The 71623-nt window shown below is 41.1% G+C and overlaps 3 protein-coding genes and 1 long non-coding RNA gene across 5 annotated transcripts in view; 2 read left to right on the top strand and 2 right to left on the bottom strand.

The window, feature by feature from the left end:
* Nucleotides 1-425, top strand: part of LOC140521554 (eppin-like) — a 4393-nt gene extending 3968 nt beyond the window's left edge. Inside the window, exon 4 of the mRNA XM_072636727.1 lies at nucleotides 1-425. This exon is cut by the window's left edge and continues 944 nt beyond it. The gene's annotated coding sequence lies outside the window, so the exon portion shown is untranslated.
* Nucleotides 426-19208: 18783 nt separating this feature from the next.
* Nucleotides 19209-22378, bottom strand: LOC140520018 (eppin-like). The gene is made up of 4 exons (XM_072633627.1): nucleotides 22123-22378; nucleotides 20357-20488; nucleotides 19704-19871; nucleotides 19209-19297 (listed from the first exon to the last, which is right to left on the bottom strand). Exons 1-4 carry the CDS (start codon nucleotides 22376-22378, stop codon nucleotides 19290-19292), a joined length of 564 nt encoding a protein of 187 aa, XP_072489728.1. The 3' UTR covers nucleotides 19209-19289.
* An 8588-nt stretch (nucleotides 22379-30966) lies between these two features.
* On the bottom strand, nucleotides 30967-43266 carry LOC140520015 (WAP four-disulfide core domain protein 8-like). Its single transcript, XM_072633615.1, has 6 exons — nucleotides 43202-43266; nucleotides 41126-41226; nucleotides 35040-35189; nucleotides 32959-33126; nucleotides 31893-32033; nucleotides 30967-31100 (listed from the first exon to the last, which is right to left on the bottom strand). The coding sequence occupies exons 1-6, from the start codon at nucleotides 43264-43266 to the stop codon at nucleotides 30967-30969; spliced, it is 759 nt and encodes a 252-aa protein (XP_072489716.1).
* Nucleotides 43267-53825: 10559 nt separating this feature from the next.
* On the top strand, nucleotides 53826-57411 carry LOC140521553 (uncharacterized). 2 transcript variants are annotated; one of them, XR_011972969.1, is made up of 3 exons: nucleotides 53826-54050; nucleotides 56072-56279; nucleotides 57153-57411. It is a non-coding gene; the product is annotated as an uncharacterized lncRNA (long non-coding RNA). The 2 variants fall into 2 exon arrangements; XR_011972970.1 differs by having other exon boundaries at nucleotides 53833-54050; nucleotides 56133-56279.
* The last annotated feature ends 14212 nt before the right edge of the window (nucleotides 57412-71623 follow it).

The raw sequence follows: 71623 nt of genomic DNA, 5'->3' as shown, positions 1-71623 counted from the left end.
GTATGGGAAGGAACAGAGGATTAGAGAGCCTTCTTATTCCCAAGCTGCAGGGGCTGGACTGAGCCTGGAGGATGAGGATCAGAGACCTAAGGGCCCAAAGAATGAAAAGGGAGCAGGTAGGAGCTTCCAATATGACCAGACAGAGCATCCAAAAATTTGAGAAATGGAAGCGAACAATCACCCTCCTTCACCCCCACTTTCCACCTCCAACTTCATTTTACTAATGAGTAAGTGTGGCTCAAAAGTCATCCTGTGATTTGGCCAAAATCCCATAGTAAATGTCAGAGGAAGAAATGAACCCAGTTCTCATCACCAAACCAATGTCCTTTCCTCTTCACTGCATTTCCTTTCTTGAGTCCTTTAACAATTGTGTTTTTCCTAGATTGATGTATTCCTTTTCCAGTGAATAAACCGCATAAGCAAGATGCCCTGAATCTTGATTCTGTGTTGGCAGATGAAGAAAAAGGAAAGAGAGAATGGGAGCTACTGTAAGAGTTGCCCAAGATGACAGAGGGAGAGGGAGCAGGAGCAAGGAGGAGGAAAAACATTTCCCTCCTAATAGTACAGAAAATGATCTGATTTCTAACAGGCTGAGATCCTTTGTGCATCCTAGCTTGGAGTCATCCCTTGTCTAGTCCTGCACAGAGGTTCTCTGCCAGAGCATACTTGGAAAACCTGCCAAAGTCCACATCTCCTGGCCAGTCATGGTGTAACTTTAGCCCTTCAGCTACAGGATTCTCCCACTAGTCTCCTTCTCCTCTTTGAAGCATGCTCCTTCTAGTGAACCAATACTGAATCTGAAAGTCAGCAGCTCTTGACCCAAGTGATAACCTCTAAGTTTGGAAACTTCCATTTCTCAGGCTATCCTGTGACTGACCTGTGCATAGAAAGGTAAGAAAAGGCAGCTGGGAACTTGAAGTTCAAGCAACCCCAGAGTCAAGTTCTCTTGGGAAGCAAAAGCCTCCCACTGCTGAGTGTCTCAACTATAAGTCCCCATTCCTACTGGGGATGGGGCTGGAGGAATTCCTTCTACCAGCCCTTCCCTGAAAGTCTAAGGAAAAGAAAGCTGTGACAAGGGAGGAGTCCAGAAGAAACAGAGTCCTCCCCATAGCTCTTTTAATGATGGTAACCCTACCAGATTTGGGTTCAATATAACAATCACTGATGACTTGTCATGGAGACCGAATGATTGCCATTAAGAAGGTCTGTAGAGGGAAGTTCTGCAGAACCTGGGAGAGGAGACTAGACAGTTCTGCTCCTTGTTAAGGTATAACTGTAGGCAAGTTGCTTTTTAACCTCCTTGGGTCTATTTCCTCCTCTGTAAAATAGATCATTTGCACTAGATGATTTCCAAGGTTTATTACTGCTCTACAGGCTATGTTTATAACTGCGTTCAAATCCTGGCTCAACTAAGTGCTGATTCAGCAAACTTTTGGGACCTGGACTGAGAGGACTGGGTGTGAAGGTGGATCACATGTTTCCTCACCTGATGACCTCAGGCAGATCACATCACCCATCCTCCTCAAACTTCAAATAGCTCCCCATGAATAGGGGTCATTGGATAGGTGACCTCTAAGGTTTCTTCCTATTGGGAGAGTCTAAAGGTCAACGAGTGCTCAGGGATGGAATGGAAGCAGGTAGGAGCATCCATGAGGGTCAGGCATAGTGTCCTAAGATTCAAGATCTGGAAGAAATTCTAGAACTAGGGGTCAGAATCTTTCCTGATGTCTCTTAAATCACATAGCTCAGTCCTTAGCCTACTTCTTCTGACAGCTACAGTTATCTCTGCTCCTTCCTGGGCATGAGGGTGGGGGGTGGTCCCCTGGGTGGAGGGGGAAGTCTGGTGAACTCCCTGGACACATATGTATGAAGGGGAAGGGACAAGGATGAAACAAACTTCACCTCCTTCAAGGTCTTTCTGGGGCAAGTCACAGATTCCTCCCAGAGGTGACTGGTGCCCCTGAATCTGTGTGTGAGAAGGCCAGCTTTTGCTGGAATTCAGAGGCCCCCTTACCTTACATCTTTGATCTGAATAAAACTGGCTCAGATGCCTTATTGACCTGCCACTGATTCATAGGAATCAAGAACAATTTTAGACCTTAGAAATCACCACATCACACCTTTTGGCCTAGAGAAGTTGGAGTCTGCAGCACAGAGATGAGTGCCCATCACTGAATAATATCCAACTCCCACAGCTGAGCAAGGTTGGGTCAGTGGTAAACTGGGAGGCTGGAGAAATCCAAGCCCCTGACACTCAGTACTATGAGGTTGCCCAGTTCTACCCTCTCCCTACTTGACCTGAGTCTAGACTCTATGGGCTGCTGGTCACCCAAAACAATTTCTGGTTTGAATGCAGGAACAAAGAGAGAAAGAGTGGGCCTGGCTCCAAGAAGGGTGGGACTGTGTTCAACAAGGGAATAAGAAACAGTGACACAGGAAGGGGAAACAACTGGTACACTAGAGATCTGGTTCCTAACTTGGGTTCTGTCACTTTCTATCTTGGGATCTAGAACTAGGCTGTCTTCTCCCCCATAGGTCCTAGGTCCTAGACCTGCAAGAAACCTTTATGATAATTCAACCCATCCTTCTTATTTTACATAGGAGGAAACTGAGACTCAGAGAAGCTAAGGGACTTACCCAAGGTCACACAGTGAGTTAGGAACTGAATCTGATTTCTCATCCCAGTTTTCTGACTCTGGGTTCAGGGTCTTTTCCACTCTTCCCTTCTCCCTCTTTCTTGCTGGCCAAGTGTTAAAGACCTTTGCCCTTTCTGAGCTTCTGCCCCTTATCAGTGCCCAGTGCTCAGAAATCTGGCCAAGAAAACATGGAAAAGACCAGCCAAATTGTGTGGCCAGGCTAGGCTTCCAGACTTCTCCCAAGTAAGTGACTCCTCCAAGTGGAGGAGGATCAGGGAAGAGCAGGATAGATGTTTAAAGAATACTCTGGTCTCTTCTGCCAGATCTACTGTAGATGGAACATGCTTACCTCAGTCACATAAGAGATACCGAAAAGTGCTGGGCCTGGCATAGTTTCCATAACTCACCACTAATGAGTCAACAGAGATAAAGGCTGAATTCCCTTCCATAGTGGTGATTGCTTTGGAATCCTCAATACCTTTAGAATTCAGGAAGTCTTTGGGAAAATTCACAAGGTATTAGGTGACGATTGGGAACCTTTTTAACCTAATCTATGCAACAACCTAGCAGGCCATTGATTCTAGTAGATCTTCTCGGATACTAGCAAAGGCTCCCACGGAGATAAGAAGATTTAAAATGGCAGTCTGGAGCCAGGTACCACCAAACTGACCCTTTCTTTCTATCTATATCCATAAGAACTGAAGAGAAAACAAAGAAGCCATCCCGTTTCTGTTCCAGATGGTCTGGGACTATTCTACTGTCTTCTTATGGAGGCCTGGGATTCATCGATCCCCCTTCCCAATTTTTCTTTTGGAAGAATTTGTAATGTACTGTCCCTTTAAGACCTCTTCAGTAGTTTAGCATGGAAAAGGGTAGAAATAGTACTTTTTTGTAAAAGAAAAGGTTCAAACAAACTGTTCAAAGACTGGAAGCTATGTTGTCACAAGTAAACATTTGGATGCCTGAAAGAAGCAAGAAAAGAACTTTGGTTTAGTAAAAAATGTTAAAATATGCGTATGAAGAATCACATCTTTCAGATGGATTTGTTATATTGGACAGAAGAGGAACTATGATATAAATATAGAGAATCAAATGACCTAATGAATAATGGAAGATAATACCTTGTGAGTATGTGAAGATTTTAATGATTTGAAGGGAAAGAGAATGAACTCTTATGGAAGAAAAACCAATCAAAATAAGTACAAACCCCACAATTTCAAGGATACAAAATTGGTTGGAAGGCCATGTTGGAAATTTAGAGCTGCAGAGTAAAATGGTCCTCTAACTCATTTGCATATGATGGTTTTATGACTAAACAATGTAAAACTTTTTAAAAAGAGGGAAGCCACGTAAACATTGGGAGACTCAGATGTGGTTTTGAAAAGGACTATTGATTTCATAAGGAAATTGAGGGAGTGTTTGCTTTTAAATGAAAAGTTAGTTACTGGGAACCAGAAAGCTTTAATTTAAACTATTAAAAGATAAAGGAACATAAGAAGAAGGAAGGAAGGAAGGAAGGAAGGAAGGAAGGAAGGGAAACAAGTATTTATTAAGCTCTTACTATGTCAGGCACTCTGTTAAGCACCAAGGAGACAAATACAAGTTAAAAGAAGCCCCTTTCCTTAGAGAGATTATATTCTAGTAGGATAAGACAATGCACTGAAGGAAGCTAAAAAGTGGGGTGGAAGAAGGGGCCTGGCTCAGGGTTCCCAGAGTCTAGGAATGGCACTGGGAGGGAAATGAAAGCATGTCAACAAAATGGAAACCATAAGAGGAACTCATCAGTAGGAGAAGAGGACATGCCTTCCAGAGGGGGCCTTGGTTGGTGAAATGAGGATGAGACAATAGCATGGCTTTGGTTTCAAAGCCAAGAATGTGACCAAGAGAATGAAGGAGGATGTGTAGGAGATAGGAAGCTGAGGCTGAAGCAAGAAGAAATAGGTAAAGAACAAAGAAACATCTGGGGAGGTGGATCAGAAAAGAAATTTGTTGGAGGGAGATGGAGAAAGAAGCAGCAACAGGCAGTCAACTGACAGAAGGCTTCAGCTCCATGACTCCTGGAGACTGGCTGGATAAAGACTGAAGCTTCAGCTATTGCTCTTCCAGGCCCCTAAGGCTTCAAAGAGGCAGAGCTTGTCAGAAAGGTGTGCAGCCCTATTCTACTTTCTCTGGTTTGAAAAGGAGAAAGACAAGAGCTGTAGCCAGCTGTTTTTCTGCACATATGGAAAGAGCTGACTAGGCTGGTTTGCCTTGCCCAGATAATCAGTCTAAGCTGTGGACTGTGAGCTCTGTTCTAACTGGGCAATACAGCAACAGAGTGAGCCAGTCTAGCCCAGAGATACCCAGCTTGATGAATCTTGTAGTTGCCTGGGTTTTAAAGGGAACCGTTACTCACATTAAGAAGTAACACTTTCAAAATGCCCTTTTAAAGGTAATTGTAAGTTGAAGGAAGTTGTAAATCCTGAATTTAAGAGAAGAGTTTGTGACTAGTTTCAGAGGGGTGATGGTGAGGTGCAGCAGAGAAGCTTGACCTTAGTAACATCCTGAATGACCTTGAGGGCCCTGAAGATACAGTGTCCAGAACTTCCAAGATTCAGGGGGTTTGGGGAGGTGCCTAGTCTCAGGAAGAAGAGTTCAGCATAGCAAACTAGAGGACCCAGGGAAAGACAAAGCAGGGGCAACGATACCACCACATACCCCAGCAATAAGTGGAGCCTGTGCCTGGCACAGAGTCTCAGCACAGAAACTAATTGAATAACCCAAATATAGCCACCATTTTCAAGCATTGTTACATTTTAAATGCAAAGTTATATAGAATACATATATACATATATATGTAGAGACCTATAGATATATTAAAATTCCTCAAAATAAGGATAGAGTTCCTTATCCACCAGAAACAGAGAATTAAAGGAAATTATTAGATTTTCTCAAGTACTATGTGGATACTTAGAGAGAGATAAGCAAGAGATTGGAAGGGGAATAAATGCTTGGAAAAGAAAGTGGTATATCTTACGTAACAGATTCTCTGAAAACTGAAGTAGGCCAATGAGATGTCAAGAACATCACAAGAAGGCAAGAGTGAAACAAAATCCAGACACTGAAAAAATGGAAGAAAATGTAAACTATCTGATACTTAAAAACAAAAGCAAATAGCAACTGATCTGGAGAAACAGTGATAATTTAAGAATCCCTGGGCTCGCTGAAAAATATTCTAAATAAAAAAAAATTCTAAATAAAAGCTGTCCAGACTTATTAGCACCAAAGGGCAAAGTGAAGATTGAATGAACCATCTCTTTGCCTCCTGTATGAAAGTTCAAAATAGAATATCCAAGGAATGTCCAGAGCTTCAATCCAAAGGAGAAAAATAATTAAAACATTCAGAAAGAATTATTTCAACTATCAAGGAACTGAAGTCAGGATCACACAAAACCTGGCAAAAACCAAAAAGTTTTAACACAGTATTCCACAAGACAAAAGATATGGGCTTATAGTCACAAATAATTTACCCTGTAAAGCTAAGTATAATTATAAAAGGGAAAAATCAATCTTTAATGGAATAGAAGGTACAATTCTGATAAAAAGACCAGGGATGAGCAGGAACTTTGGAACTCAAGTCAACTGTCAAGAGAAACCTGGAAAAACAACTGTATTTGAGTAATTGGAAAGGGCTTTATGGTATGGTAGTGCACATTTAGGGTTAGGGTTAGGGTGACGGGGAAGGTGAACTCCTTCTCCACAATGATTTCTCCCCTCAATGATGGAGGCAGAGGCTAACCTAGAAGCAAGTCAGCTGGTATGGAGATTAGGGTTTGACTATAGGGAAAAGAGATATGTCTCTTCAGAACCTTAATGTCTTCAAAGAGAATTGATGGAGCTTAATTTCCTTTTCAAAAATGTTCCTAGCAGGTGGATTGATTCTGTCCTGATGATGATGCATCTATGTAGAAAGGAGGAAGAAAGGGGAGTCGTTTGCTATTTCTCATCATTCTTATGTTTGAAGAGAAGAGTTTAGAAACGTGGGGAAAAAGGTCATCATATAAACTTTACTCTTACATGAAAGAGATAAAGGAAGGTTAAACACAGGTTTATATCTAAGTACACGAAACAACAGAAAGACAAGTGGGGAAGTGTGAGGGAGGAGTTGAAAGAAAGAATCATAACAGGAAAGTAAGTCATAAGCAAGATAAACTTCCCAATCATAGATAGATTAAAAGAAGGAGAAAAAAAGGAAGAGAGAGAAAAGAAAGGGGAGGAGAGGGGAAAGGAGGGGAGAAGAGATAAGGAAAGAGAAGAGAAGAGGAGAGTTGAGGAGGGTAAGAGAGATGAGAGGAAAGTAGAGGAGAGGGGAGTGGAGGAAGGAGAGAAGAACAAAGGAAAGGAGAGAAGAGAAGAGGGGAGACAAAATGAAATAAGGAAAACTTCCTCTCCTTTCCTCTCCTTTCCTTTCCTTTCCTTTCCTTTCCTTTCCTTTCCTTTCCTTTCCTTTCCTTTCCTTTCCCTTCCTTTCCCTTCCTTTCCTTTCCTTTCCTTTCCTTTCCTTTCCTTTCCTTTCCTTTCCTTTCCTTTCCTTTCCTTTCCTTTCCTTTCCTTTCCTTTCCCTTCCTTTCCCTTCCTTTCCCTTCCTTTCCCTTCCTTTCCTTTCCTTTCCTTTCCTTTCCTTTCCTTTCCTTTCCTTTCCTTTCCTTTCCTTTCCTTTCCTTTCCTTTCCTTTCCTTTCCTTTCCTTTCCTTTCCTTTCCTTTCCTTTCCTTTCCTTTCCTTTCCTTCCCTTCCCTTCCCTTCCCTTCCCTTCCCTTCCCTTCCCAGTATTAGAACTGGAAGGGATTTAGAAAATAAAAATGTAAATCTAGAAGGAAACTTAGACTATAGATGGGAGAATATCTGAGCTAGGAGAAAATTTTAGGGATCATGTAATCTCCCTCCCCAGGTCCCCCATTGCTATTTTAGAGATGAAGAAACAAACTAACAGAAAGGAAATGAATTGCCCAAGGTCACAGAACATGTTAGTGGAAAAGCTAGCCTGAGAAGCCAGCTGAGTATATGAGGTGTGCATTCATCCTTCATTGCCGAAGAAGACCATGTCATTGGAGAAATAATGACATGACTTGCACTTGACTTTGTTGGGGCGGCTGTGCAGGTCACCAGCCTCACTTCTCCTCCAGAGCCATCTGAATCCAGTGACGTGATATTCATCAGGATGACTGGAGATGACCTAGGATGAAGCGATTGGGGTTAAGCGACTTGCTTAAGGTCACAGCTAGAGAGTGCCAAGTGTCTGAGGTGAGATTTTAACTCAGGTCCTCCTGACTCCTGCACTGGTGTTCTATCCACTGCACCACCTAGCTGCCCTAGTGTATGAGGTACTGTCACTATCTTATCACCTAGGAATTTTGGTGATCTCCTGGATAGGCACAGATTTACTAATCTTCATTGGGATTGGATGAGGAGGGAAAAAGTGAGTCTGAAGAGATTCTTGGGTCAGATAAAGAGGATGAGAAGCAGAGAGTGAGGGTATAGTTTGGGGGGCAACTGAAGTGGGAGGAAAACAATTCCAGGTAAGTCATGAGGTAAAAGCATTGTGACTTTGGTAATTTGAAAGACGTGTGTGTGTGTGTGTGTGTGTGTGTGTGTGTGTGTGTAAAATAGTTGAAGACAGTGTCTTCCACGAGACAGTCTTATCCACTAAGTTCAATTTAGACCAACGTCTGACTTCCTTGGTCAAGAATGGATATTTTCCCCTGGGAACTTGAGAATAGGATGACTTATTACAGCATTTTAATGGAAAAAAGAGATGACTGGATTAGCCCTAGGCCCAGCTCTGCACTAGGTAATGGGATGTTTTCAGATCCTCTGGGAAAGAAGTAAGGCCTATCTGCTTTATTTTCTCCAAAATGGCATCTGTGAGCCATAAAAGAAGCAGCAGGACATGCTGAGGAAGATTCAAGAGGCAGCATGTACCAGGCAAATCAAGCCTCCCCTACTGCCACCTTTACCACCATCTCCCGTTCAGACCCTGATGGAAAAAACTCAGGACTGAAGCCAAGAATGTTGGGAAAACAATATCCCCCATACTGAGCCTCCAGCTCAGCCCCTCCTTCCATCACTGAGGGGAGAAATTGGTGTGGAGAAAGGGCTCAACTTCCCCATCACCACAAGCAGTTGCCACCAATAGGCAAATTTGACACATGAGCCCTTAGGTGTCAGCAAACCCTCTCAACTCCCACTGGATCTTGCTTGCAGCCAAGCCCTCATGAGCATCATCCCAGGAGGCAGTTCCTGTGAAGAAGGGATAGTCATTGACATTAACTACCTCTCACAAAGTAGGCCAACCAGTTCATCTGAATCAGCAAGGCACCCTGAGGAAGAGACAGGAGGTAACATGTACCAGGTTAGTCAAATAAACATATCCATCTTGACCCTAATCATTTCCCCTCAAACCCTAATAAAGACAGCTCAGGACCATGAATCTAAGAACATTGGGAATAGTAGTATTTCCATGCCAGTGTCCACAGCCACCATCTTGGGAAGCAACCATAGTAGAGATGTGGCTGCAGGTGCTAGTCACATCTCCTTAAGATCTAGAAAAGAGCATTCTTGTCATCAAAGTCCTTGGCATTGTCAAATGGTCCAACATCAAAATGTAGCCTCATTTTCCCAGTGGGAATGACATTAAAGAAGAGTGATGACCGTCTGTTTTGCTGCTGCACTCTAAGGACAATGGGACTTTTCCAATGAACATAGCTGAAATCTCCCATATATGTTGTCTCATCCATTAGAAAGTAAGTTTCCTGAGAGTAGGGACTGTCTTTCCTACTTGAATCCCAAACAATTAGCACAGTGCTTTGCACACAGCGAGTGGTTAATAAATGCTTTATTCATTTATTTGCCCATTGAAAGGTACCTGGCCCTGGGTGGGGAGGGACCCTTCCCCCAGAGATACCCACCAGCAGCCTCAAAGTTCTGGAGGGGATAGACTAGTTACAACAGGGTTTCTCATAGTTTGACCAGGGCCTTACATGTCTTCCTACAGATCTCCCGGGTCTGAAAGTTGTTGTTATTTCCCTCACAGCCCCCATAGAAGAATTTGGCACAGTCTTTGATGTCATCATCATATGCCCAGCGCGTCATAGAAGCCAGACAATGTCCACGATCTGCCGGCAGCTTGCATATGACTGAGGAGAAACCATTCCCACCAGGGGAGTTAGCTAAGGGGGGCCAGAATAACATTGACATTTCCCTTCCCTTCTCACCCTCCCCGCAAAACTTGTCTGTATTACTTGAGGGAAGAGCCCAATGATGGTAAATAGGCCTCCTGGGTCTGGGGCTTCACTATCCCCACCTTCCAGCTAAGTATCCTTGACAATGCCTTAACACCTCAAGGTAAAGATGAATAGAAGAAAGAAATTTCAGCCTGGGTGGTTAGAGAGAAGGTCACCTTCTGAATCACAGCATCTCAATGTCATGCAGAGGCCCAGAGAGGAGAAATTGCCTTCCGTAATATCCCACAGTAATTGGAAAGAGTAAAATGAAAAGAGCTGGGAATGGGACCCATATATCCTTTACATTACATTACACCCATTGCCTTGAATTATGTTGGAATTTGTTGTATCAGGTCCTTAGACCCAAAGACGGGCAGCATCTAACCCTTTGGTGGATTGAAGAGGTGACAGAAGCAGAGATGGCTTCCCCTGTGGGGCTCTAAAAATTATGGTCAGCACCTTTAGAGAAGGTCATGCATTTCCTTCCACAGCTGAACAAGCAGCACTTCTGGGGACTTGGGCAGTTGCTGTCCTCATCACAAACATCCTTCTCCTTATAGATACAATGAACCTTGACCTTGGGGCAGTTCCCTGGAGAACAATTCAATTTTCAGTGCCTTGAAAGGCAATGAGCACATTTCCTTTTCTTCTCTGCCTATCTTTCCCCTCAATGCCTTCCCTCACCTTACACATGTAAGTGTAGGTGCTTATAGTGTAAGGGCTTAATAAAAATTTATTGAGTTATCAAACTGAATCAAATCTAGTCCAAGGACTTCATTTTGTAGAGGTATACACGGGTCTAGAAGTGAGAAGAACTTTACCCAAGGTAATGCTGATAGGAAGATCTACCTCTGACAAGAGGTAGATTCTGAACCCAAGCCTTTTGATTCCCCCACCCAATTTCAGAAGTCAGATCTGAAGACTGCTTTCAGTGTCCCCTTCCTAGGAGCCTCCACCCCACCCCACCCCATTCCCCAAGTTATCTCATCCTTCAGATGCTCCACTATACAGAATGATTAGTGAGATTCATGCCCAGATGGGACTGTGTGTTTTCTGTGATTAAAGCTATGCATTTAAAGGGAAGGGTTCAGAAAGAAAAGGACTCTGGAAAGGAGCAGAGTCACATTAAAACACAGAACTCATATGAATTACTTGGAAGAGGGGATAAAAGAAGCTGATGGAAATGGGACAGAGGCGAAAGGGGAACTAGGGGTAGGCATCATCAGGCGTACCTGGGATGGGAGGGAGAGTGCAGCCCCAGGGAGGTGGGAGGGACTTTGAGCATGGACTTTGAGTTTGGACTAGGATTCAGAGTTCTTAAGTTGGGGGTCCCTAAACTTATTTTGTTGTTTTATGTTTTCATAATTATTTCAATATTATTGGCACATGATTTATTTTGTGCATTTAAAACCCTTATTTGCTAAGCAGGGCTCCGTTGGTTTCAGCAGTCTCTCAGAGGGGTCCATGACACAAAAAAGACCTGGATTAGATAATTTCTAATCTCCTTCTCACTCTAAATCCTATGATCTGTGAAATAGCCCTCAAAGCAGCCTTGTTGATCTCCCATAATTCTCCTCCCCTTTGGCCAAGTCTGTCATTGTAAGCAAAGACAAGATTACCCTACCCAAAATCCCTTTCCTAAGGGGTCACTCTTTCCTCCTCCTGTCCCCCAAGATTCCCTGCTCCACCTCTCTACCTAAGGGTAAGGGGAGGGTCTTCGACAGGGGCTACCTACTGTTATTCAAGCCCGTTGAAGTGATCTGAGTCCACAGGGTCTCCATACACATTGAGAACAGAAATGGGAAAAGGAAGAGGTTCAGGGCACCCATGGTGTGCCTAGGAGTCGAGGTTCCTCCTCAGGGGTGGTCTTTCCAGCCTGACTGCCTTCTCTCTTGTTCTTGATCCTGAATCTTTCTTTATCCAGGTGGGTTTGGGGACTGTGGGAATTGAACTGTGTTCACCTCTTTCTGGCTTTTCACCTCAGGACACCAAGTCCCCACACCCAGGTTGCGGATCTGGAGACTGGATGCCAAATTCACCCACAGCCCTGGTGGGTGGATGGAGCCAGCTGAAGGGACATAGAACTGGCATGAGCTGCCCTGGATTTGAACTCTCCCATGGGTTTTCAAAGGATTTTGAAAGAGCATCTTAAAACTTTTCTGTGGTTATCCTTTTTGGAAGAGTGTCAAAACCTCAGACTAATGTGGGCAGTTTTCTCTTTAATGCATAAATTAAACTACATAGGATTATCAAGGAAACCAATTACAGTGAAATACAGTTATCAAAATGTTTTTAACACCTATTCATAGACCCCAGGTTAAGAATCCCCAAGAGACACTGGACGCAGCAACAATACTCAAATTCAATCTATTTCCAAAATATGTCACGTAGAGGACTCAGGGGAGTGCAAGTCCCATGATCAAGGCCATAACTGAGATAAAGTCTGTTCCTGTGGGACTTGTGCTTACTCAAACCCTGGCAGAAGCTCTCCATGACCCTGGAACCTGATGTTCCTGCAGATATTGATGTTCTTTGCAGAAAAGTTGCAATTGGGTCTGGGAACTCAGGAGCTAGCTTCAGGAACAAGATAAGCTTCGTTACTTGCTTCGGGTGCAAGGACGTGGGTAAGTCCTGAGATGGTGAAGCAATGGGATGAGCTCAGCCTGCATGTGATTGTGATTACAGACTTTATAAATCCTGATTCTCAGTTGAATAAATGGAGTTGCCTTACATCCTGCCTCCTGCCTCATTCATTGCTTCTGAGATGAGGGTCTTGCTGGTCAAGATCCTCTACCCAAGGAGTTCCTAGGTGAAAGGAATCCTATACTGTTATATTAACTGGATTCTGGTTGACTAAGGGATCACTTAATTAGCAAACTTTATTAAGGACCTACTCTGCTAGGGGGCAGCTAGGTGGCATCATAGTGCACAGAGCTCCAGGTATGGAGTTAGGAAGACTCATCTCCTTGAGTTCAAATCTAGCCTCAGACACTTATCAGCTATGTGACCTTGGGCAAGTGACTTTATCCTGGTTGCTTCAGTTTCCTCATTTGTAAGATGAGTTGGAGAAGGAAATGGCAAACCACTTCAGTATCTCTGTCAAGAAAATTCAAAATGGGGTCACGAAGAGTTGGACATGACTGAACAACAATAACAAAAGGTATATGTGAGTCAAAGTATGATATGGAAGTGAAAAAGGATAAGACAATGCTAAGATGTCTTGAGATGCATATTATCAAGGGAGAAGATGGATGGTCCTGTTCTACTCTGCCCTGGCCAGACCACATGATGAGTAATGTATTTCTACTATATTTCATGAATGATTTCAATGTATCAGAGCATAATCAGAAAAGACATATTGGGATGATGAGGATGGTGGGATGATGAGAGACCCTTTCATACAAGTATCAGTTGAAGTAAATAGAAATACTTAGCCTGCAGAAGGCAAGATTTAAGGAGGAATGTGACCATTGTCCTGAAGTATTTAATGGTCTTGTAGAAGAGCAATTAGGCTTGTTCTGTATGTCAGAAGACAGAATTAGGGGAAATGAGAGGAAGATGTAGAGAGGTATCTTCCCCTCAATATAAGGAGAACTTACAATTAGGAAGGGGTTGCTTTGGGAGTAGCCCCCCCTAACCAGAAGGCTGTTGATAACTTGATGATAATTTCTTATAACGGATTCTTGGTCAGGAGGATTGAAAGAGGAGATTCTGAGGTCCCTTCCAATTTTGAGAATCTGGGATTCTAGGAACTTCAAAGGTTACCCCTGGATACCTAGGGATGAGATATAGTGATTCTGCTGAGATGAAACAAGCAAGTAGTACTGTAAGTAACTACTGCAAGTAGTCACTCTTACTCTCCCCATGCTAACTTTTCTTTGGGTTGGACCACTCTTCATCTTGGGCATGACTTTCTTTCCAACCATTTCTTTTGCTCCTGCCTTGTGGAAGTGGCTTCTTCTGAAGCCCAGTGGAGGATGATGGCAGAAGTTCTGACTCAGTGCCAGCCCAGCTAGTTGCAGTAGCCTTAACCATCTCTAACTAATTGTCTAGGGGAACCCCAATGTAAGCTTTCTCTCTGTCTCTGGAAAGGTATAAAGATGAGTCAATAATTCCCTTTCACAACTTCAAGCCTATTGGTCAAATATAGGGAAATGACAAAACATCACAATTTAAAAGCTATCTCTCCCCCACTCCTGGGACACAGCCCCCAATCACTTCCTTCTATTGCATCCTTAATAATATGCAAATTAATAGTGCAAGTGGTTAACTGGCACTAATTTGACTCCACTCTCCCTTGACAACCTTATCAATCAATATGGCCCTTTACTGTCCCTTGTTTTGCATTTAAACTATTCAAGAAATATGTCCAGTGCCCTCCCACTTCCATGCCTTTGTTGGTACTCTTCCTTATATCTGGCATTCTGAATTTCCCTTGTCCTTGGACATAAAAAGGATCCCGGAGATCTTACTGGTCTCCTCTTATGAGCTTGGACCTCCTCCAGGGACCACAGTGAAGACACTAGTCATGAGAAAATAATTGATTAGGGAGTGTGGTGTGATGAAAACAGCCTTTACCTGGTTTATCTCATATCTTCCTCCTAGCCTCATTCTTCTGGACTGGAGTTGCTGGCTGCCCCATCCTTCCTCCTCCCCAAGAGACAGATGCCCAGCTTGCTTCCATCGCCCTTTGTCTCAGGGTCTATCTTTTCAATACTTAAGGCAGAAAGGAAAAGAACCTTTTCTTTAATAGGGTAGTAGAAAGGTTGCTGGGCTTGGAGTCAACAGAACTGGGTTTGAATCCTGACCATGACATATTTATACCTAGTCTGACCCTGGCAATGTGCTTTCAGAGGTTACATTTCCTTAACTATAAGGTAGGGATAATACTTCTACTACCTATCTTACATTCTTGTAAAAAGATACAAATCTTAAAGCATTATAAAAGCAAGGATTCTTGTTATCCCTGTTATTAGACATAAAGTTATACTTACAGACCAACCAAACAAGGAATTCTGGGACATCCCTTAGTCCTGAATGAGCTTGTAAAATCTTAGAATTTTAGATTTTTTTTCAGTCTCTTAGCTAGCAATGACCTCAGATTTATTTAGCCCAACATTTTACCCCTAAAGTCAGGGTCTCTTTCTTTTCTATCTCTAAACTCTCTTTCTTGGAGATCTTATCAACTTCCACAGGTACAGTTATCATTTAATAATAATTGTTGTTATTATAATTTATTTATGCAGTTATAACTTGGGCTTCTTTGGGTATGTTTGGGTGCCATTGAGGGAACTTTTGAGTATGCCCAGTTTGCCCAATGTGGAGCCCACTGTATTCCCAACCCATAGGTAGGGGTAGCCTATTTTGAATGGCTGCCTATATCTGAGTCATTCACTCTGTTTTCCACCATGCTTTTTTCTGCCTCTCTTCTTTCTGCTGGGTCCACAGGGTGAAGATTCCAGTTTATCCACACTTTTTTAACCCCTGGTTCTGAGAAATGGACCCAGGGGTGCTAAGTTTGGTTCTGTGTTGCTTGTCCTTCAGGTACTTGAGGTGATCATCATTGGACCAGGAATTCAATCCATAATTACAAATCTTGGAGCCAAGATTGCTGGTAGTATGGTGCATCCAGTCAACCTGACATGAAAGTCCTAAGAAACTGGGGTGCCTGGGATTGGAGTCTGAGGAAGGTTTTGGACATGCAACTAGAACTGTGTTCTGTGGGAACTGAGCTGTTAACCTAATGCCCTTCCCTTCCCCAGAGACTGAGGTGATGCGAGGGAGAAGGAAGATTGTATCTTCCATATGTTGGGGGAGTAAATTTGTGTGTTTGGGATCATGCCTTCTGAAGTAAATTTATTCAGTGGTGACCCTACTTGGGGTTTTCTTGGCGAAGATACAAGAATCATTTGCCATTTTCTTCTCCAGCTCATTTTACAGAAGAGGAAGCTGAGGCAAATAGAGTAAAGAGATTTGCCCAGGGTCACACAGCTAGTAGGCGTATAAGGCTGGATTTGAACTCAGAGAGAACAATCTCCTCTATGCACTGTGGTGCCACCTAGCTTCCCCTCTGAAGTAAATAGTTCTGTGTAGAAACTAATCTATTAGTGGCTAAATGGAATTGGGGTGCAGGGGGCCACCTCACTGGTAGGGCTAATGGCAAAGAGCTGAGACATTTTCTAAACTCCCTCAATGGTACTAGAGAACCCTGGGGGATGGGTGAAATCTAACACATCTGATGACATTTGTGCAGTGAGAGTGATAGTAATCTGCGTTTACGTAGTACTTTGAAGTTTGCAAAGCCATGTTATCCTTACATGAACCCTGGGAGGGAGGAACTATTTTTTTCTCCTTTTTAAAAGGTGAGGAAACTGAAGCAGACCAAGATAAAGCCTAGAGTCACACAGCTGAAAAGTGTTTGAGTTTGGATTTGAACTTGGGTCTTCCTGACTCCAGGTCCAGTGTTCTAATCACTGAGCAGATAACTTCCCATTCTACACATCCAGTCCTCATCTCTCTCTTTCTTCAGATCCAATGCCGCATCACTTACTGCCCCAATGTCCCGTAATCATCTCAAATTCTACATGCTCCAAAACACAAATATTATTCCTCATCCCTTCCCCACCCTGAATCTACCAACCTTGAAGTTATCCTTAAGTCTTCCCTCTCCTCACTTTCCATTTCAGGTGCTGAGTTTTGTGGAGTGCATCTCCATGCTTTTTGTATCGGTACCTTTCTCTCTGGACTTCACAACCCCCTTAATTCAAAGCTGCCTCATTTTTATGAAGGCAAGAGGTGGCACAGTGGATAGAATATTGGGCTTAGAGCCAGAAAGACCCAAGTTCAAATCTGATGTGTGATACTTTCTAGCAGGGTGACCCTGGGCAAATCACTTCACCTCTGTTTGCCTCAGTTCCTTTAGCTGAAAAATGGGCATAATAATAGCACAGAACATGGCACACAGTAGGTGTTTAATAAATGCTTCTTTCCTTCCCTCCTCCCTGCCTTCTTTTTTGCCCACATTATTTCAGCAACCTTTTGTTTCCCTACTTCTTATCTCTCCTCTGTACTATCCATCCCCTCCTCAAATATTCAATTGATCTCATTGACTTGAAAACTTCTTCCAACTATACATATTTCAATCCATCTCTGCTTATCCTGTGTAGCTCTTGCTTATGTCTTCCTATAATTTTTACACAAGGAGTCTATCCAGTGTGCTGGAGGCCATTCTTACTTTCCCCTGATATTGCAAGGATACCTGGGTTGTGTACCCATCATCTCTCAGGGGAGGGAAGGGAAGAAGTATTTATTATGCACACACTATATGCCAGGAACCTTGCTAAGCACTTTTTACAATTAATATTATTTCACTTGATCCTTTGTCTTCTAAAATATATTTCCCTGATGACACATTCAGTCTCTTGTTGGTTAGATGTAACAGACTGTGCTCATACCCACTCTACACCTCTCCATTACCCTCTGCATGATACTTTTTTCCCATTTTTAGAGACTACAGTGTCCTGAACAGTGTTGCAGCCTCACAACACCAAAAGATGACTGAATTAAAAAAGGTCTTTATTCTTGAGAGAAATTTGGGGACATTGAATGACCTTTCCAGTTTTCTGGAAACAATGCATCCATGTATCCTCCTTCTGTTTGATTCTGGGCTCAACTCATTCCTTTGTTCCATCTGTCCCAAGTATACCTAGTTATAGACTAATTCTCTAGGTTGGCCATCCAATTGCAGGACATCCTCTGGGCAACAGACATTCTGCATCCACTTGTTTTTTTCTTGTGCGGATGGTCAGGTTCTTTTGACTGGTTTAGAATCTCTTTCAGGTGATCCAATAACACTTTGTAAGAAGCGTGGCAGAATCCTCCTCTTTTGTGTAGGTGCTGCTAAGGCAGGAGTCCAATCACGTTACTCTTCCATTCATGAAGTTTCGTTAGTTGCCTATTGACTGTATACAAACACTTCTGTCTGGGTATAAAGTTCTCCGGCCCATCTTTCCAAGATGCTTATCCATGCTCTCTCACGCTAATCCTGCTCTCACATCTTCTACTTCATCTAGAACTGGCCAATTTGTTGTTCCTCCTCAACCATTTTCTATAGCATTCCCCTGTACCTTTCCATACAGAGATTGTGGTCCTCATGCCTGGAATGTTCTCCATCCTAACTTGCAAATCTGGGAATTCCTCACTCTATTCAGGGTTCTGATCAAATCCACCTCCACGAGGCCTTTTCTAATCTGTCAAACTATTATTTTTATACACAGGATGTCCCGAAAGTCTTAGGGCCATTTCCAACTGTCAAACCTTGAAACAGCTCTAAGACTTTTGGGACAACCTGCATTTTTCTGGGAGTCCTTTCTCCCCCAGTAGAATGCAAACTCCTTGGGAATAGGGACTGCTTTCATTCATTCATTCATTCATTGGTTAGTTTTTGGTCTTTGAATCTTCAGTGCATAGAACATAGAGTGGTACAGAGTAGGTGCTTAATAAACACGTTCTGACTCACTTATCTCTCTGTATGAACTCCTTCAGTGGAGGGAATGCTTGCCTCATTTCTTTCCAAGGAAGCCTATTCCTCTACTGGGCAGCTGTGATTAGTAGAAAGTTCTTCCTTGTATCAAGAAAATATCCATACTCAGTGCTTAGCACAGTGCCTGGCATACAGTAGCACTAAATAAAATGCCAGTAGGTGTTTAATATCTAAAAATGATAACTGAATGAGCAAGTTAATAAATAAACTAATGAATGAACATGCAAGCAAATGAAAAAAGAAATGCCAATACGTGCTTAATAAACAAAAATAATAAATAATTAAGCAAGTAAATAAATAAGTGAATGAAGAAATGACAATACAAACAAATGAATAAATGAATAAATGAACTAAGCGCTGGTTGACTAATGGGTATCCCTGGAACTTTTACCTCTTGGGCTCATTCCTCTCCTCTGGGCTCAGTCAGAATAAGTCAGCTTCTGAGCAACATGTGTCTAGAGGTTTTATGGCTGTGTCATCCTTCCTGGAATACCTCCTCTTCTTCAGACTGGATATCTCCAGAGACCCAGGAAACCTTTCCTCCTCCACTACTCAACCCAGTTCCTGGCACTTTGTAGGTTCTAAATAAATGCCTATTGACCAACGAATAGACCTGGACAAAATTGGGAGAGCCATTCCAGGACAGGTGAGTTCAGTATTTTAATGTGGGGAAGAGGAGAATGAATCCAAAAGGTCCCATTGGGATGGGGAAGGAATTGAGGGTCAAGGGAAAATAATGGCAAATAAAGTGGGATGGTGTAGGTTGGGGGGGTAGTCTTGAGATGACAGGGTGAAGGGCTCAAGATTCTCAAAATTTCCTAATGTCCAACTGTTGGTTCATGGCTTCTCATCATTGATCTGGAAAATAGGTGGTGATATGATTTTCTATGGAACAATCTAGCCCAGCTCAGACCTGAGTCTGACTCCTCCCTGCCCACCTCCCCCTCCCCTGCCAAGGAACAAGTGTCCTGTATCACTGGGATCTGGGCTAAATTGTAGTTCACTGTGAGAATTAGCAAGTGAGGATGGGGGAGGCTAATGCTATAACATAAAGACAATGGGGGTGGTTTTATGCTCTCATGACGATGGATGACCCAGCTGCCTTCTTCCCAGTTCCACAAGGATTTAGAGATATGGGTATCTGAGTTGCACTTGAACTGGAATTGAGATAAATCCCTACATACCCATCCCTTTGGACCTCTGTTGCCCCTCCCTCATCAATGTCAAGAATTGGGGTAGGGTTGGGAGGGTTCTATAGCCTCACCCAAAGCCTGGCAGACTGCCCAGCAAATTTCCTGAGTCTGAAAGTTGTTGTTGTTTCCAAAGCAGCCACCATAGTTGAATTGCTGGCAGGTCTGGCTTGTGGAGTTGTACCACCAGTGGAGTAAGGACAATCCACAGGACCCTTTCTCCATGGGCAATTTACACATGGCTGAAGGGAAATACACACACACACATCAAGGAAATGATTGATGGAGTCCAGACCCCAGTAGTCTCCATGACTCCTCATCACCCATCACTTTTCCTGGATATCCTGTATGGGGAAAGAGACTTGAACCCAGGTGTTCAATGACACAGATGCTAGTCTGGCTTCCCCCTCATTTTCTGTACATCATTTATCAAGTCCAGCCTCTGTGACTGAGACCCAGAGAGCTGGATTACATGTCCAATATCACACAGCAAAGAACTGAGGTAGGGACTCAAGTGTCCTGCTTCTCAGGTTGGAGATCTTTCCATGATGCCCAAAGCTTTGAAATGGATCAAATGCAATTGTCAAACTGAAATAAAGAATTGGGCAAGGCCATCCTTATAAAGGCCAGGTGGTATTATACTCAGAAACGTGATGGGGCTGGTAGACTGTGAGCAGAGGGCTGGGGTGTGGTCTGAGGGGGCACCTGAAGGGGCTCTTGTCAATACCTTCAGACGGGTTGTAGCACTTCTTTCCACAGCCGAGCAAGCAACATTTCTCATCATATTCACAGTGACTGTCTTTGGTGCAGTGGTTCCTCTCTCTGAAGGTACATTTGAGTTTGATGTGGGGGCATTTCACTAGAAGAAAAGATTGTAGAGTGACTATTTCCTTCTTATGGATAGACATTGAGTGAGCATGGATATACATGTGTCATGATCCAGTTCCATCACCTTGGTGTAGGTGAGGATACCTATTATTTTGGGGGAAATGAACACTTATGTATGGCTATATGTGTATGAGGAAAGTGAAGCCCCGAGAAATGGAGTGACTTTCCCAAAGTTACACAGACAGTAAGCAGGGATTTGATTTCAGATTCCCTCCATAATAATATAGTGTAGATCCCTTCCCAGCTCCCATATCTTCAATGGCTCCGTATGACCTCTACAGTACAAAGTGTAAGCTTGTTTGCCCAGAAGTCAAAGTTCCCCTGTTCCCTTGATCTAGAGTCACTCTACTATTCCACAAAACTCTCCTCTGTTAAGTGTCTGGTGCTATGTGACTAACTTCACAATTCAACCAAAGTGGATTGCTATCTGCCTTCTTTTCCCCAAAACAGAATACATCTTCTGTTCTCCCACCTCGGTACCTTTTAGGCTGTTTCTTTTGTTTAGAATGTCCTTCCTCATCTTATTCACCTGCTGAATTCCTATCCCTCCTCCTCTAAAGACCAATTCAAATACCACCTCCTTGAGAAAGCCTTCCCTAGGGCTTCACATAGCACTTTGCCTCTTTCTCTACAGGGTGTTTGTTTGTTAACTTAACTCTCTAGTAGGCCCATTACGCATTATTGTATTGCATTATCATATGCTGTTGTAAAACAGTTAGCAAATTTAGCTCTTTAGGTTTGCAGCTCAACCTCTTGAGGAGAGTTCCATGAGAGCAGAGACCATGTCTTATTTAAACTCTATCTCACTCAGCACCTGGGACAGCACTCTGGAAACAGAAGGCTTGTAACGAATACTTGCTGAATTGAAGTTAATTGAATTAATACCAAGTGAATAGGGTGGAAAGGAGTTAGTGTCCTCGACCTACTTTTTCCACTAGTCTATTTCTGATCCAAGCCCTAAGAACCCTCAATGCAGTCAGGCAATAGAAATGGATACCTCATAGATACTTGAACACATTGTGGGTAAGATTTGACCAAATTCAAAGGAAAAACTCTCAAGTCTCCTTCTACTTTACCCATTTGACTTTAGGCCCTGATAAATCAAGGAAGAGTATCCAAATCACATCCCCCATCTCTGATCACCCAGGGGCTCAACTATCATAGCTGATACCAGGACCCCAGCAAGGCAGTATGGCTGTGATCTAGGCAGCTTTCTGAGACAAAATTGCAGAAAAGGATCTTGCACTGGTTCTCCCTTGGGAATTCCCTATACCAGTAAAATCACAGGTCTGATTTATATCTATCTCTGTAGGGAAAAAAAGGGTGGGACAGAGGTTAGCTTGGTCTGATATAAAATGAAGAAAATAGAGAGTAATCCACGGTCCTAGAGGAGCCAGATTCCCCCCATCCTGACCCCTCATCCTCATTCACACAGGGAATGAGGAGGGAGAGTTGAACTCCCTTTGGAAATGAAGTTGGGGCCAAGGAACAGCTACCCTTCACCACTTTATACTTTATATACTTCCTTCCCTCTCCCCTCCCTTCTGCCTGTTCTTGGCCAGGGCTGAGGGCAAGCATCTCTGCAACTCCCTTTAGAATACCTACTTTTCTTGAAGGTGCCCTGGGTAATCAGCATCAGAAGCAAGAAGATATTGAGGAACCTCATGGAGCTCAGGGTCCAGGGGCCAGAACTAGGGGACCTCTCAGGTGATGCACTCTCTTTTAAGTTGGATCCTCTGGCTGCCTTCTTATGAAGGTGAATGGTCCTGGAATCTGACTTTGGACTAGGAGATCTGGAGGCTGTCCAGCACCATTCAATGACCTCCAATCTCCTATAAGTACACCAAGTACCCAAGTACATGGGGCCCTGGTACCAGGCAGGAACACACAGCACCTTTCTCATTCCCCCTGGTTAAAGTTTTGCTCCTACTTAAAATAGGAGGGAGAGTTTCAGCCTCTGACTTTTTTGAGCTTTTATTTAGTATTTTATTTTTCCACAGTTACAGTTAAAAACAATATTTAACATTTGTTTTTAAAATTTTGAGTTCCAAATTCTCTCTCTTCCTCTCTCTCTACTTCCCACCCCTATTGAGAAGGCAACCAATTCCACATAGGTTATCCATGTGTAGTCATGCAAAACATATCCATAATAGTCATGTTGTGAAAGAAAACTTAGACAAAAAACTCAAGAAAAATAAAGTAAAAAAATATATTTCAGTCTGTATTCAGAGACCAATAGTTCTCTCTTTCTCGGGATGGATAGCATTTTTCATCGTAAGTCCTTCAGAGTTGTCTTGGATCATTGCATTGTTGAGAATAGCCAAGCCATTCATGACTGATCATCTCATAATATTGCTGTTACTTTATACACAGTACATTTCACATTGCATCAGATCATGCAAGTCTTTCCAGGTTCTTCTGAGGATATCCTGATCATCATTTCTTATAGTACAATAGTATTCTGTCATAATCACATAACACAACTTGTTCAGCCATTCCACAATTGATGGGTATCCCCTCAATTTCTAATTCTTTACCTCAAGAAAAGAGCTGCTATAAATATTTTGTACATATAGGTCCTTTTCCTTTTTGTTTTTATCTCTTTTGGGATACAGACTTAGTAGTGGTAGTGCTAGGTCAAAGGCTATGCATGGTCTTATAGTCCTTTGGATATAGTTTCAAAGCAATCTAGAGAATCAGCTCATAACTCCAGCAACAGTGCATTGATGTTTCATTTTCCCCATGTTCACTCCAACATTTGTCATTTACATTTCCTATCCTATTAGCCATTTAATTTGCATTTCTCTGCTCAATCTGACTGAAAAAAATGTTTTATTGATTCCTTTTGTCTTTACATGAGTCATTTCAACATAATGGGCTACCCTTCTTTCTTCCCCACTTCTACCCCCTCCCCTCTCCCTTCCCTTCTTATGAAGAAAAACTAATAAAGTCTTTAATAAAGACACAAACACAAAGCAAGCAAACACACGTTCTGGGCTGTTTGGTGAGCATGGTGCCAGGTGAGTAGAGAGCTGGGATTCTGGGGCTGAAGTAAAACAAAGGAAGATTTCTATTAAATATGATTCCTGCTCTAAAGAATGTAACAGTGTGGACAGGGGGTGAGTAACAATCAAACTCTGATACATATTATGACATGATGGAAAGGGACAATAGTGGGAGAAGGAAGCGGGGATGGGATGTACAGACTACATGAGGTTCCAGGGAAGGTCCTGGTCTACCAAGTGCAATAGGGAAAACTTCATGAAGGTTAGAGCATCCAAGGCTTCAAAGAATGAATAGGATTTTAACAGGGAAAGGAGGATATCCTTATTGCAGGGAATGAATGTAGAATAAAGACGCTGAGGAGAGGGATTAGGCAGAGAGTTCAGGGTCTTGGAGGAGACAGAATAGACAGACCACTGGGGCTAGAGTGGAGAACACATAGGGAACAGCAATAGGAGAAAAGGCTCAAAAACAATGTGGTGGCATCCAAGATGATAGTGCTACCCGACAGGTTAGAGGGTGAAAGGGATTCCTGGAAAGGCTGTGAATTCTCCATCATGATAGGTCATCGTGAATGGAGATTGTGGATGGCCTTCAATATCTGAACTTTACTCAGCAGGCAATAGGAAATCACTTTATATTTCTGAACAGAAGGCTGACTTTCCTAATCATTTTGTTTTCCCTTCAACCTTCAACCTCATTGAAAGCTTTTACTCTGTTCCCCAGAACCACTGTGGGCTTGGATAGCTGGGCAGCTCTCTGTCCATTGCCTTATCATGCCTCGCTCCAGGCTTTCACCTCATCACTCAACCTTCTCCAGACCATATTACCATGTGTGTGCACCCCTTCTTTTGGTGTCAGCTTTCCAACACCCCTTTTCTTGTTGTCTCCCATTAGATTGTAAGCATCTTGAGAGCAGGGACTGTTTTTAAAAAAAGTATTCCCAAAGCTTAGAACAGAACCTGTCATATAGTAAGTGCTTAATAACTTTAGACAGTCTCTCTGTCTCCCTATATCATCTGTCTATCTGTTTCTGTCCATCTGCCTGTCCAGCCACTTACCTGTCTGTCTATCTCCCCACCTGTCTGTCTATCCACCCACCCACCCATCCATCCATCCATCCATCCATCCATCCATCCATCCATCCATCTATCCCTCCATCCATCTATCCATCCATCCATCTATCTATCTATCTATCTATCTATCTATCTATCTATCTATCTATCTATCTATCTATCTATCTATCTATCATCTATCTATCCATCCATCTATCTATCTATCTATCTATCTATCTATCTATCTATCTATCTATCTATCTATCTATCATCTATCTACCTATGATCTGTCTATCTGCCTGTCTGTCCATCTATCTGTCTATCCATCTGCCTGTCTGTCTCTTCATGTATCTGTCTGTCAGAGAAACATAAATCTTTTTTCATTCAACTTTACCCCACTCTTCCTAATACTATGTCCAGGAGCTGAGCACAATTGGTCTAAAATTTTCTTCTAATATTGGATGTCAGGAATCATGTCCTCCCCAAATCTTCTCCAAATGAAACATCACTGTTCCTCTGATTGAACCCTCATATGGCATGATTTCCAATCCTCTCACCATCCTAATTGTTCTCTTTTAAATGTATTTCAATCTATCAATGTCCTTCCTAAAATACATTACCTTGAAGTAACAACAACACTCTAGGCTGGGTCTGAGAAGGGCAGGGTACTGCTGGACCAGCTATTCATTCAGTCTGGGCATTAACCTTCTCATATATTGGGATGTTTGTTTATGTTTTAACCATCATAACTCACCATTGCAGCTCAGCATGAGGGCAACTTAGGCTCTCCTTGAGACCGACCATTTATTTATGTATTTTATTCATTGATTTATTCATCTATCTATTTGTCCATTCATTCATTTACTTATTTATTTATCATTTATCTATCAATTTATTCATCTATGTATGTATGTATCTGTCTCTCTTTTTCTCTCTATGTATCCATCTGTCTCTTTCTATGTATCTATCTGTGTATCTATGTATGGATATATGTATGTATGTATGTATGTATGTATGTATGTATGTATGTATGTATGTATCTATCTATCTATCTATCTATCTATCTATCTATCTATCTATCTATCTATCTATCTATCTATCTAATCTTTCAGCCAGGCTTCTCCATTCTGTCCAGGAAGGAACAACTTACATATCCGGTCTTGCTGCTGATACCAGGGCTGGCTTACCCCTTCTAAGGCAGGCTGGTGTGCTCCTACCTCCCCAAGCAGAAGGATCACCCTACTGGTGTCAGATTTAGTGAAGACACCTGATTGACTTTACCTCTGAGATTAAGTAATTCAACAACCTCTGTGTCTCCAGTAGCAGGGATTATAGGCGTGTGTCACCACACCTCATGTAGGGTTTCTTAAATTAAAAAAAAATAGCTTTAAAAAAAAAGCAAGGTGAGATGACCTAAGGAAATATCACTGGAAAGACTCAAAAAGGTCAAGGAAGAACCTCTCCCCTCCCTATCTCTGTCCATTCCTTGGAATGAGTTACTGCCTAATCCAGAGTCTCTTTTCCTGGGGGATAACAAGGCTTCCCTATTGTGGCAACTGGTGGTACAGCGCATAAAACAGGGCATGTGGTCAGGAAGACCTAACTTCCAATAGAGTCTCAGACACTTACTGGATGTTTGATCCTGGCCAAGTCACTTTACCACTCTTTGTCTCATTTTCTTCAAAATGTAAAATGTAATAATAGTGCCTGCTTCTTAGGGTTGCTGTGAAGATCAAACAAGATAATATTTGTGAAAAAGCACATAGTAGGTGCTTAATAAAAGTGCTTCCCTCCCTACACCTCTGGTCCTTGCTGATCACCTTGAGGATTAAGACTCCCTGGGGCTTCATTCCCAGACCATGAGCTGCAGCAGGAGGAAGAGGGAAAAAGGAAAGGAAGGATGAGGGGGACTGTGGTTCTGAGGGCTAGAAACCAGATGTTGTGGGTGGCAGATACCTGTAGTTTTCTCAGTCGTGAAATATTTACTGGAACCAGGCTGATTGGGGCCAGCTTGGGGGCTATGGGAACTGGAAGCTGGGCATCCTCCAACTTTCTTGGGGTGGGGGAGTCTGGGTAGCAAATGTCAGGACATCCAGATCTCTTGTGTGTCACAAAGTTTCCCTCATAGACCCTGGTAGGACAAGCATGCCATGGGGGTGCTGATTTTAACAACTGGTTCTCTGAGGAAAAACGAAGTACTCCTGCTACCTTTTAAAGTTTAATCTTCATTATTAACATTTTAACCTTCACTTTAGGTCTAGACAACCAACAAAACAAGAAATTGAGCTGTGATTTGTAACATCTGCTAATTGCTGAAGTCCGTATGTTCATGCTGAAAATTTAACAATCAACCCCATGATTCTAGCAGATTCTTGTATACTCCTGGCCTTCTAATTCCACAATTAGACATTCATTTGCATCCTTTGAGTATCTATCCCATCCCAGATCATTCCAAGTAACCTCATGGGTGTCCTCCCCTTCCCCCCAGGGTTTGCATATTATGAGTCTATGGATGGAGAACCTCTGGACAAGAACATTTCTAACATTATTTGGGTTGAAATTGTGTGTGTGTGTGTGTGTGTGTGTGTGTGTGTAGCAAGATAAAATTGTAAAACTGTAATTTTTTGTAAAATTCACAATCTCCTTAAAAAATCTAGAAAGAATTCACTATCTCCTCGGCATGAATGAAAATTCCCTCCCTTAGTTATCCTTTCCTTCCTTGTCTACCTGCTCGGTAATAATGTTATAAAGGTATATACATTGATTTTTTTAGACACAGTGCTATTAAGATTACAGTACAGTGTAAACATAACTTTTCTACACATTGGAAAACCAAAACATTCATTTGACTCTTGGATCACTGTATATTCCACTTTATTGCAATGATCTGGAATTGAACCTGCAATATCTCTGAGGCATGAGGTATATCTCTTTACCTATTTCACCTCTTAGACTTAGTTACTTCACATTTAGTGGAAAACATATAGGCCTTGAAGTCAGGAGATCCCAGTGTGAATTCTGGCTTTGATTCTTAACATTAGTATCATCTTGGACAACTCACTTCCTTAGGATTCTCCTCTATAAAATGTGGAGGCTGGATGAGTTCATGGATCTCAACCGTTTTAACAAATTTTTCAGGCCTTCCTCCCCCTCCCCCAGTCTCAGTTGTATTATTTTCTTTGTTCAGTCATTTCAGTTGTGTCTGACTCTTTGTGATGTCATTTGGGGGTCTTCTTGGCAAAGATGCTAGAGGGATTTGCCATTTCCTTCTCCAACTCATTTTACAGATGAGGAAACTGAGGTAAACAGGGTTAAGTGACTTGCCGAGGGTCATACAGCTAGTAAGTGTCTGAGGCCAGATTTGAACTCATGAAGATGAATCTTCCTGATTTCAAGCCAAGTTCTCCAGCTGCTTTATCACCTAGCTGCCCCACTTGTATTTTCTGTATGTATGAATTGAAAGATCATAAGGACAAAAGGTTACTGTGAATGTAGCCATACTTTTAATGGAAAAATACGAATTTATAATGTGTAAAACATGCCATTTTCCCCTAGCTCCAAATGTTTTGTTTCTGTCTCTGACTCTGATACTTATTTACTTTTTTAATTATTATGTTGAGTCGTGTTACAAGAGTGCTGATATGGTTTTCCACAGCTCATGGATTCTCAGAGGGCTGGTTTGCAGTCATCCCACCTCTGACACTTATTAGTTGTGTGATCTTGACCAAATCATTTAACATTTCTGGGGCTCAGTTTCTTCAATTGTAGAATGAAAGCATTGGTCTAGACAATCTCTAAGGTCCTATCTGATCTTATACTCCCGAATCACTGGGATTCACTGTGTGGCCTCACACACTCCCTCTAATTGATCTATAGCCTATGAGTTTCATATGCCAAAGTCATATACTAAAGTTTATGACTGGGTAAACCATAGAGGATAATTCTCATACTGCCTTACTGAGAGGGCTCCCATGAGGGCAAAACTTTGTAAAAACTCAAAGCACTAAATAAATGAGTTATTATTATCATCTTCCTTTCTGTCTACTCTAAGACTGATTTTCACTTCTTTCATCTCTTTTCTCCTTTCTCTCAATCATTTCTTAGATCCTAAGGAGGATGAGAAATCAACCCAGAAAGCCATGAAATTTAATATCAGGTATAGGGATAGAGACCAGACCTACAATTTCAATTGTTCAGGGAACTCCTGGATAAGGAGATTCACTTTATCAATGCAAGTCAGCAACTTCTCTGCAATTTATAATCTGAGAGAATTGCCTAGAGCAGAGGAGTCAAACATGAAGCCACAACTCTTCCAAGTGCAGCCCAGACCAGATTATAATTTAATTGGAAATTTTCTTTATATTCATTAATTTATTTTTAACACTCATTTAAAAATTTAACTTCCAAATTCTCTTGCCCCTCCTCCACTTATTGAGATGGTAAACAATATGATATCAACTATACATGGGAAATCATGAAAAACATATTTTCATATTAGCTTTTTGCAAAAAACCCAATAAAAGCAAGAAACAAATAAAATGAAAAAAGCAAGCTTTAATCTGACACTCAGAGTTTATTAGTTCTCTTTCTAGAAGGAGATAGCATTTTTTACGATGGGACCTTTGGAAATGTCTTGGATCATTCTTTATCAGAGGAGCTAAGTCACATTTGATCATCCTTACAATATTGCTGTTAACAGTGTACAATGTTCTTTGGGTTCTGTTCACTTTACTTTGCATCAGTTCATATAAGTCTTTCCAGGCTTTTCTGAAACCATCCTGCTCACCGTTTCTTATAGCACAATAGTATTTCATCACAGTATATGCCATGATTTGTTCAGCTGTTTCCCAATTGATGGGCATCTTGAAAAATATGTAACAAAATAAGTAGAAATTCAATAAAATGTAGATGGTGTTTATCTGTAATTTTCTAAGTCATTATGTGGCCTGCAGGAATCCTCATGTATGGCTTAATGGTCCCCATTTCTATTTGAGTTTGACAGCACTAGTCTAGAACACAAAGATCTGCCCAGGTTTACAGAGCCATTCACCAACCCATGTCTTGGAGACACCAAGGTCAGGTTTCTGTTCACCATGCTATGCTTCTTGTCACCTAATATTACATGATTAATATGATATGGAGAACAAACAAAGTGAGATGCCAGCGAAAGTCATTACTTACTAAGGGGAGCAAGGAAGGCTTCATGGAGGAGAGAGCATTGGTGTTGGAAATTGAAGGACAGATAGAATTTTAACAGACACAGAAGAGAGAAAACATTCCAACTAAAAGGAAAATGGAAGACCCTGAAGGAGGTGGGTAGGGAGTTCTGGAGGATAGAGAGTATTTTATAACATATGGAGGACAGAATTGGAGATAGCCTGAAAAGGCATGAAAGATGATATCCTAGAAGTCAGGCCCTTCCCAGGGATTAGAAAGGATTCCTTCTTATTCATGTTTGAAGTTCTTTTCTCATTTGGGTCTTTTTCAGTCAAAAGTTCAGCCAGTACAGGCCAGTAGTTGAAAGCCATCATGACATCTACATCAGAAGGACTTGGGTTAAGTCTTCTACTCTAAATCAAATGAGATAACATATGTAAAGCCTTGGTAAATCTGAAAGCATTATAGAAGTGTTAGGTAACATCATCGTTATCTTTATTACTATGTACTTCCAATATGATCTCAAGAAGGCTATTTAAACTCTCTGGGCCTCAGTTTCCTTATTTGTAAATTATGGTGATAATCTCCAAAGTCAGGTTAAGCTCTAACCTGGGGTCCATGAATTTTTAACAAAATATTTTCACAACTGCATTTCAATATTAGACATTATTTTATGTCTTTGTCTACTAAATGTCTTTATGTCTTTGCCTAATGTTTATTAAATGACATTATTTTGTAATTTTATATATTCTATTTTATGAAGTTAAAAACATTCAAAGACAAATCAGGCTCAGTAGAATGGACAAGATAGTCAGGGATCTATAACACAAAATAGATGAAGAATCTCTGCCCTACATCCTAAGATCCAGGAGCTACATAGCAATGGTGTTCACAGCAACATCCCCAAGTCCAGGGGCTTCTGTGAAGGCCTTGGAATTGGCTCATTTTCCTGCAACTCTAGTGGAGGATGTGGTTGATGAAGGGGAAATTCTCCTAACCCAGGGTAGCTTTTGTTACAGATCCTGGTAGCAACGTGCTCTAGCCTTTCTAACTAAAAGAAAATTTACCCCATCTTTCTTTTCTCTGAGCTTGGTTCCTTTGGCCATCCTCAAGCCCTTCCTTTCACTCCCAGCTGAGAGCCCACAGTCAGGTAGCAAGTCAGGAGGGGAACTTGGCACTATCCCCAAGGGCATTCACCTCCCCTTTCTCCCTCCTTCCCCAACCTCATTCATTACTAACTTTTAATGCATGTCAAGCCACAATTAGGACAGCACTTTTCATTCCATCCACATTCTTCATCCTTCTGACACAGGGGTTTCTTAATCGTCTTGCAAAAGGATGGCTGAGGTGGACAGTCCCAGGGCTTAACTGTATAGCAACACAAGCAAGCAGACAACTCCATGATTAGGCCTAGAACTCAGCCCTCAGTGGTCTTAAACAGTGCACAGGCTTTCACCTTTAATAGTCAGTTATTGACACAATTACCTTAAAAAAGGTATTTACTGTAATGGAATCATAGGAATAAAAGCTACAAAACATTCCCTTTGTAAACCTGGGGTATACTCTCCCACAGATATACACAGCATCAGTAAGAAGAGTGAGCATATGTGTACTAGTAAAGAAGAATACACTTAGGGAAATATGTGTCAAGGTGATGCAGGTCTCGTCTCAGATGTTGTAAGATCTTGAAATCCTGCCTCTTCTTATGTCCTAACTGAGTGTGGTGTCTCTGTTAAGAATGTTTCTCTGCTGATCTCTATAATCCTGCTCTTCTATGTAATTCAATTTCTTCCTCTAAGAATAATTCTTTCTTGAATACATGGTTGACTCTCTTCTCTGCTGCCAAGGGTCACACATCTTGTAGCAGCATCAATTGACCTTTAATTAAGCCTGGACGAATTAAAGGGTGGCCAGTAATTGGCTCCAAAATTTGACTAGTCCTCTGGTGACCCTTTAAACCAAACTGAGACAATCTCTAAAAGTCAGAGAGTGTCCTCATCAGCAAAATGAGATTAATTGTTTCCCTTCCACTCTAAGATTAGATACTGTTTATGACCAACTGGCATAGCTGGGAATCTTTGCTCAGGGCCAGCCCGAATCTTTAATTCTGGCCATGTGTCTGGCTATCTTTGAGGAACAAATCCTACCCCCAGATCTTACCTTCCCAGGGTGGTGTACACACCAAGCCACAACTAGAATTACAGCATTTGTTTTCCTTAGGACAGTCCTTGTCTTTCTGACAGGTCGCAGAACAGTTTGTAATGCCTTTGAAGGGGAAGGGTGGACATGATCCTTTCTTTACTGCAAGAGAGGACACGGACACTCCCCATTAGATGTTGCCCCCTCTGCTTCCCACCTAAATTTATGTCACCAAAATAACATCACTCTCTTCCTTCAAAGCATGGCCTAAACCTGTCTCTAAGACATCTTCCCTCCTTTAATTCACTCCCCTATTCTTTTTCTAAACCTATGGGTATTATTATATGTGATTACAGAATTCTGTCTCTTCTATGTCCTTGGTACTCTGCTCCCCATTGTGACCAAGATCAGGCTCTGAATATAATCAGCTAACTAAATGTAGGCAGTAACCAGTCTTTCTTTTTCCTTCCCATATACTGTCTCAATCTGGTTTCTAATCTCCCCTAATCCTCTTTTTCCAGCTTAATCCTCTTTCCTGGCCTTGCATCTTCCATTGGAGGGAAGGAAAAGACTTGGACAGAACTGTAGCAAACCTTCTCAGAGAGGAGGGATGCATCAAGGAGACCCAGTGTCAGAGGAAGATGCCCTGCCAGAAGTTAAAATAGCACAAGGAGTCCCAAGTTCTAAACCAACATCTGCCATTTACAAACTGTATGACCTCAGTCAAAAAATTTTCCTCTCTCTGGGCCTCAGCTTTTCCCTTTTATAAAAGAATCAACCTAGACTAGCAAGGCATCAAATAGATTTCTGGTGGTCTGTGAACTTGGATGGCAAAAAAATCACATCTTCATTTAAATAACTTCTAGCTGAAATCGAGCACATCCTTAAGTAATGAATTAAAATGAAGACACCAGTATTCTAAGGTGTTCCTGTTCTCCAGACTGCCAAGATAGCCTATCACAACAAAAAGGCTGAAAACCCTTGAAGCAGGCGACCTTGATGGTGTCTTGAAAGATGAAGGGAGTCTCTTCCCTTTATTCCCATGATCAGCCCCTCAGTCATGGGTCCACCAAGCTTGGCCTCTCACCTGTCCCACCACAGGTCTCCTCACAGCTTTTCTTGCTGGGAAAACTGTTGCCATTCCCTTTGCATCCACTGTAGAAGAAATATTTACAGGTACGTGCCTCTATGCTGTAGAACCAGCGTAAGTAAAACTCATTACAGGGTCCCACTTCTGGTGTCATCTCACATAAATCTGGGTAGAGGATAGAAAAGGAAGGAGAAAGAATGGGAGCAGATTCCTCTCTTCTGTGTCCTTGCTATGGCTGCCCAGTCTCAAGCCAGGGCTGTGGTACTGAGGCTTGGGAATTGAGAGATTTGGGTTCTGCCACTCCCTACACCTATGGTCTCAAGCAAATCCCTTTCCCTCTCCAGATCTCCATATAAATTGAGGGTTGATATTAACCTATAGGTTTATATTTGTCTTTCTCTCTGTCTTCTCTTGCTGATGTCTCATGGAGATTGGGTAGAATAACAGACGACCTTTGAAATGAAGCTGAAAATACCCAGCAAACAGAAAGGGTTATTTGGACCATCCAAAGGGACCTTGAGGGTCATCTAGTTAAATAATCTCATTTTGTAGAGGCAGGTGACAGCAGCCAACATGACACAAGGGACTCTGTTCAGTTTTCAGAAATGAATAGAAAAATGAATAATCATAAAAACAGTAATTGCATATAAATCATATTATAATTATAATATATAATAACTGCTTATGTTATCAAGAAAGTCGTTTTATATTCATGGTCTCATTTAAGGCATACAAACCTGGGAGACTAGCAAGACAGGTATCATTTATTTATTTATTTATTTGATGGAAGAGAAACTCAGGCTTAAAGAGATTAAGAATCTCATCTGAGTCATATCATAAGAGGTGGGGAGAAGACTTTGAGTCATATCTCTTGACTTCTAGACCTATCCTTCCTAGGACTCTCTAGCTGTTACTTAGGATAAAGTGTTAGTGCTAGAGACAGACACAAGTTCAAATCCAGTCTCAGACACTTAATACCAGTGTGACCCTGGGCAAATTCCTTAACCTCTGCCTACCTCGGTTTCCTTAATGGTAAAATGAGGACAATAATAGCGTCTGCCTCCTGGAGTTTTGATGATCAAGAACATAGTAGGTTCTTAATAAAAACTTCTTTCCTTCCTCTTAAAGAAATCAGTATCTCCTTCCATCAACAAAGTTAGTGAGGAAAGATACCAGTAAAGTAATTTTGGCAAAGATTCTCCATTTCTGAATCTTAGTTTTTGCATCAGAAGGATCAGGGTATAGAAAAAGATGTTTCCAAGGATCCTTTCTGTCTTTATCAGGGAGATATATTCTGGTCTATGTTTTGATCCTTAATATCTAATTTCAAGAGCTTAAAAAACCCCTCAAACGTTAGTCACTTAATGTCCATTATTCACTGGAGAGAATAAATATGTACTTTATGTGCATACATATACACATATATATTTGGTAACTGTATATAATTTTATATGCCTTTAATAAATGCTTACCATGTAACAACCCCTTCATTTTATGGATGAGAGACCTGAGGCTTGGAGAATTGTCCATGCTAACAGTCATCATTTGAACCCAGATTTATTTTTTTTGCCTTCTTAAGGATAGGTATTTACTGAGGTGTTGAGTAAGTAACGGTATAAAACATTCCCCAAATAGGAGGTACAGGGACACTCTGATTTACAGCATATGTGGCAAAGGAATAACTGGAATTTGTTTGTGGCTTTTTTTTACTCCAAGTTTCCATGATGACACATGCATGGATGTTGCAGACACTGCTGAGCTGTATGACTGGAAGGTTTGCTGACCGTTCAGGTTAAGGAGTCTGAAAAAATCAGTTGTCTTAGCCCTGGAACTCACTAGCTCAGCATCCTCAGGCTTTCTGGGGCCAGCTGAGTGCAAAGCATCCAAGCTTTGCCCCTAGAGGCTGGTGACTTTGCACAGCCCTGCCTTACTCACATCCAATTCACTTGCCAAGTCAAGACATCACCCTCCCGATGTCATCGATCCTCTTCTGGAAAGAAGGGAGGGTAACAACAGACAGAAACAAAAATCTGTGAGGAGAAAACCTGGAACAAGTCCCATTCAGGGCCTCTCTTTACCTGCCTTTGGGTCTATGCATTTCTGCCCACAGCTGTAAAAGCAGCACTTCTTGTTTTGCTTGCAGTGGAAATCGATGCGACACTGATGTTTTTCGATAAAATCACATGTTATATTTTGGTGTGGACATTTTCCCGGCTTCTCGGTAGGTTCTCAAGTACATTAGGGAGAGAAGATTAGATGACCAAAAAGATTAGACTAGATTAGATCAGAACTGGGAGAGATCTTTGAAGGGGCAGTGTGATACAGAAGAACAACCATTGAATTTGGGGTTAGAGGTTCTGATTCGAAACCTGATTTTTGCCATTTACTAACTGTGATTTTGGGAAAATCACTGGGTCTCAGCTTCCTTACTTATAAAATGAAAGAGTTGGATGATATGACTCTTAAGGTAACTATGATCTTATGAACACAGAACGTCAGAACTGGAAGAAATCTTAGAACATGAAATTGTCAGGACTATTAGGGACTAATAGTAGACATAGACAATGAGTACTAGAAATGGAGGTGGGGAAGGATAATCTCCTTGCCCTCTCCCATGAACTACCTAGTTGGATCTTGGGGAGTTTTGAGGAACTTTGTTTCTTTCTTTCAGAGATGTCAATCCATCTTGGGTGTGTTGGAGGAGCACTTCTGGGAGTAGGGGATGGGTGGAGAAGAAAAGACCATTAGATTGTAAACTCCTTGAGGGCAGGACTGTCTTTTGCTTCTTTTTGTATACTCAGCATTTAGCACAGTGCCTGGCTCATGCTCAGTGCTTAGCAAATGTTGATTGATCCAGCCCAAGATAGAATCCTTGCTCCTATAATAGGTCTTGGGCCACCCAGTGGTCCAAGGACCAACAAGAGCAACAATGTCAACCTCTCATAGTTCCAGACTCAAGCCATGGGATCCTCCTGATCTGGAAAATAGATTGAGAAGAGATAACTTAAAAATTGTTAGACTACTTGAACAAAAAAGAGCCTGGACATTATGTGTGAAGAAATTACAAAGGAAAACTGGCCAGATATCTTAGAACCAGAAAGCAAAGCAGAAATTGAAAGAATCCATTGATCACTTTCTGAAAGAAATCCCCAAATAAAAACTCCCAGGAATATTATGACCTAAATCCAGAACTCTCAGGTTAAGGAGGAAAGACTGAAAGTAACCAGAAAGAAACAATCCAAATACCTTAGAGTCACAGTCAGAATCACATAAGATTTAGTGGTTACCACTTAAAGAAATGGAGGGTTTGGAAATATGATTTTCCAGAAGGCATAGAATAACCTACCCAGTAAAATGAAGTATAATCCTACAAGGCAAAAATGGATATTTAATGAAACAGAGGACTTTAAAGCATTCCTCATGAAAAGACCAGAACTGAGTAGAAATTTTGACGTTCAAACACAAGACTCAAGAGAAGCATAAAAAGGTAAACATGAGTGAGAAATCAAAAAGAGCTAAACAAGGTTAAACTGTTTGTATTCCTATATGGGAATTGGATACATGTAGTAACTAAGAACTTTATCATCACTAGGATAGTTAGAGGCAGTCTACTTAGAGTGCATGAGCATGAAGCTATTATGTTGGGATGACCTCAAATAATAATGGAAGGGAGACAAAAAGAGCATGAATGGAGAGAAGGGGGAAAGGAGAGGAAGAATGGGGAAATTTTCATACATAAATAAGGTGCGCAAGGAAGAGTTTATACCATGGAAGGTAAAATGGAGGATGAGAGCAGGCAACTGGTTCAAAGAGGGAAAAATCAACATACACACAGCTGAGTAGAGAATTTCCTCTTACCTAGTAAGGAAGTAGGAGGGAAAGGGACCCAGACAAAGGATGGGGGATAAAAAAGAGGATAGAGTAAGGGAGGCAATGGTCAGAAGCAAAGCAGACTCTTGAGGAGGGGACAGAATAAAAAAAAAGAAGGCTAAATCTAAAATGACAGGGTGGAGAGGAATACACAGTTAGCACTCACATTTGTGAATGTGAATGGGATGAACTCACTCATAAAATGGAAGGGGATAAAAGAACGGATTAGAAACCAGAAGCCAGTAACATATTGTTTTCATGAAACACACTTGAAATAGAAAAGTACACAGAGAGTTAAAGTAAGAGGCTAGAGTAGAATCTATTATCCTTCACCTGAAGTAAGAAAAAAAGGTAGGGGTATAAATTATGATCTCAGCAAAAGCAAAATAAATCTAATTAAAAGATAATCATAGAAACTACATTTTTCTTAAAGGTACCACAGATCATAAAATAATATCAATACTGATAGCAATCAAATTTTTAAAGGAAAAGTTAAATGAAACATAGGAGGAAATAAACAGTAAAACTATACTAGTGGTGCACCTCAATTTACCCATCTCATACTCAGATAAATCTAATCATTAAAAACAAAGGCGTTAAGGAGATAAATAGAATTTTAGAAAAGTTAGATGTGTTGGAGCTCTGGAGAATATTGAAAGGGAAAAGAAAGGAGTATATCTATTTTTCAACTGTGCATGGCACTTTTACAAAAATTGACCAGGTATTAGAGCACAAAACCCTCATCAACAAATTCAGAAAAGGAGAAATGTTGAATGCATCTTTTTCTGACCATCATGCAATAAAAATTGCATTTGATGAAGGGTGTTTGATCCTTTTTATGTGAACATAATTAAAAAACACTCTTCACACAAATAAAGATCTAAACAACTGGAGAAATTTTAATTGCTCATAACTGGGCCAAACAACTATAGTAAAATGACAATACTTTCTAAATTAATTTACTTATTCAGTGTCATACCAATCAAATTATCAGAGAATTATGTTATAGAGCTAGAAAAAATTCTTCTGGAGGAATAAAAGGTCAAGAATAGCAAAGGAATCAGTGGAAAAGCATGTTAATGAAAGGGGTCTAGAAGTAGCAGATCTCAAACTATACTATAAAATTGAAATCATCAAAACAATTTGGTAGTGGATAAAAATACAACAGTTGAATCAATGGGGCAGATTAGGTACACAATATACACAAACAAATGAGCACACTAACTGAATGTTGGATAAGTCCAAAGATCCCAGTTTCTGGGTCAAGAATTCACTATTTGACAAAATCTAGGAAAACTGGAAAGTAGTCTGGCAGAAACTAAGCATAGACAAACACTCACACTATATACCAAGATACGTTCAAAATGGTTACATGATTTAGATATAAAGGATGATACCATAAGTAAATTACTAGAGTACGGAAGAAATTACTTGTCAGATCTATGGTTAGGAAAAGAGTTCATGATGAAAGAAGAGAGAGAGAGGTTCACAAAAAATAAAATGGCTAATTTTGATTGCATAAAATCAAAATGTTCTTGTATTTACAAAACCAATGCAGTTAAAATGAGAAGAAAATCAGAAAACGGGGTGATATCTTTAGAGCAAGTTTCTCTGATAAAGGCTTCATGTCTCAAATATATAGGGAACTGAGTCAAATTTATAAAAATAAGAACCATTCCTCAATTGATAAATGGTCAAAGGATACAAACAGGCAGTCTTAAATAAGAAATCAAAGTAATCTATAGGCATACAAAAATTCTCTAAATCACTATTAACTAGAGAAATGCAAACTAATACAACTCTGAGGTAGCATTTCCTCCCACCCATAAGATTGACTAAGATGACAGAAAACAGAAAAATGACAGTTCCTGGAAGGAATGTGGGAAAATAGGGACAGTAATGAGCTGTTGGTGAAGCTGTGAACTAGTCCAACCATTGTGGAGAGCAATTTGGAGCTATGCCAAAAGTCTACAAACCCATGCACACCTTCTCACTTAACAATATCAGTGCTAGGTCTATACCCCAAATAGAAAGGACTCATGCTTATGAAAATTTTTATAGTACTATTTGTGATGGCAAAGAATTGGAAATCGAGGGGATGCCCATTATTTGGGGAGTGACTAAATGAGTTATGGTATATAAATGTGATGGAATACTGTTGTGTTGTTATAATGATGAAGGGGATATTTCAGAAAAACTTTAGAAGACTTGAATGAACCAATACAAACTGAAGTGAGAAGAATCAGGGGAAAAATTTCTATAGTAACAGAAATATTGTAAGGATAATCAACTGTGGGAGATTCAGTAACTCTGACTGATATAATGCTTCACAATAATTCCAAAAGACTTATGATGATAATTACTGTGCACTTTGAGAGAGGGAACTGATAGACTCAGAGTGCAGACAGATGCATATGTAAAACTTTTTTATTTCTATCTTTATTTGGAACATGGCTAATGGAGAAATTTGCTTTATGTGACTTTATATGTATAACGGGTATTGTATTTTTGCCTCCTCACTGGGTAGGGAGGGAGGTAAGGGAAGGGAAAAAAACTGAAATTAAAATTAAAATTAAATGAAAAAAACCCAAAGTATTGTTCTCACAAAAAACTTGGAAAAACTCACTCAACCCAACTAACTCACTGACATTATTCCTATTTTACAGAAGAAAAATGATTTACTTAGGTCATAGGACCAATGAGAGGTGATTCTTAGTAGAACTGGAATTAGCATTGGGTCCCTCAGAGATTCATAAGGTTAAAGTTGAAAGCAACTTAAGAGGAGATTGAGTGCAACCCCTTAATTTTATGGACAAGGAAATGGGCACAGAGAGGTTAAATGAGTTGTTCAGGGCAACTCCCACAGCTAGTAAATATCTGAGGCAGGATTTGAACTCAGGTCTTCCTGACATCAAATCTGACACTCTATCTACTGCCTCATTTCCAATCAGTCAGCCAATCAAGAAGCATTTTTTAAGTGTTAACTTTCTGCCAGATGGCAGCTAGGTGATGCAGTGGATAGAGTCTGAGGCTTGAAGTCAGGGGGACTCATTTTCATGAGTTCAAATCTGGCGTCAGACAATTCCTAGCTATGTGACCATGAGCAAGTCATATACCCCTGCTTGCCTCAGTTTCCTCACCTGTAAAATGAGCTGGGGAAGGAAATGGCAAACTACTCCAGTATCTTTGCCAAGAAAATTCCAAATGGGATCATTAAGAGTTAGACACAACTGAAATGACTGAACATCTCTCTGCCAGGCACTAAGCTAAGTACTGGAGATACAAAAAAAGCCTCAAGGGGCTTCCAGTCTAATGGAACATGCAAACAACTACATAGAAATGAGATATAAACAGGATAAAGGAAGATAATCTGAAAGGGGAAGGCACTAACTGCTTAGGGCTAGTGGAGGCAGGAAAAGCTTTCTCTGACAAGAGGTAGGACTTTGACCTGAGTCTTGAAGCAAGGCAGGGAAACCCAGAGAGTAGAAGAGGGACAGTATCTCAAGCATGGAGAGAGCCAGTGCAAATGCAAGGAGGTGAGAGATAGGGTACTGACATGGTAGGAGAGCTTGCTTCCATGGTTTACCCCCATAGAGACCACCATCAGGGCTTCTTAGGTGCTTAAGTGCAGCGAGGTGGCAAGATAGAGCATTGGGCCCAGAATCAGGAAGACCTGAGTTCTACTAGTTGTGTGACCCCTAACCTCTGTTTGCCTCAGTTTCCTCATTTGTAAAATGAGGATAAAAGGGTTCGCATGAGGATGATATATTTGTAAAGCACTTAGCACATAGTAATTGTTATATAAAGGCTTATTCACTGCCTTTGCCATTCCCCTCCTAGAGGAATGGAATACAGTTGTGCTGCATGTCTCTCTGGGTGGCAGTTTACCCTCTCTTGGCAGCGGGAAGGCCCTGTGTCACTCTAATTCTCCCTGACTTGGGTGGTCTTTTGTTTCAAGTGTGCTTCGCCATTCCATCCTCTCCCCAATTTTCACTGGATGAAATTCTACCTAATTGTGACTCTGATTCTAGGAATCAAACTCAAACCTTTTGGTTTCTGACTTGGGCAGTAACAACCTTTCCCCTCAGGTTTCATTTAGTCCTTTCTCACTTGTCATGTATATGGTGTATTACATTTCTCTCTGTTGGTGTCCCTTCATAGGTTATGGGCCCTCCTGGCCATCTGCCCTGTCCATGAGCAAGTCCAGTCCTCAACCCACATCCAAGGTGACCTGTCCTTGGGTAATTCCATCAGGAATAGTGCAGGGGATGAGCATTGTCTTCCCTGAACCTACTTATTTGTCTCCTAAAGGTCGAACTAGGCATTGAATTCGAGGAGAGAATGAGGATCAGGAAGATGGCGATGTTAGACCTCCAAAGCCATCTGCAGGTAGGGCTGAGGAGAAAGGAGAGAAAACAGAGTTAGCAAGAAGAGGTTCAAGAATATCTGAGCCTATGAAAATGTCCTGATGGAGAGACTTGTACATGCATGTGATACTGTGAAGAGATGGTGACTGTCTGTTACCATGCATGGTAAGGGGGCAGCCTGCTATGATGAAAAGAGCAGAGAATTTAAAGTCAGAATTCCTGGGTTCAAATTCTGACTTCTACTCATAACTTTTGTGGCATTGGGAAAGTCACTTAACCACCCTAGGCCTCTGCTTCTTCATCTGTAAAATGAGCCAATCTATAAGATCCCTTCTGGTTCTGATATTCTCTGATCCTGTGAAAAATAAGACTAATAGTATTGGAGAACAGTGACCCTGGATGTTTGGTGAGAGAGGCACCAGGTGTAAATTGGAAGAGGAATGAAATTTAGGTGGGATTAGGGAGAGGGGGCACAAAGTCTGAGGCATCTGGCCATGGTGCTGAATCAAGACTGGAGGCTCTGTGTATTTCTCTAAGAATAGTAATACCTCGAAGGTGTGATGACCCCACTCCATTACCATCAGAATAAAATATCAGTGATTCAACCTGGCATTCAAAGTCCTCAATCATGGCTTTCACTTGCCTTTTTAGCCTCATTTCCTATCAGTCTCCTTCATGAATACAACATTCCAGGCATGCTGCTGACTTTATCCTTTTGCCTCCAGCTCCTATGAATTAATGCAAGTCTTCTCCCTTGCCTGGAATGTATTCTCTTCTCTTCTATTCTACATGGGACCTTTCTTTTCCTTACACACCCAAACTGATGCCACTTAACTGATCTTTCCCCCAGTCTCTTATTCCACTTTGTTTAGCAGTTTCCTATGCTCACGGGGAAGGTGGGGTGAGAGTGAGTTTCTGCTTTTATTGTTATAGCAAGTGCTTATCAATTATTTTGTTATCTAGAATACTGAAAAGTTAAGTTCAAAGGATCATTGATTTATAGATGGAAGGGAACTTAGAGACCATTTAGTTTAGTTACTTTCCAATGATCACAGAATCAGTCTATGTCAGAGGCAAGACTTGAATCCAGGTTTTCCTAATTCTAAGACTATCACTCTATCCACTCTCCACCCTGCTCCCTACCTTGCATCATGATTATTTGTGTACATTTTGTATACATATTTGTGAACATTATCTTATCTTCTAATAGAGTACATGATCCTTGGGTGCAGGGACTGGGCTGAGTTTTTTTTTAAAGCTTTGTATCCCTCAAGAGTCTAGCAGGGAGCCTTGTATATTGTAGCCTGGCACTTCTCTATGTACAAAATGTTACTAACAAAATAATTATTGTAATTTATTGTATAGCAGTCAATGTAAAATTTTACTTCTAGCTATCCCCTGCTAATAATAACAATGATATCACATTTACTTTATATTTAAGGTCTACAAAATTTATTTTTCCAAGACAATTCTGTGAAGTAGGGAAACAATAGCAATGATAATTAATATGAGTATATAATTTTGATCAAACCTATGATGTCATCAATGTAGAATGTTTGTGGTAAGGAATTTCTATTACCAATAAAAACAACTTCTTCTCTGCAATACAGTCTTAGAGAGCTGCCTGTGAAATTATTATTATCCATATTTTACAGGTAAGGAATCAACAAAGGTAAATGGTTTGCAGATTCACCCAGTGAATAAATGTCCTAGCCAGAATTTTAACTTGGGTCTCAAATATCTGAACTTTGTGACTCTAGTTCTCCAATCTGGAAATTGTTCTCATTTTACCCTTATTTTCCTTTAAGAACTAGTAAAAATCCTGTTGTCTAATCCCATCCCATCTTGGGCACACGAAATGGAAGAAGGGGAATCCTGAACTAAACCAGGAGAAATAAAAAACTTGGAGCAGAAAGGGTCTGTGGAGGTCCTTTAGTTGAAGGGATTCCTCTCCTGGCTGGGCTTCTAACTCTTCTAACTCTGTGGCTCCAGGGGCTTCTCACCCTCGAACACCCTTTTGACACACTGGACCCTTCTCCAATTGGGGAGTTTCTTCAAAGGCCTTCATTTTGGGGATGGACCTAGATGGGTCATGCTTCACTCTTCCTCTAGCTATATTTCAGGCTCCCTGGAGTCTCAGCATGGCTCTGTTCCAGCTTACTTCTCGACCTTATCTCCCCCTTTTAGTCCACTTTTTTTGTGTGCTGTCTTCCTGCATTAGAAAGTAAACCTCTTGAGGGCAGTCACTGATTTCATCTTTTCTTGTATTCCCAGCTCTTGGGCAGTGCCTGGAACACAATAAGGCCTTCAGAAATGATTGTTTTTTGTCTGTACACCCCCATTTTAGAGAGGAAGTTGAGCCCAGAGACCTTCAATGATTTGCTCAAAGTCATAGAGTATGTAAAAGGCAGAACTGAATTTGAAGCTCAGGTCCTCTTGCTTCTCATATAGCACTAGACCACACCCCTTCATCCCTGAGAGCCACATTTTAGCTGATGGTGGTAAGAGAAATCAATCAATCATTTATCAAGTGCCTGCTGTCAGGATCTCTGCCAGATGCTAGGGATAAAAAATTGTTTAGTCATGTCCAATCCTTTTTGACCTCATTTAGAATTTTTTGGCAAAGACACTAGAGGGGTTTGCCATTTCCTTCTCCAGCTCATTTTACAAATGAGGAAACCAAGGCAAATAGAGTTAAGTGACTTACCCAGGGTCACACTGCCAGTTAGTGTGTGAGGTCAGATTTGAACTTAGAAAAATGAGACTTCCTGACTTTAGGTCTAGTAGACCATCCACTGTACCACCTTGTGGCTCTGGGGAAAGGTGAAAAAGTATCTGCCTTTAAGGAGCTTACAGTTAAGCCAGAGACATTAATGGCATATATACAAAATATATACAAGGTCAATTTGGGAGGCTGGCACTAACATCTGGGGGATCAGGAAAGAATACATGTAGAAGGTGGTGCTTGAGCTGAATCTTACAGCAACCAAGGAGTCTAAGAATTTAAGAAAGACTTTGAAGTGGCCATGGCCCAAGAACTTGGGGGACCATCTAGAAAAGGACCAGCAGGAGCCCTGAGTGGGGGATCAAAGAACCTGCTGGTTCCATGACCTAGATGACCTTGGGCAGGTCATTTGAATTCTGTGGCTAATTGTTTTCTTCTGCAAAATGAGGTGTTTGTATCGAATGAATTCCAGGATCCCCTGAAACATTTCTTCCTCTGGTCCTAAGGGGAGGCAGAGCCAACTGGGGCTTGATCTGGCAAACTGCCTTCTTCTTTGGACTGCTTTAACCCTGCCCCCTCCCACCAACAGCCCACACTAAGCTCCAAGTCCAGACCTCAAGATGACTTTGCCAGCAGTGCTTGGTAGATCACAGACACTTGCCAGGAACAGGCCAATCTTGAGGATCTGCCCACAGGATTCTTGGGAGGTGAGGGCCCCAACACCACATTGGCAAAGAGATCATAGATAATTCAGAGCAGAAAAGAATCTTAGAGGCCTTCTAGTCCAACCCTAAACTGAGGGCAAAGAGAAGTAATTTGACTAAAGTTGCTCAGCTGCTATCTTTCCAAATTAACCCTGTCAATCACAGGAAGGGAAGAAACATTTATTAAATATCAGCTATGTGCCAGGCACTGTACTAAAACGTTTTACAAATCGTCTTTCACATAGTCCTCCCAACAATACTAAGAGGTAGTGGCTATTATAATCTCCTTTTTATAACTGAGAAAATGGAGGCAGATAAAGGTTAAATGACTTGCCTAGGATCATGGGTCTAGTAAATATCTGAGACCAGATTTGAATCCAAGTCTTTCTGGCCCCAGGCTCCATGTTCTATCCACTGTAGCACCTGTTTCCTTCAGTAGAGGGATTACTAACCCTTCTTGTGCTATGGACTCCTTTGGTAGGCTGGTGAAGCCCGAGTCTCAGAATAGTGGTTTTACATTCATTATGCAAAATCAAGGGGAGAACAGAGGCAACCAATTACAGTGAATATAAAAAAATCAAAATATTTTTTAAAACTTCAAGTTTACAGACCCCAGGGTTAGAACCCCTGCTTTACTATAATGACCTTTAGAATCAGGCCTAGTGTGGAGAGGTTAAATGAGCTGTCCAAAGTTATAGAGGGGGTAGATCGCAGAACCAAGATTTGAACCCAACTTTTCTGACTCCAAACTCAGGGCTCTTCTCATAACCCCATGCTGTCCCAGATGCTTCTGTGTACTTTTACGTTTTTTAAAGTAGTGGAAAACCCAAAGTATTAGGAACTGATTGGGCCCCCTCCAAAAGGACTCTCCAAAAAACTGGCAGAAGCAACAACATTTTTCTCAGAGGAGAGGGGAAGTCTTTCTCACCAAGGAACATGTCTTTGACGTGTACCCACTGATTCCCTTGGCATCTCTCCTGGTGCCACCTGACTTGGGCTCTTCTAATGACCTCAGAGCACCCACTCTATCCTCATTTACAGGCTGTGATTATTGTCTCCAAATTATTATTCATTGTCTCCCCACTCTCCATTCTGCTGTCCATTCAGACCCATCCAGACTCCTCTGTGAGTGACCTGCACTATTTTCCCAGGGGTGTTAATGGTTAGTGAGCAACCCAAAGACTGAATATCTAAAGGCAAACCTCTATGCCCACCAGGAAGGTAGTCAGGATCTGTCCAAACCAAAGGTAGACTAAGGTGAAGGTGGTTACACACCATGGGAATTTCATGCTCTGCTGGAGGGTAAAGCAGGCACTCCTTAGAGACCCAAGGCATCTTCTGCAGTTGTCAGAAAAACCTCATCCTAGATTTTCTTTCCTCTGCTGGACCAGGTTGCCAGTCTAGTCCGACTCAAGCTACCTAGACTTGACTAGGCCTTCTTGACATCCCCAAAGGAGGACTTATTAAATTTCTCTCTCTTAGAACACAGAATACCAGAATTGGTTCTGGTGCTACCCTTGCACCATAGAGAAGATGAATGAAACCACAAAATATAGGATGCCATATAGTCCAACTCCTTCATTTTACACATGAGGAAACTGAGGCTTGGAAAGGCTAAGTGATTTTTCCAAGGTCACACAGGCAAGGTTTGAACCCATATCTTTTGACCCCCAAAGTTAGTTGATATAGTGGATAGAACACTGGGCCTGGAGTCAGGAAAATCTGAGTTTAAATCCAGTCTTAGACATTTACTAGCTTTGTGGCCCTGGGCAAGTCACTTTACCTGCTTGCCTCAATTTCATCAATTGTTAAATGAGGATAATAATAGCACCTGCCTTCCAGAATTGTTGTAAGGGTCAAATGAGATAATATTTGTAAAACACTTGGTACAATGCCTTGCACATACATAAATGCTTTTTAAAAAAAGAACCTCTGTCATAGACGGAGACCTACTGCTATCACCCTGGCTGAGCAAGTCAATCTCTCTGGTCCTCAGTTTCTACCTCTAAGGTCCCTTCCAGCTCAAAATCTATGATTTCTGAGATTCTCAAGACTCTTAGCTATAGACAGGTTGCCAATCTGCGCCAGCAGAAGTAACCTCCACACTGGGAATTCTTTATCCCAATGAGATCTAAACCTCCCCCTCCCCCAAATAATAACACTTCTAAATTCTCATTTGGTTAGTGTGTATACTGTCCTCATCAATACAGACAGTATTTTCTCCATATCTTAGTATCAATTAATCAATCAATAAGTATTTATTAAGCACCTACTACGTTCCAGGCATTGGGTTAGGAATGGAACTACACATGCAATGAATGAAACCATCTTTAGGGGAAGATAATATATTAAAGTCTTTATGAATTACTGTTCCCTTCCCCTCCTCTTGTCACCACAAATGAATGGTTTGTGAAATAGCTCCTGGCTAGCCATTTGGCAAGGAGTCTTCCTCTTAACCAGGCTGGTCCCTCAGATAATCTTTGAGACCACCCTCAAATATCTTCTCCACTTGAGTCCCACTACACAGACTTTAGGCAACCAGGGTCATATTTATACCATGATAAAGCATCAAAAGAGGTCGTTAGTAGAATAACAATAATGATCATATTTATATAGTGCTTTGGTACCTGGTTACAAAGTTTTATTGTTTTCTCATTCTAGGTTCTGGGTTCTAGGTCCTGATATCACTTAGACCTCTGACATTCTATTACTCGGAAGTCCCTTCCGGCTCTTAACATTGTAACTTTTCTAGACTAAGTTCCCTTAAAATGGTATGATTTTGTGTCTGGTTAATTGTTTCCATCCCCTACCTCTTTGCTCGGTTTCCCCAGATGCCAACAATCGTTGTAAGAAGTAGCCAGAAGAGCATCATAAAGGAGGGTCAGTCTTGCTTGAAGGTGATCTGGAGAACTGAGGTCCAAGTTACAGTCTCTGAAAGATGAGTATTGGGTTCTGTAGAACAAAGGAACTGACTCCTAGATGACTTCACTAACTCCCCATCCCCCAAGCTGAACACTTAACTCCTATGGCAGTGAATTCACTGTCTGCCTCAGAAGCACGTCTCAATCTGACTATTTCATCAACCTGTGCCAATCCTTCTGCCTGAGCCACTGGATAGGGCAACAGTGAAGGGGCCAGGTTGTATTCATGACAGGGTGACAGCCTCTTTGAGATTACAAATACCCAGAGAATGGACAACTGCATTCAGCCCTGACTTTAATGACAAAAGCCTATGGCATTTCCCACACATTTGGGAAACAGTAACACTTTAGTGTAAATTTGTTTATTCAAAACTCTTTGATTACAGCCTTTCTAGAGCAGGTCATTTTTATTTGTTACATAGAAATGAATAGTTTAGATTTGTCAATACTGGGTTAACTTAATAAGAAGTTATAGTTTTAGAAAAATGAAAAGCAAAAGCAAATAGCAAAGTGTACTTAGGTCAACCGCAAACATGGGGAAACTTCATGATTTGTATATCCTTGGGAGAGACAGCACAGTATGGAGAAGATTCAGCGTTCAACAAGTGAGTTTCTTGTCATCTTTTCCTCTCAGTTGCCTCAGCTGTAGAAGCAAAGGATCTTACTAAAGCCCCTGTTTGGTCTTCCACTGAAGTTCATTGTAGTCTTGGCCATATAATTCCTTTTTGGGGGCCACTTATAAAAGGGGAAAAATGATGCTTCTCCATAGGGGTATCATAAGGTTCAGATGAGGTATTTTTGGTCAACTTTGTGGTAGGATAGGGGGAATGAAGGTAGGATTTGAGCACTTTTTTTTAAAGGGCAGAGTGTCATGGATTGGGGCAGAGGAGGAAAGAATAGTAATAGCTCATGTTTATGTTGGATTTTAAGAACCTCTTTTCGGCAGCAACCCTGTGAAATAAGGAGGATGATTGTTAGCATCCTCCCCCATCCCTTTTTCACAGAAGAGGAAACAAAGCTCAGAGAAGATTTGTCCAGAGTCACACAGCTGGCTAGTGTTTCAGCTAGGATGAGGATGCTCAAGATGGAGGAAGACGTCTTGGGTGAGGATAATCTACTACTCAGCCAAGCTCCAGACTCCAAGCTGTGGGCTTAGGTCTCTTTGGCAGGATCCTCAGGGGTTGTATGCCTACAGACCTTCCTACAGTCCTCCTTGGAGGTAAAGTTATTTGTGTTGCTTTTGCAGCCACTATAGAAAAAGGGCTGGCAGCTGTAGTTGGCCACCAGGTACAATCAGGAAGTGAAGGTCATGCAGGAACGCAGGTCCAAAGGTAGCAGACATGCATCTGAAGAGAGAGTGGGGCTCAGGAGTCACCAGGGAGAGATGAGTCAGGATCAGAAAGGCTTACATCTACCCTCGTGACTGTGAGGAGAAATCCGGGGGAAGAAACTTGGATTTGGGGAAGGACAGAATGGAAAAAAGACATTCCAACTGGGATGGGATATCCTGAGGAAAGGAGGGGAGAGGGAGAACCCAGGAATCAGGGAGGGGGAGATCCCAAGGATGAGCAAGAAAAGGGATAGGAGAAGGGTTGAAAGGCAGAAAGAAAAGGGTCCAGGGATAAGAGAAAGAGGAGGTTGAGAACCCAGGGATAAAGGGAAGGAAGGCAAGGTCCATGAGGCAGCTTTTAACTCTCCCTTCCCATTCCCTCATTTTTCATGGCTCCTGAGGTTGGGGTGAAGGAGTTAATCACTTGACTCTATCTGCTGAATTATCTAAGTGGATGCACAGGCCAGATTGCCTGGGCTAAACAGAGTGGAGATACTTGTACTCCCCTCTTGCCAATAACCAGGGTCCTTTAAAGTGTCCCAATAATGAGCCAACAATGGCAAGTGGATCTAAGAACCATCCCAGTGTGGCTTGTCACTGCTCCAGTTGGGAGGGCCCTTAGAACTCAAAAGAATTGCCTGAAATAACATTATAGTCCTCCTAAAGCATGGACAATCTGTCTTTGATTTCTGATGGTTGAGGAACTGTTTGGAGGCAAAGAGGGAGAGGTGTTTATTAATTCCTCATTTTCCCAGACTGAAAAGAAGTTCTGTTTTTAGGGTCTAGACATCCATAGGTGGGGAGAAGGGCCAGGGGTCTCTGTGCTGGGCCTGAGGGAATGGACAAAGAAAGGACAAGAAGTTCAAAGTCTTGTTCTTTCATATATGGTTTAACAGAGAATGTTCTGCCTGACCTAATTCAAATCCTGCCTCCAGGGCTTATGTGATCTCGGGTAAGGCTCTTTCCCTCCCCCATCCACTAGTGCTGCCTACATCATAGGTCTGTTGAGAAGACTGGACCCTGCAATCCTCAAAACATTAGTTAAGTAGGAACAAATTTAGAACAGACAGTTGGAGGATCCATTTCCTGGAGATCCCTTCAGAGTCAGTTCTTTACATGAACCATTAGATGGTAGAAGGAGGTTTGCCCAGAAATAGGGAAAGTGAAGGGGAAAGTCCTTATATGTACCAAAATAGTCACAATAGCACTTTTTGTGGTAGCCAAAAACTGGAAAGTGAGTATTAGTCAATTGGGGGAATGACTCAATAAATTGAGATAAATGAATGTCCTCCAAAATGGCCAATTTTGTAAAAGCATATCTGAGAGATGCGTAAACTCCATTATGAGTCCATTTAGTAATCTTTCATGACCTATCATATATAATTTTTAAAAGTTCTATTCAGGTCCTCATATTTCTTGTTTATCTTTTTTCTGGTTAGATTTGTCTATGTCTGAGAGGGGTACTGAAATTCCTGTGGTATATGATTGCAATAGAATGCTGTTGTTTCTTAAGAAATGAGAAATATGAGGAAATCAAAGAAACTTGGGAGGTTGATTTGAATCAAGGAGAATTAAATGTCAGAGCCAAGAGAAAATACACAATTGGCCCAAAAATGTAAAGGAAAACAGCACTGGAAGACATTGGAATTCAGATCAAAGCAATGAACAATTTTGATTCCAGAATGGAGATCATGAATTATCCCTCCTTCCTCTCCTTAGAGAGGTGTGTAACCAAACACACTTTGTTAGAAGTGGTCAGTGTGTAGACTTGTTTTGCTTAATTGTTCTTCTTACAAGGGAGGATATTTTTTGGTAGCCATAGTGGTGGTGATAACTGTATTACTGGCAAGTGAAATAAATTTAAAAACCTTCAAAATATCAACAAACTTTTAAGAAGTCCATTTCCCATCTAGGGCCTCGGTTTTCTTATCTACAAAACAAAGGAATTGGACTAAGCTCCCAAGTTCTCTTCCAGCTCTCACTTCTAAGACCTCACAACTTGACTCTTGCCTTCTGATTTGAACTTCAAAGATTTAGCTAAGTCCAGGTGGTCACCTGATGGCCAGCAATGACCACCAATCTCCTGGCTTAGGTTTTAGTCACTAGGTACTTCTCCAGCTGCCCTGAGACAAGAAGGACGAACAAACAATTGACTTCATGACATTTCAGACAATTGTACCTGAAAGAAAAACTTAGAACAATGTGAAACTACAGCCCTATGAGATTTTGCCTCAAATAGCAAAATTTCGCTAATCACAGCTCATGGCTAGGTTATTGCTACTTTTCTCATGTTGTAACAACAGTTAACAATGAGCACGTAAGGACATTTTATTTATCATTTATAAATTATAAGTTCATTTATAATTAAAAATAATAATTTATAACTAAGAATAATTAATTTATAAAGAATTTATGAACTAAGAATAACTCACATACAGTGAATACATGCTAGTTGACTCAAAACCCCCAGAAAAAATTCTGGCTACTGAAAGTCTCTAGACTAACATGTCCATATTGCCTATAACCCCTAAGGCAAACGAAATCTTAGAATCGATGGTTACTTACTTGGTCCAAAAATGTAACTTCAATGCATATTATTTATTAACAGATAAAATTTCATAATTTTCATAAGTGATGGTCAATCTCAGATGAAACTTACTCTTTACTATATCACCTACTTTAAAGCAAACATATCCCATTAAATTATTGACAGTATTCAAATACTTCTACCATTCTTTTTTTTGTTGAATTGAATTTCTTTTCAGTTTTCAATTGATTTATTTTTGTTTTTCAACATTCACTTCCATAAGTTTTAAATTTTCTCTTCCTCCCTCCCCAAGATGGCATATGATCTGATATGGCTCTACACGTACATTCCTATTAAACACATTTTCACTTTAGTCACGTTGCATAGAAAAATAACAATGCATGAGAGAAACCTTGAGAAAAAAATAGAAAACAAAATGAAACAAAAAAGAAAATAGTCTGCTTCATTCTTCATTCTGACACCATAATTCTTTCTCTCAGTGTGGATAGCATAGTCCATCATGAGTCCTTTGGAATTGTCTTAGGTCCTTGCATCGTAAGAAGTCTATCAAAATCAAGCATCGCACACTGTGACCGTTTCTATGAACAATGTTCTCCTGGTTCTGCTCACTTCACTCAGCATCAGTTCATATAAGTCTTTCCAGGATTTTTGAAGTCTGACTGTTCATCACTTCTTATAGCACAATAGTATTCCATTACATTCCTATACCACAATTTGTTCAGTCATTCCCCAATTGAAGTGCATCCCCTCTATTTCCAGTTCTGGAAAAGCTGCTATAAATACAACATTTTTGTACATGGGAGTCCTTTCCCATTTTTATGATCTTTTTAGGATACAACCCTAGAAGTGGGATTGCTGGAGCTGCCACATTCTTTTAACAGCTCAATTCATAACCTAATAGTAACCAAATTGAAAGGGAAATACTTTTATAACAGCACTTCTAATAGAATAATGTCCTCAATTTCACAATATAAGAAAAACATTTTGGAAACACAATAATAACATGTACATTATTATATATTTAAAACATGAAACAAAACATTACCAGTCAAATGACATCAATTCAGTCCATTGCATTTCCAAATTATCTTACACAGAAAATCATTCATTTTATCACTTTTGGCATTCTATACCAGGCCTGCACAACATATGCCCTGCACGCTGCTTGTGGCCTGCCAAAGTAGCCTACAGGCAGTATGATGTGCAGGCTTGTTCTATGCTGGTTGCATTCAGGACCAATATAGAGTACTTATATTTACTAACTTTTAAAGAGTGCTTACCGTGGGCCAAGAGAATTCTTCCACAAATAAAGAAAATTAGATTGCTCTGGGAATATCTAGTTCCCTTCTGGCTTCTTAACTGGGGAATGTTTGAAGCCTTACGTAAAATTTTTAACATCCCATGGTACAAGTTTTGGTCAGCTCAGTTACCTCCTCACTAGGAGAAATGGCCCTGAACCCCAGAATATTCTTCCCCAATTGATTGACTATCCCACTTTCTACATGGGGCTGTTGCAACCCTTCTTAGCCTGGTCACCTTAGTCATAACTGGCTCATCACCTATTGTAGAATAGGTACTCAAAAAATGGGAGGATAAAAGATGAGGAGGAGGAAAATGAGAAGAACGAGTAAAAGGAGGGGGATAAGGGGAGACTGAGGAGAAGAAAAAAGAGAGGAGAAGAAAGAAGAGAAGAAAGGAAGGAGGAGGACAAGGGAGAAGAAGGAAAGGAGGAAAAAGAAGGAGGAGAGTAGGAGACAGAAGAAAAGGATGAGGAGTAAGAGAATAAGAAGGAGGGTGAGGAGAGGAAAGAAGAAGTAAGAAAAGGAGAGAGAGAAAGAGAAGGGAGAGAGACAGTCTCTTTAGTGAGGATAGTCTCCATAGAAAGAGGGGAAGAGGAAAAGGAGGAAAAGGAGAAAAAATAAGACAGGAAGGGGAAAAGAAGATGGTGGATCGATGATGATTGATGACAATGCCATAGTAATGACCAGACTGCACAATAGATTTGGATTTCTAAGAGTGTCTTTGATGAGTGAGGTAGTTTCCCCCTGGGGACAATGGTAAGCAGTCCCTGGGTGAACATAGGGGCCTGGGCATTTGTGCAGCATTAGATCTGAAATAGACTTCAGAACAAAGAACAGTAAATTGGAAGGCATTTTAAAATTCATGAGTGCCAATCTCTCATTTTTAAGAGGATGGCACAGTCCTGGGCAGATCAGATAAGAGGACTCTGCGAGGACCAGATCTCCTCTCCCCAGCTCTTATATCAGGATTGTCCACATCATAGCACACTGATTTCAGCTGGGGTTAGGAAGGGTGCACACATCATTACTAAGACTTTTGGCCCCCACCCAGACTGCTACTCCTCAGATGGTACTGATGTCCATCACTTATTGGAGGAGGGCTCTTTGGAGGACATGTCATATTAGGAGGCTGAGCCAGGAAGAGTGGGGCACCTCCAGCCTACAGCTCCTGCCCCTGTAGTACAGGTGACAAGAGCTAGCCTCTCCCAGTCTCCCAACTCTTTCCTTCCAGCCTCAGCATGGGGCTTAGCAGCCTCTTTTCTGGCCTCTTGATCCTCAACTTCTCCCTGAAAGGAGCCTCCGAGCTATTTCACCAATCAAAAGGTAGGAATGCCCAAGGAGCATCCAGGTGTCATTGAGGCAGGAACCATTCCTTCTCCTTCCCAGTGAAATGCCCCAGAAAGCTTCCAGTTTACCTGGACTAAAATCTTCATGTGGCCCAAAGCTAGGTACTTAGTGAGCCTGGGGGTGGAGGGATGGAGAGTGTTTGGATGGACAAGAACATCACAGAGGGGAGTTGTGCTTTCCTGGCCAGGTTACAGTATCACCAAATCCCAGAGTTGGAAAGGACCTTGGAAGACATCTACCCTATTGCCAAGTCCTTGGCCAGATCTGGAATCTTGGTCTCAGGAAAAGTGAGCATCCAGCCTCTATCCAAATGCCTTCAGTAACCTGCAGTAGATGATCTTTCAAAGCAGGTCTATTCCAGTTTGGGATAGCCTCTAATTAAATAATTTTTCCTTACACTAAGCCTAAATCTGCTTCCAAAACTGACCTCCCATCTGTCCCCATTGCTCTTAGTTCTGGCACCTGGGGTGAAGGCTAATCCTCTCTCTCTGTCTCTCTCCTCTTCTCTCCTGTTTTTTTCTCTTCTCTTTTCTTCTCTGTTTTCTCCCCTCCCTTTTCTCTTTTTTCTCTTATTTTCTCTCTCTCACACATATGCTTATATGTGTTCATGCACCCCCCCCCCCACATATATACAGGATCTTTCTTCAAACACTTGACCATAGGTTTCATGTCTCCCTTTAGTTCTCTTTTTCCCAGGCTAAACAACCCAAGCTTATTCAATAATCCTGGAATAACATGAACTCTAGCATCCCCCTGGATCCTCTTGGATGGTCTAGTTTTTCAATGGCTTTCCTGAAATAGCTCTCAATTTGGAGACCTCAGGTTGAAGAGAGGGGACAGAGGTTCCCTAGGATTCTGAGTAGGGATAGAGACCCTTTCAAAACTTCATAGAGTAATGTCAGGGATCTTAGAGAAGACCATTTGTTTCTTATTTTATTGATGAGGAAGCTGTGAGGCAGTTAGGCTGCAGAATGGATAGAGGACTAGACTTGGAGTCAAGAAGACTTAAGTTCAGAGACAGACTCAATTATTAAATATTTATTCAACACCTACCTTGTACCAGGCATTGTGCTAAGCTCTGGGGATACAAAAAGAGGAAAAAGATACTTCCTCCCCTCGAGGAGCTCACAATCTTATTGACACAGATCCTTCCTAGCTGTGTGACCCTGGTTGTCATTAACCTCTTAGTCTCAGTTTCTCCATTTGTCAAATGAGAGAGTTGGATTCCTTGGCCTCTATTGTCCCTTTCAGCCCTAAATCTATGATTGTCTCTGTATCCCAATAAGATAAAAGCTACTTCTCCATTGTCCTGCATCAAGTTAGCAGTTAGTAAAAGAACACGGGCTTTTGGACTGTTAGAGCTCTTTTCACAAGAGCCAGCACCCGTATGCCCCAAGCAGCCCCACCTCCATTTATGGAACCCATCCTCCACCTTCAGGCACTGCTCTCTGTCAGCTAAGCAACTTGGCAAGTCTTTGAGGATCCCATTCCTACTGATGTGGCAACAGTGAAAATGGGCATTCACTCCAGAACCTTAGTCTTCCAGTGCTGTTATTGTTTAGTCATTTCAGTTGTATCTGACATTTCATGACACCATTTGAGGTTTTCTTGGCAGGGATACTGGAATGGTCTGCCATTTCCTTCTCCAGCTCATTTTACAGATGAAGAAACTGAGGAAAACAGGGTGAGGTGACTTGCCCAAGGTCACAGAGCTAGTAAGTGTCTGAGACTGGATTTGAACTTGGGTCTTCCTGACTCCAGGTTCAGAGCTCTATCCACAGTGTCACCAAGCTGCCTCTGGCCCAGTCTTATAATATCCAGGTCTTAACAGGTTGGGGCAGGAGAACCATAACCCTGGAGTGGAGGGTTCTTTCAGGAGAGTCAGGGGGAAGCAAAGCCTGCTCAGCAGTGATGGGGACCCCTGGGACTGAGCAGAGGTGCCCCCACCTCTGAGGTAAAGGCAGGAAGATTTAGAATAACCCCCTTTTGACCCCCAGAACTATTCCTTGGAGATACCAGAGACTGGAGGGATGATATCTGAACCCCAACATCCTTCAGGTGATGGGAAGCCAGGGACCTGTCCCATGGACCACTTTAGATGCCCCAGGAAGCTGTCTGGAGAGTGTACTACGGATTATCAGTGCCCTCGGGTGATGAAATGCTGTTTTATTAGTTGCCGGTTCAGATGCCTGCATCCTGGAGAAGGTAGGATTCCTCTTCCCTGTACAAGGCCCAGACTGACGCAACATTGGTAAAGAGCTTTGGAACTCTAGCAATTTTGATCACTGTTAGAGTTCCAGCTTCTCCTACCCTTTTCCTTTTCCCACCCTTGAAATGTCCTCTTTCTTTGACCAAATCCTGGACTCCTCTTCCTCCCTACTTCCTGGGGTTGGTTAAGAATGTTAGGAGCCTTAGACCAATCCATTTTCTGGGGTAGGGGGGAATCTCAGCCCTATGCCAAGTTATGGTTTAAAAACTCCTTGCAGTGCTAAATGGGGCTCTGAGAGCACTCTAACGTGAACTCCAGAGAAGCAAAGATGACTAAAGGTCCCAGGTCTTAGAGGAGATAAAATCCAGCTGGTGGGGAGAAGGGAGTACATCCTACCTGGAGATGCTTCTAGAGCTTAATTGCCTTTAATCTAATGAAGCTGAGAGTGGAGGGCTCTGGATGAAACTGGGAGATAAGGGAGAAGGTGACAGAACAGGTTGGTAGGAAAGCTAGGACTTTGGGGGAGAAGGGCGGATGGAAGGAGGTCTTTGTATCTGAAAAGAGAGGTAGGGGGAAGGGAGAGTTTAAAAATTTAGGAGCTGTGAGTCTGTGAGAGGGAGATGTGACTTGATTTAGGGGATCAGAGAAGGGGGGAAGGTCAGATTCGGAGAGTGGGAACAAGCAAGTGAAAGCCTGATCTGAGTAACTGGACAAAGGATGGGGGTTCAGATTTCAGAAAGTGGTGGGGGAGGGATAGAGCCCAGAGGCCTGGGTTGGGAATGTTAGAGGGACTCCCTGGATTGGAACATGGGCAGTTTTCAGAAGCACATCCAGAGACTTTGAATCTCATTTGCCCTTATCTTGTTCAGCCCAACTGACAAGACTCAGGCTCTGTGAGGAAATAGCCCCACTACCATATTGCAAGCTGAGCTGTAACGAAGACACAGATTGCCACAATCAGAAAAAATGCTGTCATTCCTATTGTGGCGACATCTGCTTCTTGTCTCTGGACCCCCAGACCACTTCTGGCCCATGAGTATTTACTGGTCTTTGTCTATCTTTGTAGCTCCGGCACTTAGCCCAGTCCCTGTCACATAGTAGGCACTTAATAAATGTTTATTGAATGACTGATGGCTACTCTATTTTCTGTTTTCTGCTGATTGGGGGGATCTGGATAGTGTGAAAACAGATCAAGATGGTCTAGGTTATAGGCTGCCTCCAAATATACACCCACACTGGACCCCTATGCTTCTTTCACTCCTTTTGTGTACAGGTTGGACTAGATGGCCCCTTCCTATTGCCAGATTCTTTGATTCTGCAACTTCAATGTTACACCTGCCATTTGCTGCTCTCACCAGCTTGACTCACTGTTGTTGTATTCACCATCCACACTCCTACTTTCTAAGCCCTTCAGGTCACAGACTGTCCCCTTTGCCCCACCCAAACTTCACTCCTGCTCTCAACCAATATTATAGGAAATCACCACTGGCTTAGCTCTCTAGCCACTAGGAGTATAGATATGGTTGCCAGGTCTCATCTTCAGGTTCCATCTTATTCCCCTGATGTTTTCCTCCTTCCCCTCTTCCTAAGCTCACAGGATTGAAAGTTGAAAAGAACCTTAGTGATCACCTAACTTCCTTCTCTTACAGATTCAGGTGAGGCCCCTAGAGATGAAGTGACTTAAAATAAAAAGACCATGGATTATAGAACTAAGAAAAAACACATACATATTTTCGGAGGGAGGTATCATATGCCAGGTTATTCAAACCACCATTGCCTCAATCAACAGCCCAGGGCCATCATTGAGAGGAGCTGTTACTGAAGACAAGAGGTCCACCTTTTTTTTTAACTTATTCTTTTTTTTAATGCTTGTTTATTTATTTTTAGTTTTCAACATTCATTTGCACAAAATTTTGAGTTTCAAATTTCTCCCCATCTCTCCCTTCTCCCCACCCCAAAAATGCTGTACATTCTGATTACCCCTTCCCCCAATCTGCCCTCCCTTCTGTCACACCCCTCCATTCTCTTATCCCCATCGTCTCTCTTTTCTTGTAGGGCAAGATAGATTTCTATACCCCATTGCCTGTATTTCTTATTTCCCAGTTGCATGCAAAAACAATTCTCAACATTCGTTCCTAAAACTTTGAGTTCTAACTTCTCTCCCTTCCTCCCTCCCCACCCATCCCCAATGAGAAGGCAAGCAATTCAATATAGGCTATATATGTGTAGTTTTGCAAATGACTTCCACAATAGTCATATTGTGTAAGACTGTATTTCCCTCCATCCTATCCTTCCCCCCATTCATTCTATTACCTCTTTTGATCTTGTCCCTCCCCAAAAGTATTTACTTCTAATTACTCCCTCCTCCCATTTGCCCTCCCTTCTATCATCTCCCCCACCTCACTTATTCCCTTCTCCCCTACTTTTCCTGTATTGTAAGATAGATTTTCATACCAGATTGAGTGTGTATGTTATTCCCTCCTTAAGCCAAATATGATGAGAGTAAGCTTCACTTTTTCCCTCTCACCTTCCCCCTTTCCCCCTCCATTGAAAAAGCTTTTTCTTGAGGGGCCTGTCTTCTTGCCATCACATATACCAACTTCTGACCAACTTCCATGAACAAGGAGACAAACTCAAGAACTCTTGGAGTGGGGTCATCCTCCAGGTCACATATACATCCTGCCCTCATTTTTCTCTCATTCCAGGCAGCAAACCCCATGGAGATGTGGGCTGGCAACAGTTTCTGAGTGTGCTGTAACAATTACTGAAAATGAGAAAAGAAAACTCTTGCCACCAAAATCTTAGGCACTACAGAGTGGTTCAGCATCAGAAGGTGATCTCATTTCACCAGTGGATATGACATTAGTAAAAAAAGATGCCTGACTATCAGCTTGGCTACTGTACCCTAAGGACCATGGGACCTTTACATCAGACTTGGAGCTGAAACCTTCCTTGTATATTACATTGTGTGTTCCTGTTTCATTTTTCTAGAGGTTAGCACAGTGCTTTGTACATAATACACTTAATACTTTTCACTCATTCATTACAGATGAGGAAACTGAGGACCAAGTTTCTCCAGTTATTTGGATCTGGAAGAGGATATTGAAAGTCATCCAGTCTAACTCTCTAATATTACAGATAAGGTAGCCCAGTTCCAGAGAACTGAAGGAATTTTGAATCATAATGGACTACCTCCTCCCAGCTCACTCTTTCTAGCAGGTAATGTTCTCAGAGGGGACAATAATACTTCTACCCCTAAGGTTCTAGAGATAACCATGAGGGGTTATAGCTTCTAATATTTTTCATATGGTGCACATTCTCACCCCACTTTGGCCATTAGGTATGAATTAAAGTACAAAGGTTGTGAGGTACATGAACAGAAGGTACCTCCCTACTTCTGGTCCTGAACTTCTTTCCTCCTTTCATGGAGTCCTCATGAAATTCCCCTTGAGAGTAGCTCTCTCGGGGGGGGGGGGGGTCTGCATTGATGGGTACCTTTCTAGAAGATATAGCCAACATTTCTTTTTGTCATGATGTGTCACAATCCTTGAATCTGACACTGTCCTTGTGGAACTGTTTCTCCATCTTCAATAGCAGAGTTAATGATTTTTTGACTCCAAGTTGAGAACTCTTGGCTGTATGAACTCTGTTTAAAGTTCCCTCTCCCAACCCTATCTCCTTTTACATTCTTTCACTAAGCCCATGACCTCAGCATCCAGTATTTCTTCTGTAATTTACCCAAGGTCGCTCAGTGGTAGAGCAAGGATTAAAAGTAGGCTCTCCTGCTTCCCAGCCCAGATCTCTGGTGGCTATGCCATGTCCAAGGGGTTGTGGCTGGAAGAGAGGGGGAAGTGGATAGAATTTAAGTTCATCCTTCAATGACTTTCCTGGAACTCAGAGGTTGTAGGATCAGAGAGGAGCTTTAAGGAATCCTTTAGAGGATTAACTGCCTTAAGGGAATAATTGCCCCTAGACGTGTTTCTGGTTTGGCAGGAGGCACAACTTTGCCTGAGGCAAAGCACACCAAGTTACAGGGTTCTGGCTTCTGGGGAAATGGGTAATAGAGGCATCTGAGAGAAAAAAATTCCAGGCTCTTTGAGAATAGTCAATACTTGCCCCTGGTCAGTACCACAAAGCTCAGTGACCTGGGAATTCTCCTGCTCCCCTGTCTTTTTCTTTTTGACTGCTGGTAGTAGCAGGTATAAATGGGAGGAGAGGAATCCATGGGTCATCTATTCCAACCCAGACTTGAACAGGGATCTCTTTCATAGCAACCTGGATGGGTGGTCATTTGAAGTTTGTTGGAATACTTTTTTTTAGTGGCAGGGAATTTACTTTCTCTAGAGGTGGTCCATTCTTTCAGTTAGCTTGAGTTATTAGGGAGCTTTCCCTTATGTAGAGCTGAAATCTGCCTCCTGAAACTTCCATCCATAGCTTTTAGTTTTATTCTCTTGTGCCAAGAACAAAACGAATTCCTCTTCCACAAAGCAGTCCATCTGTGACTGAAAACAGCTACTATGGCCCCACAACTACCATGAAATCTCTTCTCCAGGCTCAATATCCCCACTTTCTTTAGTTGATAAATGGTTTCAAGCCCCCTCACCATTCTGGCAGCCTTCTTCCATTCCACATTCTAGTTGGTCAATATCTTTCCTAAAATGGGTTCCCAGAACTATGTGTGTAGTTCCCAGTGTATGTATGCAGTTAATTTTTCTTTGAACATATATTGCATTTATATTTACCCATATTCAATTTTCTTCTAGATTCAGTTTTATATTTTTCAATTTTAGACTCAGTCCCTTCAGCCTTTCTTTTTTGATCACTGCAATGTCCATATCTAAGAATATGGAAATCTCTCAAACACTTCCAGCTGTTTCTCTTCTTCTCCTTTCTTCTCTTGTCCTACTCTACCCTCCTCACCCCTCTCCTCTCTTTACTCTTCATTTTAAGAAGGATGTTAATAAGTTGGAGGGCCAAAAATGTGACTAAGATGATAAAAAGCAAAGTGAAGCTTGATGTAAGGATATATTTCTTAGCAAAGAGAGCTATCCCAAAATGAATTGGGTTCCTCTAGGAGATCATGGATTTCCTTTCACTGGAGGGCATGTTTAAGGGACCTAGGTGCCTTCCAGCTCTGACCTTCTATGAGTCCATGAACCTTTTAAAGTGAGGCTATCAGCAGAGCCTTGACATTATTTAGTCTGACTCAATCCAAAAACATCCATTAAATATTCACTGTGTGCTTAGCACCTCTGTGTGAGGCATTCTGTAGCACAAAGGGGAAAATATCAGCAGTGGGATGCAGATACTCAAAGCTGTGTCGGAAGTGGTTCTCCCCAGCACACCCTGGAGAGCTCTCTACTACCTTACTCTCCAATTTGGCTAATATTTTCCAGGGGTCGAATCACTCACCATAATTCCTTCATTAAACATCATAAAGCCCCATTCAGGTACAAAGAATAGTCTTGCTAATGATTTCAGGAACCTCTGGTTTCATCACTGGGGATGCTCGCTCCACTAATGCCCTGCTATTTTATAGTAATTAGTTGTTCTATGAGATGCTATGACCAATGAAATAAAACTATAATGCTCTAGTTGTGGAAGTCATGATGATGAGGCTCTCAGAGTTTGCTCTTAATGCTTAGTACAGTTTTGGTATATAGTGAGTGATTAATAAGTGCTTGTTCACTGACTGACTAATTTAGCTAGGAAGGCCTGCAGAAAATATCAGGAAGGCAACTTGTCATTTGTAGAATCCACCAGGGTTTATCCTCCACTGGCATAGACATGCCCATATCTGCCAAGCCTAGAGGCCTGTATTGGGCTACCCGAGTCTTTCTTACCTGTCCAGGTCTTCGGCTGGCCACGCCGGATGCACATATGAGAGAAAGGACGTTCCAGAGTCAAACAGGGGTTGAGCTTTATTACAGGGTTTCGGTTACAAGTGCAGGGGATCTTCTTTCTTAGGACGAAGAGGGGGAGATTTCCTAAGAAGGCTAAGCTTAAGGGAATGGAAGTAGAAGTACAAGCGGGGGAGAGAGGGGGAGGGGAGAGAGAAAAGAAAAGAAACGGAGCCCTACTTTTCTCTTTGGCTCCACATGTGCTAAGAGCGCTTTTAGGCTTCCTCAATCCTACTTAATCTTCAGCCACACAGTTTGCATCTCAATACCGTGCTGTTAGGTAACTAGGTGTGCTCCAATCCGGGACGACCTCGAGGGCAGGGAGACTCCACCCATCAGGTATCTCCGGGGGAGAGGCGGAAATACCCGAGCTAGCCAAGCTAGCTCGGTCTGACCTTCTCGAACCCCCGCTGTTCATGGAGGGCCTCGTAAGACTCTAAGATTTAGAAGTCCCACTTTTACCTGCCCGAGACTGTCCACACGGAATTGAGCTTCCAGTCCCAACACATATCCATCATGCTTAATTTTCACCTGTTTTCAAAGTCCAACTTCAATGGCTCCTCCTATTGGAACCCACTAGTCAGAAGTGACTTTTCCCCACTTTGAATCTCACATGGTTTTGTACTCACACTTGTTTTGCACCCCTCTAATGGACTTATCATGTAATTGTAATCTAAGCCCCAAAGATCAGAGGGATGGAAATTTCTTCTTATTGCCTCATATTGGTATGAGAGGCAAGACAGAGTTGATGAAGAATGAGAGAAAAAAGATTCAGTCCCATCAGACTTCTCTTTGAGCTCTTCTGAATTCCAACTTCAGAAGAGAAGGTGAACATGATTAGTTCCACTTTAGGTTTTTGAAGAGAGAGAAAGATACTGGGAAGAGGAAGCCATGACACCAGTCTTCATCATGTACCTATCTCAGTTTGCTACACTTAGAGATTTCAGGAAATTTCCCCTTTGAGTGAGATCTGGGATTCTTTTATTTGAGCCAAGTTAACTCACTCCTAATGGTGAAACTCATTCACTCTATATTATCTGGTAAACATTCTCATATGTATACTTTCTCTGATTTCTGTTTTGCTATTAATTTTGATAAATGGGTTTCTTTGCTATTTGCTATGTGTGTTCTGAAGACCCAGGAAAGAATATTCTGTCCACTTAGTACTGCCAAATAGTTCAATATCAGGAATGGATGCAATTTTATCCATGGAAAAGATTTTTTAAAAAGACACATTACAATCCACTTTGTCACCATACTCTAAGGACAGTGGGACTTTTCCAACTGACTTGCAGCAGAAACCTATATGTATGGTCTCCACCATTAAAATGTGAGATTTTGAGGAGCAAGGAGAACTTTTCTATTTGTATTCCCAAAGTTTAGCAAGAGATCAATAAATTAATTTCATTTCATTCATTCATTTATCCAACCATTTATTCACTACTTAGCTGTCATGTCATTGTGTCCTCTCAAGAACCCTGCAAAAGATTCTGAACACGGATCATAATGCACTGCTCTGGAGTGAAGATATGGTCAGTTGACACTTCAAAACCACAGAATTAGTGACTTGCCCTGACTGTTTGACCCCTTCAAGACCTGGTACAGGGCTCTTCATGGAATAGATACTAAACACAAGTTTATTGATTAAATGGTTGCAGTGAATCTGGTAGGCTTTACAAGATCAAGAACCAAGCTCAGAACTCTGAACTTGGCACACAATAGGCACTTCAGAAATATTAGCTGAACTGAATTAAAAATACAGAGTATTCTCTAGGTCTCCAGAAAGCATCCCATATGGGCTAGAATTAGAATTATTACTCTCACTAACATTTCCTTCAAGAACCTACCCTGGGATTGAAATTGCCATCACTGAGGTCACTCCTGTGGTGGTAAAGCTGCTCCTGGAAGGTTACTTTACCAGGGTAAGAAACTAGCAGTAGGATATGATACACTGAATTTTGGTGTCTGGTATAGCATGAATGCTTAATAAATGCTTGTTCAGGGAGTTTTCAGAGGAAAAAATTAAAGCTATCTATAGTCTTATTAAAAAAAATACTCTGAATCACTGGTTGTTGTCCTTTGCTCTCAAAGAGAACCCAAATGATATTGCCATTATAAAGTCAAGTTTCAATGTGTCCGACTGTGCCTGATCAGAGCAATATGAACTTGGAACGTTTTACCACAGATTGGGCACCGATAATCCACGTGAATATTTGGGGGGGATATTCCAAATTTACTCATCCTATGTTTCCTTTGTGCTGTTTCAATTCTGCTTTGCTCATAGAGCACAGCACCCTTTCTGATGTGGGCACGCCATGTTGAGTGGTCTTGTACCAGAGTCTCCCATGTTGCACAATCAAAGCAAATCAAGCCAAGAGAAATGCAAATCAAAACAACTCTGAGGTACCACATCACACCTATCAGATTGGCTAACATGAGAAAACAGGAAAATTATAAATACTGGAGAAGATGTGGGAAAATTGGAACACTGATGCATTATTGGTGAAGTTGTGATCCAGTCATTTTGGAGAGCAATTTGGAACTGTGCCAAAAGGGCTATAAAAATGTGCATATCCTTTGAATCATCAATACCATTTCTAGGTCTGTATCCTAGAGATCATAAAAATGGAAAAAGGACTCACGTACAAAAATATTTATAGTGGCTCTTTTTGTGGTGGCAAAGAACTGGAAATTGAAGGGATGCCCATAAATTGGGGAATGACTAATTTTATGAATCTAATAGAATACTATTATGCTATAAGAAATGATGAGCAGGCAAACTTCAGAAAAACCTGGAAAGACATATTAATTGACGCTGAGTGAGTGGAGCAGAACTAGGAGAACATTGTACACAGTTACAGCCCTTTTGTATGATGAGTAGCTTTGATAGACATAGCTTTTCTCAGTAATGCAAGGGTCTAAGACAATTCTAAAAGGCTCATGATGGAAAATACTATTCACATCCAGAAAAAGAATTATAGAACCTGAATGTAGTTCAGAGCATACTATCTGTTCTCTCTCTCTCATTTCATTTTATCTTGTTTCTTCTTTCTTGTGGTTCATTCCATTGGTTATAATTCTTCTTCACAACATGATTAATGTGAAAATATGTTTAATATGAATGTATATGTAAAGCCGATATTGGATTGCATGCTGTCTTGGGGAGGACAAGAAGGGGGAGAAAACTTAAAACTCAAAAGTCTGTGAAAGTGAATGTTGAAATCTAAAAATAAATAAATAAAACAAATGCTTGTTTATTCATTGGAAAGAGAAGGAAAATGTTGGTGGATGGCAGTAAAGAATGGAGCTTAATCCTCATAGAAAAAGAATTAGCTGTTTCTTAAGGGATAGACTAGGATGGATCAAGATCAAGTTTTCCAGCCCAAATGCCCTCAAGTGCTCACAAAATAAAATTTACTTAGTGAGATTTCTGGGGAGGAAAAATCAACTAGTAAAATTGCTGCCCTATCTAGAAATATGTAGAGATAGATTAGTGTTCTGAAGGGGCACAATGGATAGAGTGCAAGCTTGGAACCAGGAATACTCATATTCCTGAGTTTAAATCTGGCCTCAGACACCTACTAGATGTGTGACCCTGGACAAATCATTGAACCTTGTTTGCCTTAGTTGACTCATTTTAAAATGAGCTGGAGAAGGTGATGGCAAACCACTCCAGTATCTTTGCCAAGAAAACCCAAATGATGTCACAAGGAACTGGACATGACTAAAACCAACTGAACATTCTTCTCCAAATCCACTCCCAATATGGAATTTAGTCAGTCTATTCCTCTAAGAGATATTGCTCTGGGTTGTCTCCTTGTTAGCTGAAAGAAAATACCTTAAAAAAACACAAACTGGTTAAAACTTGGTTTGAACTTTGTGAAAATAGCTGGGCTGGGTTAACTTCTGACCTAGATATCCTTGACTATGGAAAGGATCTTTTGAAAATGAAATAATTGCTTTCCCTTAAGACTTAGCTTCCTACCCAAATCAGCTTTCCCGAATGTCTGCCTGTAAGTACTGTAATTCTAATACTAAGCTTACCTTCCCCCCAAATAGGAACTTCCATTGAGCCTTTGATTAAAATTTCACTGGGAGTTTTAAGTTTTAAGAAGCAGGCAGAAAAGACTGGGAACTTTTTCTGTAGGGGGCCAGTACTGATGGAGTCTGGAATGTGAAGTATTGTCCAGGTTTTACTTGAGACTTGTACTCTTGATATGCAAGGATAAGAACATCCTGATCCTGCCTGTGTACCCTGAGACTGTCTTGCCAGAGAAACTAGATTAGGAAGTATTAGAAGTAAACTAAAAATGCTCTCATGGGATTAACCTTGCTTGCTTGAATGTTCTCATGAGAATAACCTGTAGCTTGCCTGTAGAAAATCCATATAAACCCTCACCTTCAGATCAATAAATGGACTGCTCTCTTGCATACTGCCTGCCCCAGTCTTGTTTATCAACCATGCACTAAAGCACTCTGTGGATTGCACTCTGTGGCAAGTGGCATCCAAAACAGGGACCATAAGGTGATCAGAGACTGTATCTGATACCTGTGGTCCTCCAGTGTAGCAGCCCCCTTCAGAAGGAGCTCCATGCTGGAGAAGCCAGCGTATGGTAAGGGGAAGACTCAGGCTTGACTTGAGTTTCACTCAGGCACTGACAGCTCAGCACAGCAGGCTTACTGGGAGAGTGTGTTAGTGTTTCCAGAGAAAGTGAAAGCATCTCCGAAGCCCAGCAACATGGGACAAACATAGTTCAAGGAAAAAGATAAAGAAACTTATGCACGGGCTCTGACAACTTTATACTGCACAACAAGACAGATGGTAGCCTTTTTAGATGTAGTGCATCAGTGTTCTCCCTGGTTCTCTCAGGAACATTGAGGAATGTTGTCAGGGAACAAGTATATGTGATAAAATTGTGCCTTAGAAATCCCACAGTTTATGCAGAGGGCTTTTGACAATCTTTTCTCAATTTTTAGATTCTTTTTTATTGTCTGTATGTGTGTTCTGTCTCTATGTGTTCTAAGTGTATCTGTCAGTAAGTTATTGCTGTTGGACTTTGGAATGCAGTTATCTCTTTCCCTCCCCCTCTTCCTCTCTCTCTGATGGCTGCAGTATCAGGGAGGAGAATGAGAGAGAGGAGAGAAAAAAAATCTTATATAATTTAGTTTATATGATTGATAATGGCAATTTCAGGTTAGAAATACAAAGGAATAATGTATGGCAGTTTTAAAGAGGCTTTAATCAAAGCCCATTAAGAGTACAACATAGGTACAAAGTTTAAGGAAAGCATAAAAGTTTTGGACATTGTTGGAAAATTGTTGGTAAAACTCTCTCTCTCTTTCTACCTTCTAACCCTGGCCTGGTTGTGAAGGTGGAGAGAAAGACAAGAAGAAATCAGGGAAATTTTTCCCTCATATTAGAAAAGCAGACTGACTAGCATTTTCATTATCTCTCGCCTCACCTAAAAGAGAAAAGTTTTTGTTTAATGGGAAACAATTAAAAGGTAGTTATTCTGGTCGTATTTTAAGTGAAACATGTCACTCCTAATTGGATGTTTAAGACAGGTCAGAATTTGTTGTATTATTTAGCACTAAGGCAAATTGAGAAAATGCATAGATCTGAAAAAAGAAGACACCTCAGAGCTAAAGCTTTGAACTCTCCAGTAGAAAGGAGGGGACTAGGTGCCACTGGACGTATTCCAGGGTCTCCCTCACTTCCACTGACAGATTCATGGCTCTCTCTTTCAAAGAAGTTTGTAAGGAGTGGACACAGAAGTGAAGTTTACTTGAGTAAAAGTTAGAATCATTAAGATTTTTTTACCCTGTAGAACTGACTCTGACCATTGAGCTAGGGCTACAGTGAATAATTAGGACAGTTAAAAGCATTTTAGTAGATTCTGTTAACTCTTTTCATCCCAGATTAGATCAAGGGAAGAAAGTGCTAAGGAATAGTAGGGAATTTAATTTATCCTCCCCCACAGTAGGGGAGAGTAGAGGCCAGGGCAGTATGAGATCACCAGGCAACCAGCCCCTACATTTAGTAAGCCCAGTCTTCTATTAATGATTTTTATATGTGATGGTTTGGAAATGTAATTAACGGCACCTAAAGTTCATTATTTGTGTTACTGAGTTGTAATGAAATTCTCTTGTATTGTAAAAATTGAGTAACCACTGTAATCCAGAAATGGTGTTAGAGAAAGCAATTTTTAATCTGAATTTTGTTGTAACTAGAAGATGTTGGGGAAATTGTGTAAAACCAGTTTTGTTATTTTAAATCTTATCAGTCCTGCTAACCTTGTCTTACAGTGTTTTGTTTTTTGTAATTGACATTTAGAAAACCAGGTATTTTCACCTTTGCCTGTTAAGGAGGTTAAAGCTAAACAATTTGGTTATCATTTATAAAAGTTGCAAGATTGTTAACTAAGTTTTTGAAGTTACTGTTTAATGTTAAACCTAAAATTGTTAATTGATTACTGTGTGTGGAAGAAAGGAATGGAGAAAAAATTTTATTTTGACTGGTTCTGCCCATTCAGAACAGTTGTCCTGTATGTTTTGGGGTTGGCAGGCATGGGGTCCATGCCAATTCCTTTTATTTTGTAAAACTACTGATGCCCCTGGAAACCATCCATGTGGGCAAGGTCATCAGTCATAGGAAAGAAACTTGTTTGGCTTATGTGAAATCTAAACAATGAATATGATTTGCTAAGAAGTGGTAATAGAAAGGATTTTTAAGAATTGACTTTAACATCAGGACAAGTTTTAAATTTGAGAAGGAAAAATGTTAAATGAAATCCCTTATGTATATAAGTCCTGGTAAATCTTTATTGCTTATTGCAACTCCATGACAATGGAAATAGCTGTATCTGGCTCTAAGCTGTGATTAGTGAAATTTGCTGTTTAAGGTTAAAGGCATTTGGGACCATGAATATTTTTGCTTTAAGTTTGAATTTGGGTATAGTTGCTTGCATTAAATCAGTATCTGAGAGAAATGCCACTAGTTACTCAGAGGGAATGGGATCCTACACTGATATAGGTGAAGTCTGTATCTGAATAGGAAACACCAAGGGGACAATTCTAAACTCAGTCTAAGATGGGATCCTCCTGATCAGTTTCCACATTGTGTCCTTTTAAAAAAGGAATGTTTCCCATCTGACTATTCCTAAGTCTTACCATGAAACAGATACCACATAATTGGAGAATTTCACTCTTATCTGAATTCAAACGGAGTCAAGGATGTTTTATCCTGTCATATTTGGTATGTCACATGTCCCTATTTTTTCCTTCTATAGAAAATTTCTATGATCAATAGCAAGTGACCAGCAAAATACCTGAGCTCCTTTGTGTAATCTTACTGAAGAATCTAATATTATTTCTATCTGAAATTAGAATATGTTCAGGAATTTATGTACACTGCTTAATACTCACCTTAAGATATCCCCATTGTTTAAAAGGATTTTAAAGCAGTAGTGTTTTTCTGTAATCAGTCTCTTACTGTTACCAATGTGAGATTCTATTATGCATTTTTATTAAACCATTTTGTGATTTCTAGGAATTCTGTAATAATTAAGAATTTGGTTTGTTCTACTACTTTTAGGAATTCATATTATGTAAGGAAATTTTTATACCAACTAAGCTTTAATGAATTTAAATTTAAAATTTTAATTTTAAAAGATTTCAGCTAATTTTCTTTATAAAAGTTTAGTGATTTTCTTAACATTAGGATAAAATTTAAACTGTTTTCAAAGAAAAAGAAATTTTTTTAGAAGAAATGTTTTTCAAAGGAAAAGGGGGTAGAGACTACTAAAATTTTCATTTTCAAGATAATGTATTGCTAAATTAATATGTAATGCTCTATAAAGCAGAAAAGATCTTGCTGTTTTAATCTGAATTTGTAGTCATTCTATGACCTAAACAAAAGCTAAAATTAATGTGTGAATTTATTAACAACTTAATTTTTAAAGTTTTTCTTCCAGAGTGAATATAATCAGAAAAGGATAAACAAGCCTGTGAAACAAGGATGAACATCTATTCACTTGTGAGATTCAAGTTAGAAATCTCTTTTGTTTAAGACAATACAGCTATCCTAGTGAAGAGTAATAACTTGTGAGCTATCTTGTCTATGGTAGAAATACATAGGAAAGTGAAGCAGTCTGAATAATGGGTTGAAGAGATTTGGAAAGATAAAAGTTTTGATCAAAACTATGGAAAGCAGATAAGAAGATTGGGGACAAGTGGGGGTCATCCAAGTCCCTCCTGTCCCTGGATAGTTACTAAGTGTGTCAAGAGAGTGTGAGGAAGTTTGACGATATTCTCACACCCACTTCACTTCTAGTCATTTTCTTCCTACTACTTTTTGGTCCTTGTTTGTTTAATCTCTGCGCCAGATTTGTGTCTTCTAGGTGCAATATTCTCCACTTGCAGATGACTGTTCTGACTGTATATCACCCACTGTCCATGACCCATCACCCTCTGGACCTGGTGTCATACTAGCTACAGACCCAACCTCTCCAGTGTCGAGACCCCGTGAGGCAGGGACAGCTCTACATCCAATCTCAGCAATTTCAGAAGCCAAGACCTTCATCCCTTACTCCAAAAGATTTTGGGTTCCATCTTTAAAAGGGGGGCATGATGGGGTGCTTGGATACATATACTTGGACCCTAAGAGATGGGAGGGGTCTAAGTCTAAAGTTACAGACTGATCTATAGTAGACATGCCAGGGGAAAACTCCCTTAAACTGTTTAATTTCAAGTAAAAGATACCTTTTGGAACATCTCTTCTCTTCTGAGAAGACAAACAATGTGATATCAATTATACATGTAAAATCATGCAAAACATATTTCCATAATAGCCATAGATCAAAAAAAAAGCAAGAAAAATAAAGTGAGAAAATTATGCTTCAATCTTCACTCAGAGTTCATCAGTTCTTTCTCTGGAGATAGATAGCATTTTTTCATCATAAGTCCTTTGGAATTGTTTTAGATAATGGTATTGATCAGAGTAGCCAAGTCTTTCACAGTTGATCAACATTACAACATTGCAATTACTGTGCACAATGATTAGGTTCATATTTTAAGTACATAAAACAAAATGCATAGAATTTAGAAGAAATCAGAGGTTAGTTAAAATAAAAGTGCATTTTTTTTCTCATCCAAGTTTATGGACCCCCTAAAGTCAATTCAGAGATCCTTGGGGGGAGCCTCTGGCCCCCAGATGAAGACCTCCTGAAGTAGATGGAGAGAAGAGGAGGAAGAAAAGCAACAGGTGGGAAAAGAAATAAGAAGGGAGGAAGAGAAGTTAGAAGAAAGAAAGCAAAGAAACAAAAGGAGGGAGACGAGAGAAGAATGAGAGCAGGAGCAGAGGAAAAGAGAGGTGGAACAGGAGAACTGTTTTAGGATAATCTTGGATGGCTAGAGGGCTGGTCTGCTGTAGATGATGGAAG

The sequence above is a fragment of the Notamacropus eugenii genome, chromosome 1 (genome assembly GCF_028372415.1).
Source record: "Notamacropus eugenii isolate mMacEug1 chromosome 1, mMacEug1.pri_v2, whole genome shotgun sequence".
Taxonomy (NCBI): domain Eukaryota; kingdom Metazoa; phylum Chordata; class Mammalia; order Diprotodontia; family Macropodidae; genus Notamacropus; species Notamacropus eugenii.
Note: the sequence above shows the minus strand (reverse complement) of the source record. Positions and strands in the feature narration are given on the sequence as shown.

What these genes read in the sequence shown, in the direction of transcription:
- LOC140520018 (XM_072633627.1), bottom strand. Translation starts at nt 22,378, where the DNA reads ATGTACTTGGGTACTTGGTGTACTTATAGGAGATTGGAGGTCATTGAA. An exon ending in CCAGGGCACCTTCAAGAAAA is followed by an intron (nt 20,489 to 22,122) that starts GTAGGTATTCTA and finishes CTTTTCTTCTAG; the next exon opens with TGAAATGCCCCCACATCAAA. An exon ending in GTGCTACAACCCGTCTGAAG is followed by an intron (nt 19,872 to 20,356) that starts GTATTGACAAGA and finishes ATTTCCCTTCAG; the next exon opens with CCATGTGTAAATTGCCCATG.
- LOC140520015 (XM_072633615.1), bottom strand. Translation starts at nt 43,266, where the DNA reads ATGAAGGCCTTTGAAGAAACTCCCCAATTGGAGAAGGGTCCAGTGTGT. An exon ending in TGTCAAAAGGGTGTTCGAGG is followed by an intron (nt 41,227 to 43,201) that starts GTGAGAAGCCCC and finishes CTTTCTCCTCAG; the next exon opens with CCCTACCTGCAGATGGCTTT. An exon ending in GTGTACACCACCCTGGGAAG is followed by an intron (nt 31,101 to 31,892) that starts GTAAGATCTGGG and finishes GTTGCTATACAG; the next exon opens with TTAAGCCCTGGGACTGTCCA.